Source organism: Vicugna pacos, chromosome 11 (genome assembly GCF_048564905.1).
Source record: "Vicugna pacos chromosome 11, VicPac4, whole genome shotgun sequence".
Lineage (NCBI taxonomy): Eukaryota > Metazoa > Chordata > Mammalia > Artiodactyla > Camelidae > Vicugna > Vicugna pacos.
Genome location: NC_132997.1, coordinates 37,708,525 through 37,780,153, shown reverse-complemented (window position 1 = coordinate 37,780,153; position 71,629 = coordinate 37,708,525). Strand labels below are relative to the sequence as shown.

The 71,629-nt window shown below is 50.1% G+C and overlaps 1 protein-coding gene across 1 annotated transcript; it reads left to right on the top strand.

Moving 5' to 3' along the window:
• Positions 1-48,227: 48,227 nt before the first annotated feature.
• Positions 48,228-52,523, top strand: C11H10orf71 (chromosome 11 C10orf71 homolog). The gene has a single exon (XM_015249393.3). It carries the CDS (start codon positions 48,228-48,230, stop codon positions 52,521-52,523), a length of 4,296 nt encoding a protein of 1,431 aa, XP_015104879.2.
• Positions 52,524-71,629: the final 19,106 nt, after the last annotated feature.

Here is a 71,629-nt window from a genome sequence, read left to right as displayed (position 1 = left end):
CCCCACCCCCTGGATGCTGAAGGAGCTTTTCAGCCTGCCTGGGAAGGTGCACCGGGTCATCCCTAAGGTCCCCAGAGGTCCCAGAACCCCGCCAGCCCGCAGGAGCCCCCAGGAAGGGACTGTACCAGCACTTCTGGAGCACCTGCTGGCCGGGCCCTGATCCCCACCAGCAGTTCCCACAGCGCGGACCACTGTCGCAGTACCAGCATCACCTGGGACCTTGATAGGGAGGCAGGTTCTCAGGCCCCAGCCCAAATAATGTTTAAACAACCTCCCTCCCCATGACTCCAGGTTGAGAGCTTCCGCCCACACCACCCACTGGGCCCTCCCTGTGTCACCCTGGAACTTACCCCTCTTCTGCGGGCACCAGGGCCCCACGGCGCTCCTGCCGGGGAGCAGACATCCCAGGAGCTCGGGATCAAGTCGCCTTCCCTCGGGCCTATCATCTTACTGACTGTGACACAGGCCCTGCCAGGAAGGGCTGGAGGCACGATTTGAACTCAGACCTGCTTACAGGTGTGGGCAGCCGTAAATCAACATGGGCCGAGAATAACCTGGGGGCTTACAAGGGTGAATACGCAGGCCCACAGTAGGAAACAGGCCCAGTCAGCATCACCAGGCCCCCTCGGAGAAGGCTTTCTCGGCACCCCATCCATTCCAGAAAAATCCCAAATGGTTGCCACGTGTTAATCAGATTTGTAAAGCAGTGGCCAGGGCAAGGTCACTTTTGGGTACCTCACTTGAACCTCTCAGCGATTCTGGCCACAAGGGGAGATCAAGGGTGCTGTGGGGGCCGGGGACGGGGGTTGCGTCCCACAGACCTCAGTGAGGGGGCAGAGCAGAGCTGCTGGGGCCAGGGGGGTCTCCTCCAGAAAGGAAAGGAGCTGGGGGAGGTGGTCTGGATCAGCTGGTGCCGCTGGATACCTGAGGCATCTGATGGATCGGACCAGCAGGTTCAGACAGCAGCAATCCTGGGGGCGGGGGCTCACACCCGCTGTCCTGCGAGTGTTGGCTCCCTTCCCTTACACCTGGAGGGCTGGTAGGGGCAGAGCTGTCTGCGGGGCCTGCCTCCAAGGGTGACTGGAGCCAGGAAGGACAGACAGAAGAGAGCCATCGTCAGCAGACAAAGAGGTCATTAAAACAAAAAGTTGAAAAGATAACTCCCATGTATATCACAAGATGTTCAGACAAATTAAACATGTTTAGGCCAAATGCCAGGGATAAAATCCCAGCTCTAGTAGCTGAAGCCTTGTGATCCCGGGCAAAGGACTGGATTTCTTTAGGCCCTAGTTTCCTGGCTGCAGTGGCCTGAACGGTGGCCCCCAAGAGATAGTCAACATCCTAACCCCCAGAACTTGTGAATGTGACCTTATCTGGAGTCTCTGCAAGTGTAATTAAGTTAAGAATCCAGAGATGAAGAGATTATCTTAATCATCCAGGTGGGCTCGAAATCCAGGGACAAAGTCTCCTTTTAGAAGCACTCAGAGGAGAGAGACATACAGAAAAGGAAAGCCCATGGGGAAAAGGATGCAGAGTTTGGAGGGATGCAGCCACAAACCCGGAAACAGCTGGAGGAACCAGAAGCCGGACCAGCCCTTGAAGGCAGCTCAGCCCAGCCGACACCTTGATCACAGACTCCCAGCCTCCAGAATTCTGAGAAAATACAAGTCTGTTGTTTTAAATCCCTCTGTTAGCAGTAATTTGTTACAACCGCCACAGGAAGGGTTCACAGAAGAAAGAATATAAAGAGGCAACAAGAGGGGGTCAGCTTAGGTCACATGCATTTATGCAAAAGAACAGCACGCAACCACGCAAAGACGTTTGTGGACAGTCATTAAGGATGAGGCTGGTGTTCACATTTTAATATCAAATCGGAAAAACAGAGTACCAGAATATTACATTGAAAATGTATATGAATCCAACTTTGTTTTTATTTTTGATCTGATTTGACTTTATACTGTATATAATTTTTGGGGGGTTTTTATTTTTTATTGAAGTATATACAGTGTATGATGTTGTGTTCATTTCTGGTGTACAGCATAATGATTCAGTTATACATATATATGTTCTTTTTCATATTCTTTTTCATTATAGGCCATTATAAGGGATCAAATATTGTTCCCTGTGCTATACAGTAGGACCTTGTTGTTTATCTATTTTACATATAGTAGTTATTATTTGCAAATCCTGAACTCCCAATTTATTGCTGCATCCCTGCCTTTCCCCCTGATAACCACAAGTTTATTTTCTATGTCTGTGAGTCTGTTTCTGTTCTGTAAAAAAGCTCATTTGTCTCATTTTTTAGATTCCACGTATTAGTGAAAGCATGTGGTATTTTTCTTTCTCTTATTGGCTTACTTCACTTAGTATGACAATCTCCAGGTCCATCCATGTTGCTGAAAATAGCATTATTTTATTCTTTTTTAGAAGAAGATGTGATATATATATATATGTGTGTGTGTGTATACACTCACACACACACACACACACACACACACACACAATGGAATACTACTCAGCCATAGATAAAGAATAATTTTATTTTTAAAAGTATGCCCCAAAAAAGGGAAAAATAGCAATGACCATCTCTGGGTCATATGACACCACGTTCTTTATTATCTTTTTTGCTATTTTTGATATTTTCCAAATTCCTCCTCAATGAGTATAACTTTTATTATCAGAAAATAAAAGAACGGTTCTAAGATGCTCTTCCTGCAAATGTCACATATTTGTGCAAGCTCCCCTGGAAGCCCGCTTTCTTTCCACCTCAAATCTCATGAGATCCTTCCAACAGCCCCATGAGAAGCTCAGCTGTGGCTCCATTTTGTAGGTGGGAAAACTGGGCTCCGAGCAGTGCAGGGAGACCACAGAGCCAGCCCGGGGCTGAGGCTGGGAAAGGAACACAGCCTGCCTGCCTCCTGAGCCTTGCGTGGAAAGCCATGCTCCCCTAACCCAGAGAGACAGCGCTCTGTCCTCGCCTCCCTCTCCCGACCACGCCCAGGACGTGGCCTGTCCTTCAAGTCAGAAAGACTGATCAAAGCCTCAAGTGTCCTCCAGGCAGAGATAAATGACAAGATCCTGGGATGCCGGTTTCCTTGTTTTAAATGGAATGACAGATAAATCATTTCTACTAACTGTTTTTACCTGGCTGCAGGAAATGATGCATCGCCATCTTTTAAAAGAAAATTAAGCCTTTAATTCCGTGGCACCTGTAATAAAATGGTACTTCAGCTCTCGGCCCTGAATATATGGCCCGTCTTGTCCTAATTTACTATTGCGATGCTGCCTGGAATGTTCGGAAGTTATTAATGTGGCAATATATTCAAGCACCAAACCTGGCCTTCGAATGCAGTTGAAGTGCTCAATTAACACAACGGATGGCCATGCGGGAACCAAAGGGGTGACATCGAGAGGTCGGCTGCACGGGCGGGGTGCAGAGCTGGCGGTGCGAGTGCTGCAGGGAGCCTCAGTTACTTCCCCCTGGAAGGTGGAGATTGTGATACCTCCTTCACAGGTACAAGGTACCAGGTTCGCATCTGTGCCTGGATCTCCAATGAGCACCACCAGCTCATTCTCTGCCAGGAATGCCCCAAATGCCTTTCTCTTCATTCTGATTCTCTCCTGGTCCAGAGGAGAGCTACGGGTGCTTCCACATGCATACTGATCCTTAGCATGTGTGTGCACGCTCGCACGTGGGGTAATTCATCCCTAGGCTCTGAGCAGGCACATCTCACTGTACTTTGAAGAGCAGATCTTTATGACCAGGGAACTGCTCAGCGATCCATGCAAAGATATGCTGGGACAAAATTTCAATGTAAGATAAAGGACAGGGTCCTGAGGACTTCTAGGCCCCCTGCTCATCATCTTGTGCACCTCTCTTCTCTCCGTGGGCGTGTGATGCTGCCAGGGAGACCATGTGCCAATGTCAGCTGACCTCACGTGCCCTCCCTGCTAGCTAGCCATTGGGACAGCCACTGAAAGTGTGCATCTGCAAATGAACTGATTGACAAACACAGACAGACTCACAGACGTAGAAAACAAACTTACAGTTACCAGCAGGGAAAGTGGGGCAGGTTGGAGGGATAAACTGGGAGTTTGGGATTCGTGGATGCTAACTACTATATATGAAAGAGATAAACCACAAGGTCCTACTGTAGAGCACAGGGAACTATATTCAATACCTTGTCGTAGCCTATAATACAAAGAATATGAAAAGGAATATGTATAACTGAATTGCTATGCTGCACACCAGAAATTAACACAACATTGTAAATCAGCTATACTTCAATAAAAAAGAAAGTGTACATCTGAATAAGGCCACTGGAATGAGAGCCCTCTTGTTCTGAAACTACCAAATGGGCTCAAAGATACTGCTGGGGTCTCTGGGGTCAGGAACTTCAGATCTTTCCGTGGGTCTCTCAGGAGGGGCTCCCATCCCCTGCGAGGTACAAGGCAGCTCTCTGCCCTCCCCAGGGTAAAGCTCGTGTATTTTCAGGGACGGGGATGTGGGATAGTTCATTTAGCTTTCAGCAAACCCACATAAGGGGAGTCATTGCAAACCTGTATTTGGAGCAGAAGACAAACGTGGAAGTCTCAAATGTGAACCTGATCCCTTAGCAATGAGCATGAGCCAAGCCTCCTCCGATTACCAGAGCTGGCGACCCAAGGGACAGACAAAGCTATGGCTGAGGCTACTTTTCTGGAGGAACCAGGATGCTTGAGCCACCAGAGCAGTTACTTGAGCAAATTATTTAGATAACAGTAGTACCTCTCTCATAAGATTGTTGTGATTATTAAAAGGAATCAATACATGGGCTCAGCCACACAGAGGTGGTCACTACCTGTTAGGTGTGGAAACCAGCCCCCTGCACCGTGGCTTCCTAAAACTTAGGCAGCCCATACATGGCAGACAGTGTGAATAAGTACTCATACCACTGGGAGTCCTGCTTGGGTCTCCTCTTCCTCATCCTTCCCATCCAAGCCTCCAGAGCCAAATTCTATCCAAATGACCTCCTCCCTCCCCTCCCTGAGCTTCTGGGCTACCATCTCTCTCACCTGGACCCCTACAATGTCCTTCTGATGGGTTCTGCCCCTGTCTTATCCTCACAGCACTCTGTTTTCCACACAGCAACCAGAGAAATCTTTTTTATTATTAATTTTTTAATTGAAGGATATTTATATAATATTCTATATAAGTTACAGGTGTACAATATAGTGATTTACAATTTTTGCAAGTTATACTCCATTTATAGTTTAAATTTTAAAAATACTAGCTACAGGGTTTTTATAATTTTTATAACTTATAATAATTGTAAAATATTAGCTAGTGTTGCACAATGTATCCTTGTAGCTTATTTTATACCTAACAGTTTGTACCTTATAATTTCCTACCCCTATATTGCCCCTCTTTCCTTCCTTCTCCCCACTGGTAAACACTCGTTTGTTCTCTATATCTGTGAGTCTGCTTCTTATTTTGTTAAACCACCAGTTTGTCGTATTTTTTTAGATTCCACATATAAGTGATATCACACAGTATTTGTCTTTGTCTGACTTAGTTTACTTAGCAAGCCCATCCATGTTGCTGCAAATGACAAAATTTCATTCTTTTTATGGCTGAGTAGTATTCCATTTTGATGGATGTATGTGTATATATATATATATATAATATATATATGTCACATTATTATCCACTCATCTGCTGGTGAACACTGAGGTTGCTTCCATATCTTGGCAATTGTAAACACTGCTGCTATGAAATCTTTTTCAAATGTTCATCAGATCCTATTGGCCCCATGATTAAACCCACCATTGGCTTCCTTAAGGCTGAATAAAATATAAACTCCATGCCCCGGCTTTCAAGGCTCCACATCCTGTCTGCTCTGTTCTCTCAGCTTGAAACCCCAACCCCAAGCCCCAAATGTAAGTGCTGTGAAAGTCTTGGTCACTGCTGTATCCCATTGCCTGGCCCATGGTGGTTACAAAACCAGTGCATATGGAAGAAATGAGGGAGTCAAAGGAAGACACTAACTATACTGCATTTTCCCACTGGACAGGGCAATAGACACTAATAATAGACACCTTTGGCTAAGCTAATTTCAATTCTTCCTCCTAAGCTGGGAGTCTGTGGGGCTCAGATGGCTGAGGAAAGAGTTTGTACGCACCCCACCTGTATCCCCAAGGGGCCTAGGTGGCCTCGAGGGGAAGCGGCCCTAGAGGGACCACCGCACTCAGCTGCACAGGCCATGGGCTGCACAAATCTAGGGATGCCACTGATACAGAATGCTGCTCCTAGAGTTTGCAGGCCGGGCAGAGCAGCAGCTCTAGATCCTCCAACCTGCTCCCTTAGGAGGGAGCCCCCACTGAGTCCCCTCCCTCAGCCCTGCCCAGACCCCGTCTGCCCTCAACTGGTCTCCTCCTTAAGAATTCTCAGGCCAATAAACCAGAGACCAAAACAGATGATCATCACTGGGTGAGAGGGAGGGTGGAGCGTCAGACAGGTCTCACGGTGATTTTGGCGTCGTCAAGTACAGCTTTCAGTCCTGTCTCTGCTGCTTCCTGTCTGCGAGGACTGAACCACAAGCTCCCAGCACACAGAGATGCTCAGAACATTTGGGCTGGGCTGAACGAGATACCTGCGTGGCAGGGCTGATGGAGAGATGGCAGGGCTTGTGCCTCGTGGCAGACTTAGTACCTATCAGTTCCGCCAGCATAAGCAGCTTCACGTGACCCAGAGTCAACACATCCTTGCTTCCTTTATTTGCTATAATGCCGAGCGTAAAGTTACCATTACTCCTTCTTGCACATGAGGCCACTGTAGCTCAGAGGTTCAATGGTTGTCCAAGTCCCCACACTGCTGGTAATGAGACCGTGACCTACCCTGGCCCTTCAGCTCCTGTGAGGCCACAGTGTTCCCAAGGCCACAGGACATAGGAGCCAGAGACTTTGATTTTGTGGACTCAGCCCACTGTCATGTTCAGGTCTGCAGGTCCAGGTTCCCTCTAGCCCCCATCCTACTCCCCACCTGCCTTCCAGTTGGCTCTGGGGTCTATCCTTCTGCCTAAAAGTGGAAGGAAGAGGGTGGGACTCCCTGAAAACAAAATCCCTACCCTATAACTGAGCTTGACTGTCATGTCCCAGTCTGAAAACCTGAGACAGCACTGCTGACAGTCCCGATGACAGCCCAGCTGGGAAGGCAGCTATATTTAGCCATATGCTTGACCTACGATGTTATCAGGAGCAGAACCAAAATGTTGGGGAGGAGGGAGGTGGCAGACAGAACCCCCACCCCGCACTGCCCCAGCCGTGCAGCCGCGATGAGCTGGTCAGGAAAGTTTCCACTTCCTGACCACATCTTTTTTTCCCAACGTTAGGGAGCTTTTGTGATTTGCCCAGGGCTTTTGGCCTGGAGGTAGAGGCTAAAATCAATCAACGGATTTGCAGCCGGAGGCATCTCAGCAAAAAGGAGTTAAGAAGCACCTTGGCCGTGGGTCACAAAGCCAAGTTTCCCTTTGCATCCCTGGGCACCCGCAACAATATGAGGGCATCTCTAGGCAAACAGCACATGGGCACTGGGAGAAGACCTGGGCTATCAACAGGGTGGATCTGAATCCCAGATAACGATGCTCCCCACCTCCTGGAATTTTTGAAATGATCAGATGAAACATAAACATGACAAGTATGCAGCAGTGTAAACGCTGTGCCAGTCTCTCCCCTCCGCTCCATCCTCACAACCCTAAGAGATAGGATTTCGCCAATCTATCCCCACTCTGCAGATGGAGACTGAACGCAACACTCAGAGAAGGCGATTCGCCTGGAGTCTCAATGGCAATCTCAGCAGTGCTCGTGTTCCACAGACACCAACATTTCCCATCTCTGGGTTTGACCTGTGTGCTCAGTGGTCCGAGAAAATCAAGGTTGGGGGCGGGGGTGATGGTGCTAATTTCCCAGAAGCAATCTTACCTCTGCTCTTTGAAGTGTCGCGAAATTGACTGGAGGCTGCTCCTGTCAGCAGCGCTGCTCCAGGCTGCTGAAAGCACTTTTAGCACCTGATTAAAAAGGAGCCTTATTTTCCTGAGCAATTACCAGCCTCTCTCTCATGATCTCATCCCAAAGAAGAGGAAGAAAAATGATGGAAGGCTGGCCTCCAGATGCTCACCCCGGGAAACGCTGAACGGGCCGCCGTGCCCGCGGGTGAGGAGTGCCAGGCACGGCTTGAGCAGAGGCAGCCAGCAAGGCTCGCCATGGGGGTCATCTGTATCCTTTCTGGTTCCAACAGAGGCCCTGCATCAGGCTGTGACCTGGCTCCTGGGGGATCTGAGAATGAAGCAAAAGGAAGTAAGGAACTAGCCTGACTCACAGTCCTCCTGCAGAGAGGTCACCCCTCATCATTTCCCCAAACCGCTCTGCCTCGGGGCATATTAGCCTTGAGGTATATACACTAAAGGAATCACTCCGGGAAGATAACCTCTTGGCCGAAAGCACAAGCCAGTTGTTAAGCAGAAAAAGATTCAAACCCAGAGTTCTAAACAGCACCCTGCATTGTATCACGCTGCCTCCTAGCATCCCTAGGCTGCTTTTTTTTTTTTTTTTCAGTTGAAGTACAGTCGTTATACAATGTTGTGTCAATTAGAGTTCCGGTCTTGTATTCATCCCGCTTCATTCCTTCTGGTCGCAACAACATCTGTCACTGGGAGGGCGCCCCACCCATGGGCGTGGCTAAAGACTGCCGCCAGCTCCGTTTGGCCCGAATTGCGTCACGTCGTGGGCACGCCACACCTGGTCTGAGTCATAACCAGGGCTCCTACAGCTCATAGTAGCAAGGAGCCATAAAAAGGAAATATCCAGGGCTGCCAAAGTTGTGGTCAAACAGGCAGGCTTACTCATTGCTGGTGGCAGTGAAAAGCAATTTGGCAAGATGTACGCATACCAAGCTTGATGGTATGCACCTCTTTGATCCAGTCATCACACATCTGCAAATATAGCTTCAGACAATAAGTCTGAATTTTTTTTGAATCCTATCTAAAACTGTATTCATTGTAGCATTTCCTGAGGAGCCAAATACCTTGAAATTCTATAGTGTGGCATATTAAGCCATTAAATATAATATTTCAGAAGAATTCGGAATAGCATGGAAATGCTTTTGTTATCAAGTTTAATGGCAAAAGAAGGTTATGAAATTGTGCAAATGGTATGATCACAACTATGTTAAAAAAAAGTGAATGAATAAATGGCACATAGGACTTATAGGGGAAGGGTTTTTGGTTGGTTGGTTGGTTGGTTTTTTAAGCAGTTTTTAGGCTTACAGGAAAATTGAGTAGAATGTACAGAGATTTCCTATATACCCGTTGCCCCCACACAAGCATAGCCTCCTTCCTCATCAACTTCCCGGGTGGGATTTTTTTCCCCCTACTTTCTTTTTTTCCCCTCCAGATTGTCAAATTGTCTTTAACGAGGAAAATACATTTTATTGGGAAAGAAGGCAAGAAGAGAGGAAGGGAGGGAGGAAGAGCAGGAGGAAAGGCAAGAAGAGGGACCCCTCACCCCAAAGGGAGAACGCAGACTGCTTCTCAGCCCTTTCGATTTCCGATACACATTTTTATTTCACCAGCTGTTGGAGTTCCTCACCGTTTTAAGTTTGTGATATCATCTCCCTTGTCCACATACTTTTCATGGGGGAAGGGGCGGGGAGGGGAGACCATTTTAATGTTTTCTCAACCCTGAAACTGTCCCCAAAACCCCAAATTCAAGCTGGCCTCCAACGGAAGCCTCCTTAGCTCACTCTCCCTCTTCCCGTACCTGAGACAAGTTTTCCTGCCGACGGGAAACACCCTGTGACCTGCAGCCTTGGAGCCTGGGCAGAGATTCTCTGGCTTTCTCTCTCTCACACACACACACACACACACACACATACACGCTCTCTCTCCCCCTTGATGATGGGGAAAGAATAACCTGCAATGCCAGCCTCCTACCAGCAGGGGGCAGAGTGGAAGCCAGGCCGGTGTGCGCATGTCAGGATCCCCAGTACCCAGAACCAGAGGCGCACAGGCACGTTGCGTGGGTGAGTGGTTGCCTCTGGAAACCCATTTTTGGCACTCTTTGGAGCTTTAATTTGGGAATGGGCATTTCTGGGCAGTGATGGAGTTTACATGCATTAGATCACCCCACAGAAAGAACCTGCTTTGGTCTCTAACAGATCTAAGGGCCATTTTCACCCAAGCGTGCAGCGGAGGAAAGAGGCCAGCACTGAGGACTGCCATCCCCACATCACTGAACCTGGGCCAGACTCCTTCCTCCCTGGGCCCTTCGTTTCCCCAGTTATAGGATGAGGCAGTGGGATGACCTTCCATGATATTATTCCATGACCCCTTTAAGGAATTTTTTGAATATAAAACAAACTCTCAATACTGAATACATTTTAGGGGATACTTTTTATTTTTTATGTCCTACATAATAACATCAACAAAGAATTCAGGGTAAGATTCTTAGAAAGTTAGCCCCCCAAACAGTAGAAATCAGTTTCTCGTTCTCTTTTTGGTAATACGGTAATAGAGTCTAGCCCACAAACCTGCCGGTACCTCACACACACACAAATACACACATATTCGCATAGACTCGTACACATTTCCCATCATCACCACCAGCCCCATGTATATGGTAAGTGCATATGGAAGATGTTTAGGAAAGGGACCACCCAATGGAACTTCAAAAGGGAAAGACGCAACTTGGGTGTGAATTAGGAGGAAATGACACTGGGGAAATGGAGGCAAAAAGCTCTCCATTGGGACTTAAAATAGATGAAAGACTGGGCTATTTTCATCTTTCCGGGGCAGGAAGACCTGAAGGGGACTGTGCTGACTTTTTGCCCTGTAACGGTACTGCTCTCTGTTGCTTAAATGGGTGGCGTTGCCCAAGAGAAGCAGGGTCTACACCGGGGACCTCATTCTAGGACCAGAGATAAAACAAACCCAGTCTAAATTTCACTAGGTGCCAGCCTGGTATTAAGTATGCGACCAAGGATTGATTATGCATTGTTTCCCTTAATCTATACAAAAACTGCCAGGTTGATATCATTATACCCACTTTATAGATAAAAACATTGAGGCAGAGGGTGGATTAATAACGTTCCCACGCCCACAGAGCTCGTCGTAAGAGGCCAAGCTGGACTCTGAAGCCAGATGCCAGCTCTTTTCTTGCGCAGCCCCCTTTCGTCTGGAAGGGTTGGGAGGGGTGTGGAGGGGTGGCCAGCATTCCTTAGAGGAGGTGGAACACATTCCCTGAGGTCACAGCTCTGCCTTGAAGTCTTGCTGTGGAGATTTCCTCTTCCTTCTGGGCTGACCGGGCATTTCGACAGCAATCTTTTTTTAAAATAGTTCCTGAAGGGTGGGGTCCGGAACTGGTGGTTTGATCTTGCTGCAAATTAAAGCTATGGTCAATGGCAGTCCCTTTGCCTGGAATCCACAGTTTTCCCTGATGCCCTGGGTGGTGACATCATTTGTATGTCTGACGTGCTGACGTGTGCAATCCTTTGTTTAAAGAGTTCTTCCTCTTCAGAGTAATTCAGAATCCTGCACCCTAATTGGTGGAGCATTTTGTTTGTGGCGGGAGGGCTGTCTTTAGATGAGGGTGGTTTGTGTATTTATTGCCCAAACATACTCTAATTTGGGTGAAAGTCCTGTCTGTTCATTCTTCCTATTCCTGGCTCTTCACATCCCTTGCAGTGAAGTGAGAATCAAGGATAAGAAGCCTCAGCTCCCTCGCAGCTCCGGGCCCTGCCTTTACACACCCCGAGGCTCTCCAGGGAAGAGTCCTGGGGTCCCTGGATCCACAGTCTGGAACCCTGGGCTTAAGTTCCAGTTCTGCCCCCTCTTTCACTGGCTGATTTTGGACAAGTCGTTCTGTCCCTACTGTGCCTCTAGGACTTGGTTTCCCAGCTGTGAACAAGGTAATGTCTCAAAATGCTTGGTTAAGACCAGCAGGTATAGGAGAATCCCCTGGAGGGCTTGTCAAAACAGCCCTTTCTGGGTCCGGCCCCAGAGTGTCTGATTCAGTGGAGCCTGAGATTCTGCATTTCCTGACACGCTCCCAGAGGCTCACACTGCTGGTCCAGGGTCCCTGCTTAGGGAACGTCTGGCTGATAGTGAAGGGGTGTGCGGTGAGAGCTGTGTTATCGTGATGCAGGGCAGGGGTCTACACCCAAGGGAAAATGCTCCCTTCACCACCACCTGGCACACTGCAGGGTGCTGTTTTTCCTGACTCCAAATAAAGATCATTTAGGGTGCTTGTTTCCAAACAGCACAGATTCTTTGGCCCCAGCCCAGACTTATCAAATTAGATGTTCCAAGGGAGGGGCTTGGTAATTCATAATGGAACAAGCCTGCAGATCCGTCTTACCATCAAAGATGGTTGGGAAACACTGCAGCTTGACCACTAGTTCCAGACTGCAGAAATGTTATGTGAAGGCAAGTGGCCCATGTCCCCTCCAAGTGGAGATGGGGATAGTAAGCCAAAGCTTCTAGGACACAAGGAAGACGTATCTCCCAGCCTAGTAATGAATACCCTGTAAGACCTGGGAGCCAGACTTTGGGGGTTTCTTATGGCATCAGGGTGAGTGACAAAGACCTAAAGTGGACTTCTGTGTGGCCCTTATCATCAGCACCGGAGACATCTGCCCAAAGCAAGGCACTCATCCACTTCTACACAGGCAGCTACGTCCCATCTCTGTCCATAAAGGCTTCTGCACCAAGGAAGCAAAAGCACAACTTGACACAGTGGGATTTACACACATCAGATTTACATGGGAAGCTTCGTAACCATCCCCCATGTGTGGCTGAGCATTGCCCCAGACCCATAAAAACAGAAGTATAAGGGGTGGTGTGCAGCATCACGATGTTTAATGCTCCCTGGGTGATCGCGGTGCACAGCTGGCCCCGTGCTGAAGGGAGGAGGCAGGACAGCTGGCACACCTTCCCAGGGTCTCACCTTTGCAGCAGCATGCCCACCCAGAGACGTGGTTACAACCTCCTCCGCTGGTCCAGCGTGCAGGCGCTCATGGAAAATGAAAAATGAAGTCACATCGGATGCTTCTTCAAAAACTGATATTTTTTGAAAAGATGCTCATCATTAATCATTAAGGAAATGGAAATCAAAACCACAAAGAGAGACCACCTCACACCCATTAGAATGGCTACTAGAAAAACAAAAACAAGAAAAGAAGAGAAAAGAAAAGAAAAAGTGTTGGTGAGGATGTGGGGCAATTGGAACCCAACAAGTGTTGGTGAGATGGTAAAATGGTACCGCCGCCATGGAAAACAGTATGACGGGTCCTCATAAAATTCAAAATGAAATTATAAGGTCCAGCAATTCCACTATCTGCACGTATATCCAAAAGAACTGAAAGCAAGATCTTGAACGGACATTTGGACATTCATGTTCATAGCAGCACTATCCACAGTAGCCAAAAGGTGGGAGCAACCCAAGTGTCCACTGATGGATAGTGGATAAACAAGATACGCCATATACATGCAACAGAATAATATTCAGCCTTACAAAGGGAGGAAATTCTGATACATGGTCCAACGTGAATGAACCTTGAGGACATGATACTAAGCAAAATAAACCAGTCAGTCACAAAAAGACAAATACTGAGTGATTCCACTCAGATGAGTTACCTGGAGTAGTCAACTTCATAGAGGCAGAAAATGAAATGGTGGTTGGCAGGGGCTGGAGAGAAGGGGACGGGAAGTTATTGTTGAATAAGTACAGAGTTTCAGTTTGGGATGATGGAAAAGTTTTGGAGACAGATAGCGGTGATAGTTGCACAATAGCACGAATGTACTTAACACCACAGAATTGTATGCTTAACAATCGCAAAGACCGGACATTTTATGTTGTATGTATTTCACCACAACTTTTAAAAATCACAACATTAAGAAAAAACCAAAACTGCCACTTTGTAGAAACAAGGAAGATCTCCTCCACGATAAAGTGGACGTTTTCCGAACCAAATGTAAGAGTCAGGGCTCCTGCTAAGGGGACCATGACGGGCACGTGTCAGTTTTCAAAACATCTCCTATCAGAGGCACCGGAGAACCCAAGGGACACTCCACTCTCTTTCCAAGCACAGAAATAATCTGCTGGGGAAAAACTGCAAATGAAGAATGTCAGTCACAGAAGTTCACATATCATTGCCAGGCACATGTGCACGATGGCGTTGCGTTCATTGACCCCTTGTCACTTTCGTTCATTCATTTCCTCTTTCCCTCTCAAACGGTGGCCAGGCACCGGGGCTGGGAGAGGCCTGGGAACCAAGAGCTCTTCACCCAGCGGGTCCTTTCCTGGGGAAAGACGGGAAGGGAGAGCCTGACTTTTCAAAGGCTGTTTTGGAGCAGTGGGTTGGGGTGGTGGGGTAGGATGCAGATGGAGGATGCTCCGGGCAGGACCTTATCTGGGGACTGGCTTCCAGGGAGGCTGTGTGTCCTTCGCTCTGCAGCCCCCGCCCCAGCAACACAATCTGAGCCTGAGGGGTGAGTTAAAAACGCAGATGATGCTGCCCACGCCTGTGGGCCCCAGGGCAGAGGGGGCAGGGGAGACCACTGCCCAGCCTACCGCTGGGTTTGAGAAGCCTCATTCCCAGGAAGAGGCGTTTGGGGGGTTCAGCCCCTCTGCCCACCCGTCTCTTTTCTGAGCCAGCGATGGATCGTTTTCATTTCACTCCGATTGAACAGCGAGACTAAACGGGGTCCAATTTCTGATCAGCGTCATTTCTCTCAGACTTGCTCAGGGAAGACAAAATCCATTAAACTCCCCACCGCTTCCCTCTGAGAGGTGCTGAGCGCCCTGTGGCAGCAAGATGGCAGCTCTGGGGAGGGGGCAGAGGCTCATTTTCCGTGGCTCAGTGACTGGCTTATTGTAGGTTCTTAATAAATATTCAATCATAACAATCTTAATTACTGGATTACATCATGTCTGTCTTAGGGTAGGAGATAAATAAATAATGCCATAATAATCACGAGCCTCTAAGGGAGGCCTGCTCGCTTTGAGCTCCCACCTCTACGCAGGCGGTTTTAATAAATTTGGGTGGATTTCATATTTCACGAAGATGTATCTGCTCACAGCAGGTAAATGTTTCTGGAGATAAGCCTTATTTAGTATTCATTCATGCCGGCAGAACACTTCCTGGTTTCTTGGTTTATGTGTTCTTCAAGATTTAGTTCAGCTCAACACGGCTTCTAGTTCTCTGAGTGCTCAGGGGTGTCCGGCGGCGAGGAAGGTGGCAGGGCAGGTGTGGCCCCACCCACTGGCTTTAGGGGACACACTGGTTTGGGTTAGCTATCTGGGGACCAGCTATTTTTCTCCGACACAGCCTGAGCCGTCCCCTGCTCCGAATGAAGTTGCAAATAGTCCTGGCAGGTGATGTAAACGATAAAGTTAGCCAGTTGCCAGCAGGAGGGCACATGCCCTGTCTGAAGGGGCAGCCCCGCTCAGCCCCAGCTCCTGCCCCCGAGCAGGAATGCCACATGAGGGTGTTTGATCTTCCATTAAAAAGAGTCAGAAATGCCACTGTCACTCCCAAATCTCCCAGTTTTTAAAGGCTGCTAACCAATCCAAATTATTTTAGAACAAAACCCTCCTTCAGACTTTTGGATCCCATCTGGCCATGGGCCACACTAGATGAATCTGGAGTCTAAGGCTGAGAGCGAGGGCTATGAAAGGAAAGGGGTGTGCTGGTTCCCCCAGGAAGGCTAAGGAAGAGCCAGAAAGCCCGCGGCCAAATTGTGGGGTGCCCAGGGTCTGCCACCAGCTCTGTTATCTGCTAGACTTGTCATGTGACTTCCAGAAGTCCCTAAGACTCTGCTCCCTCTGCAGGGAAGTGGAGGGTGGCAAGGCTGCTGTGCCCCCCTCTGAGGGCTGCAAGAGAGCCAGCTCCCTCTAAAGGGATGGGGAGCCCTCTGCCCGCCAGACGGCACCGTTCATGCCAACAGAAGAGAGACTAGTGGATGCCTAGGAAGTCGTGTAGAAGCCTCACATCTCTCTGAATCTGGGCCTCTGGAAGCCTCTGGAAGCTTCTGCAGGCAGGGGTGGGGAGTTGGGACCCGAACCTCAGAGCGCAAACCTGGAGGAGAGATGGTTCTCAGAGCTGCTCATCAGAGAGTGTACAGTCTGGCTCTGTCCCAGCCTCGCAAGACACCTGTGCCAGTCCCAGTCCCGTCGTGGGTGTCTGCTTCCTGCTCTGTGTACTTTAGAGGACAGGACAGGACAACGCAAAAGAGCCTCCTTTGGTGGAGTCGAGGGGCGGGGAGAGGTCTTGACACCCTCATTCCCCCAAGAAGTCAGAGCTCTGATGAGATTGATGGCTAGTGAGCCCGGCATCTCTTCTGTGGTTGTGAGCATCCCTGCCTCCCTCCTGGGGCCCAAGGTGACCCTCTGTGGCAAAGGCAATGCCTCTAAAGGACCTTTGCAAGTGCAAGGATTCAAGTAGCAGCTTTTGCCCGAGCCATGGTCACCACATCATAGCACTGGCCACTGGAGAGTGACTTCCCCGGCCCTTGGGAGAAAGTAGACAGCTCTGGACTTTCTAGAGAAACTCCCCCTGCACTGGGGTATTTTTAGCTCCACCACCCCATCCATCCATTCCAGGGCTGTTCACGTCACGGGTGAAATTAGCCACCCACCTTGGCCAGGCGAAGGTGGCTCCTGCAGGGCGTGCAGGGCGGGGTGACGGAAATTGTCTCAGTGGACTCAGATTTCCCTGCGAGTTGGTCCAACTATAATCTCTTGTCAAAAGTAGAAACAGGTTTTCTTCACCCTGCTGCAAATCATCTCAATGAAAGATGCATTATCACTAAAAAATAAATGAATAAATAAAAGGAAAAAATCAACGTATGCACACATTCTGCTTACAAAACAACATTCGTTGGCTTTCAGTGTCTTTTTACCTAATGCTTGGTGATACGTGATTTGAGAACATTCTTCCCGCGACTACATTTTTACAGTTTAAAAAAATTTACGTGGGTACATAGACTCCATTTGTTTAACTCAGCTACTTAACAAGCTTCCATAAATATGTTCTTCTATTTTAGTGTCTCAATTTTTAAGTACAGATTTAATCAACCAAACTCTAAAATTGAACGTTGAATTGTTTCTGGTGTTTTGTGTCCCTGCCAATATTTGTAGAGATGTTGGCCTCCCTGAAGCCACTTTATATCAAATAACCCTAAGTGAGGTTACCAGACAGACTGGAGTCTAAGGGACGGGCCAGGCGGGCCCAGGTGCCACATCCTCTGCCATGTGGCCCTGGGGACAGTCTCAGATCTCGCCCTGGCTCCCAGCGAGCCTGCCAGTGTCCTCTGACTCCCTGCTGAGTCTCTCTCCTTCCCCAGGATCTCCGACCTCCCCCACAACTCCCTCTGACCCTTTCCTTCCTGCCGCAGGGAAGTTTCTACTTTTTTTTTTTAAATTATGAAACATTTCAAATGTACACAAAAATTCAGAAGATGGTATAACAGAGGCCCAATTTCAAAAATCTTGTTTCATATACTCCTACCCATTTCCCATACATGGAATTACTCCGAAGTAAGTCCCAGATTTCAATCATTTCATTCATAAATGTTAGTGTGGGTCTTGCTAAACAATAAAGCTTCTTTTTGCAACATACTATTATCACAGCTAAAATGTTAGCAATAGTTCCTGAATATCATCAAGTATTCAGGCAGCCTGCAGACCTCCAAGTGGTCTTATAAATGTTTGCTGTGGATGGTTTGTTGGAATGAGGATCCAAAGAGGGTCTATCTATGGCATTTAAACACTGTGTCTCTTTAGTGTCTTTTAATCAATAGGTCCCACCTGCTTTGATTTCAAAGGCTTATTTGTTAAAGAAATTGGTCATTTGTCCCATAAAGTTGTCCACGCCCCAGGTTTTACTAATTGCTTCCTCATGGTGTCATGTAACAGTTTCTTCTGTTATAGGAACAGTCATCGCTATAATCTATTAGTTAAATTCAAGTTACAGGCTTGTTCTGAGTTAGGGTGTTTTTGTTTTTGTTTTGTTATTTTTGGCTTCCTGGGTGATGTGTATTTTTAAAAGGAGACCTCTTGAGGTCATTTTTTTGGTCAGGGGTTTGAAAAATGATATTATTCTAGTTTTACTCTTCCTTCTTTATTAGAGAAACTCTCCTTCATCCATCTTCACTTTGGACTATTTGGATAGTTCATACAGCAAAGTCAGGTGAGGTACTTGACCCTGCTCAGCTTTTCAGGGGAATAAAGCTGCTCCCTGGACCCTCCAAGGGGACCACGGAAGGTTGTCTGAGTTGATGTCTTTTCAGTATCATTGTGAACTCATGCGTTTAGACATATTCAGGGTGTTTCAATCCACCAAAGCTGTTACTTGTACTGATGTACAAAGTGGTCCATCGGTAGCGGATGAGAATATCTTCCACGTCGGCTCCTTACTTGTTCTGATGTCATCCCGACAATCTTTCTCAGGCTCCCTGCCTTCCATGCGACAAGGGGTTCCAGACTCCTCTTACACATTTTCAGCTCCAGATCAGGGAATGTTTGTTCTTTTTAACAAGAAATCTTATTCAGAGACAAAAATCTTGGTGCAAAAGAGAGTCATTGTTATTACACTGGTTACTGTCTCTAGGCCTGTTCAGTAGGAAATGCTTTTTTTTTTTAAGAGAAAGTGTTTCTTGATATTACATTTTCGTGTATTTGATTTTATATAATCTCTTTATATTGATATCAAATATATAGGTGCTGAGGTTTACTTACCATTTGATTTTATATTTTCATCCTTTTTCTCTAACACTAAAAAAAACTTGCTTTCTAATGATATTGACACACTTCCTATTTCATTTTATTTGTATCTATGTTTCTGAAAACAGTTTAGGGTTTTACTTTACAGTTCATTTTATTTTACGACGTATCTTCCTTATGGATATGAAGACAAAATAATGTATTTTAAAATCATTTGAAATAATTCCCCTTTATGAAATTATGCCACCTACATATTAAGGTCATTTGTTTCATTTTGCTGTCAATTCTTAGAGGCCACCTCTTTTGTTAAGCTTTGATTTGATTTAGTTGGATAATTCTCTAAGGGACTTACATGGCTCCACATCAAACCTAACAAACAAGGCAGACTTGGAGAAGTCTAGCTCCTACTCCCATTCTTACACCTGTGCGCTCCTGCCCCCAGAGGTAACCATTTCAGTTTGTGGCTTATTCTTTTATTGTTTTCCTTTAATATAAGCAAATATATATAAATGCCCATGCATCTGTGTCCTCTCCTCCATAAGTAAATGATAACATCATATGAGACACCCCTGCTTCTCCCCATTGCCCTGGGAATTGCTCCCTGTAAGGTTGGAGAGAGGCCCCTTGTCCCTTTCTATAGCTGCATAGTAGTCCACCATGAAGTGGATCCCAGATTCTTGTCCTCTTCTCACCACCTCCTCAGCCCCAAGCTCCCAGGTTTTTCAATCCCTGCAGATCGGCTCTTGCCCTCCTACCCTGATACAGCCAAGGCGATCAGAATTACAACAGAACAGCTTCATCAGCCTATGGTACCCATCCGTGTGTAGCTACCTGTGCTAAGCATTTGCATTATCTCATTTAAAGTAAGTAGCAAATAAAAGTTTGACGAAATCAAATAGTATGCCCAAGGTCACACAGCTGGTATGTGGTAGATCTGGGAAGAGAACCTTTATATCTCTGAGGCCAAACCCTTTCATCTTGGCTGCTTCACTAATCAGACTCTCCTGGCTGTGCCTCCAGAAGTTCTGTGTGGCCCTGCCAAGCATCAACAGAGAAGGAGTGGAAAGGGGACAGCTGGATCTACCTGACACCTGTGACCCACACCAAAGGCTACTGGGAGGCAAGATCTCAGAGAGACAGCAGGACAGGATGGGAACTCACTTGGGCTGAACGAATCCCTGAATTCAAGCCCCAGCCTCACCTTCTCCTGGTTCTGTGACTTTGGGCCATTTGCTTGGCTTCTTATGCCTCTGCTCTCTCACCTGTGAATGTATCTCCAAGACGCAGTAAGGACAAGGGCGGTAACAAAGGTGAAGGCCCTCAGTAGTGCCTGGGACACATTGAGTGCTCACTAAATATTTGTTGAACTGACAAGAGCAGCAGCTCGCAGTAAATCATATGAAGCAACAGTGGAAGAGCGGAGCCAGCCCAGCTCAGCCAGCAGCACGTGTGCTTCCTGCTCCAAGTGTGGTTCTTGGACCAGCAGTGTCAGCATCACCCTGAAATTAGTTAGAAATGCACATTCTATTTTATATATAGTAGTTAGTATCTGCAAATCCCAAACTCCTAGTTTATCCCTCCAAGCCCCCTCCCCCTGGGAACCATACATTTGTTTTCTGTATCTGTGGGTCTGTTTCTGTTTTGTAAATAAGTTCATTTGTGTTTTTTTTTTTTTTAGATTCCACATGTAAGTGATAGCATATGGTATTTTTCCCTTCCTCTTTCTGGCTTACTTCACTTAGTATGATGATCTCCAAGTTCATGCACCTTGCTGCAAATGGCATTATTTTATTCTTTTTATGGCTGAGTAGTATTCCATCATCCATCAATTGAAATTTAGGTTGCTTCCAAGCTCTGGCTATTGTAAATAGTGCTGCTGTGAATATTGGCATGCATGTATCTTTTCAAATTAGAGTTTTCTCCTGATATATGTCCAGGAGTGGGAATTGCTAGATCATATGGTAAGGCTATAATATAAACTAGATAAACAACAAAGTCCTACTGTATAGTACAGAGACCAATATTTAATAACTTGTAATAGCCTATAATAAAAAAGAATATGAAAAGGAATATATATTTATGTATAAGTGAATCCCTTTTCTGTACACCAGAAATTAACACAACATTGTAGACTGATTACACCCCAATAAAAAAATTAAATGAAATAAAATAAAATCACATCCCTGCTCTCAAAAAAATGCACATTCTGAGGGAGGGCCCCAGCAATCTGTTTTCACCAGCCCTCCAGGTGATTCGGGAACCACCGCTCGAAGGAAAGTCCAGCACCCTGAGTCCATAATGGCAGGGAGAGGCATGAGGCAGTCCTGAGCCCCCCTCCCTCACCTCCAGAGCTCCCCCTGTATTCACTAGCACATCAGGTGCAGGGGAGAACAAAGCAGAAAAAGTGAAAGTGTCCTTGGAGCTTGCATTCGTGGAAGGATGTAGACAGGGCACAACCCCAGGACCAAAGAAGGGAGAGGTTCCCTAAACAGCATGGAATGATGGAGGCCGAGGGTCTTTAGATGGGATGGTCAGAAAAAAGCTCTCTGAGCAAGTGACCTCTGAGTTGATGTTTGAATGGGGAGAAGGAAGCAGCTGTGTAAACATAGGGGCAGAGTGCTCCCAGCAGAGGGTCAGCAGCTGCAAAGGTCCTGGGGCTGGATAGAGGCAGGTGGCTGGAGCCAGTGTAAGAAGTGATTCTTACCTTGCTCCTTCTCTGAGGTCAAAACGATCATGCTAACCCTGTGCCAGAAATGGATGTAAGACAAACAAAAGCCTTCTTCCCCAGGTGCTGCTGGGGGAAGACAGCAGGCAATGCCTGGGGGTGCAGGACCCCAAGAGAGCTCACTTGGGCTGTGTACTCCAGCCCTGCCTCAGGACCCTCTCCCCCCACAGTCAGGCTGCTCTGTGTGATCCTCTCACCACATCGCTGCAATTCTTCCAGGAAGACCCTGCTCCCAAGGTATTTTAACGATTATGGCACCAGGGGGGAAAAAACGCAGTCCAAGGAGACAGGAACACCTGAATTTGAGACCAGCTCTGTGGCCAATTATATAATTTGGGGCAAGGGATTTCATCTCTTTGACCTTGTTCGGCATCTGGAAATAGAGATAGGCATGGCTTCCTCCCAGGCTGGTTGCGAGGATCAAAATACACACAGTGTACAAGACAACTAACCCGGCGTCCAGTAGGTGTTTGAAAAACGGTAGGTGGCTAACAGCACTTTTTCTTCCTTAGCAGAAAGTTTAATTTCTTAAGTGCCAGCATTTTACAGATAATGATAGAAGCCAGTAGGAACAGCAATATTAGTGATCTAGGAATAACAAGTTCCCATCTGAACTCTGAGCAGTTAATGACAAAGAAGCTGAGACGTGTCCACCATGAGCACATCAGCCCTGCTCCCAGGAACAGACTGGCCTCATGGACGTGGAGGTCTCATAGCAGTGAGGGAGAGGGTCCACGACCAGGAGAAGAGCTAGCCCAGCGCTGTCCATGAGAAATACGCGTGTCATTTTACATTTGCCTGTAACCACATGAAAAAAGCAACAAGAAACGTGAAAACAATCTTTCTTTTTTTATTGAAGTATAGTTGATCTACACTGTTGTGTTAGTTTCTGGTATACAGCAAAGTGATTCAGTTATACAGATACATATATATTCTTTTTCATATTCTTTCCATTATGGTTTGTTACAGGATATTGACTATAGTTTCCTGTGCTATACAGTAGGACCTTGTTGTTTATTCTATACGTAGTAGTTTGTATCTGCTAATCCCAAACTCCTAATTTATTCCCCCCACCAACCTTTCCCCTCTGGTAACTGGGGAAGTCTGTTTCTGTTCTATAAATAAGTTCATTTATATCGTATTTTAGAGTCCACATATAAGTGGTATCATATATTTGTCTTTCCCTGTCTGATTTACTTCACTTAGTATGATCATCTCTAGGTCCATCCGTGTTGCTGCAGATGGCATTATTTCATTCTTTTTTATGGCTGAGTAGTATTCCATTGTGTATACATACCATATCCTCTTTATCCAGTCATCTGTCAATGAAAATTTGGGTTGCTTCCATGTCTTGGCTATTGTAGTATATTTTATTAGAGCCAAAATAGTTTAAGTATTACCATTTCAACTTGGATTCAACACAATATTCAATACAGAATATTACTAAGAAGTTACTTTATGGTTTTGTTTTGTTTTTTTGGTACCAAGTCTTTGAAACCTAGGTTTGGAGTGTCCATTAGCCACATGTTGTTTATTGGGACTGAAGTGGATGGAGTGGCTTGGGGGTCAGCACACTATGGCTTGTGAACCAAATCTGTCCCACCCCTGTTTCTGTACAGCCTCATGAGCTAAGAATGGTTTTTACATATTTAAATAGTTGAGGGGGGAAATCAAAACCAGAATATTCTGTGATATGTGAAAATTATATGAAATTCACATCTCTGTGTCCATAAATAACATACAATTGGAACACAGCCCCATTTATCCATCTACAGAGATCTCTGCTTTCCCTGGCTGAGCGGAGCAGTTGTGACAAAGACCACTTGGCCCTCAAAGCTGAGAACATTTACTCTCCAGCCTTCTACAGAAAACATTAGTTGGCCTGTGCTCCAGAGACTAGAGCACAACTCCACCAGCTCCTCCTGACTCCAGGACTTCTGCAAGCCTCAGTTTCCTCATCTGGAAAGTGGGGGCATGAATGGTCATTCCATCCAGGAAAGATTTAGTGAGAGAGAGTAGACAGTGCCTGGCACATCATGGGTCCTGGGGAAATATCGGTTCCCCCATCTCATCTTTCTCTAGCTCCCTGGCAGGTCATAACAAAATAACGCTGGGCCCTTAGGTAGAATGTACTGTGTGTAGGTTAATTTACCTAACAACTCAGAACAGTGCAGAACACAGAGTAAAACATTTGTATGTGTTCACCAGTATTACTCTTTTGTTGTTATTATTATTATGAAGCCCAGGAAATGCACCAACCTCCTGAAAACATTTGTGGAAAGGATTCCCCAAGGAAACCAAGCACTAGTGAAGAGCTCTCTGAGAGGCAGTTCAAGATCACGAGGCAGAAGTGGAAGAAACAGGGCAGTTGCCTCATGTCATCTGCGAGGATGTGAACTTGAAACACCCAGAACCAGAAACTGGCCTGAAAGACCCCTTCCGCGTTGCCCTCCTGACCAGTTTTGGAATAAATACAGAGGCAGAACTGAGTTGATCAGCAGCAAAATGAGGTTAGCCAGTGTCACGCAAGTCCCGGCAAGGGCGAGGCCATTTTCACCCACGCCGTCAGGCAGCTGGGCAGCTCCCACTACGTTCCAGAGGTTCTGTGAAGAGTCGGGGCCAATGAAGTCACCGCAAGGAGGGGACGCGATAGCCCGCCGCCTGAGGACAGCGTTATTTATGCTCTTGCAGAATGTACAAGCGGATCTTGTTTTTCTGGACGATGAGGGAGCCGGCTCACATAGCGTCCGTGATTCTACATTTAGAATTGTGTCTTCATTCACATTCTTTCCACGCAGCTCACAGCTCCTGGACTGGAAGAGAGTGGTCACTTACTTTGCCTGGGCCCGTCCCCCCAGGAAGATGCCAGCTCCTGCTCACGCAGACCCTGAGCTCCTGGTGAAGCTCAGGCTGAGTTCTCAGGGTGTGTTTTGTGCCTGGTGGTGGTGGGGGGGGTTCACGCTGGTGCCCCACCATGAGCATGAACCATACGTGGGGTCCCTGGCACCGGGCAGGTGGAGGCACATTCTGGGAGAAATCGGATTCTGCAGTGGTCAGCTGTGGTCAGGCTGGCTGGCCAGGGTCCCGAGCCAAGCTCTGAGGGCTCCTGCTCCCAGGACGGGCTCTTGCTGGGTCAAGTGTGTTTTATTGTTGTCTCCCGATCCCTCCTGCTGATGTCATTGACAAAGCTGCCCGGCCACTGCCCTGCCCCCCTGAACGTTCCCTCGCTCATTCTTACAGTTTTCTTTCCTCAATCAGCCACTTCAAGCAAACACTGTCAGCTCCAGCCGCACAGCAAAGCTCACCGCTTCTAGGATCCTAAACCAGACATGAGGTCATGTTTTCCACCTGTGAAGAATTAAAAGTAAGCTGGGGAAGAAACGTCCTGAGGGGTGGGAGGAAAATCAGGGGCCCTGCTGAAATCGTTTCAGCTCAGGTTACTCGCGCCCCAAAGCCAACTCCTCCATAAAATGGGCTTCAGTAATGCCACCTTTCCTAAAGCCTGGAACAAAATGATTTGGGTCAAAGGCAGATAGGGTATGAACTGACTATAAATTTGTTTCAGCGTGTAATAGGGTTAAAAAATGAACTAGAGCATTAAATCCATGATTTCCTCAGTATTGCTATTGACCAAAATGCTGGGGTTTTTTAAAATTTTCCGTTGAATTTTCAATTTAAATTCTCTTTACAGAAAAATACATAAACAGTGGACAGATGGTTGAAGATGTGGCAAAAACTCGTGAAAAAAAAATGACTGGCATTTGAGAAGCTTTGCAATGTACAAGTCTACCCGTGTACATGAACGCTTTTGATCAACCCCACAAGGCACAGGCAACCTGTCCATCTCAGAGACAAGGAAACTGAGGCACAGAGAGGCTGAGTGATGGGGCTAGTCTCAAACAGCTAGGAATACGAGGGGCCAGGGCTCCAAATCCTATGTTTTGTTTTGTTTTGTTTTAATGCTGGCTTGCATCTCAAGTTGATCCTTTTTATCTGCCAGGTTGGCTACTGTTGGTTTTGACAAGCAGTGAAGGTGGGTGGGGTGGGTACCATCAAGGGGTTCACTTTGGTCTCCCTTGAACCACGTCTGAGTGCTGATCAGTGAGCAGGTGTCCCCACAGGCAGATCTTAAGCTCTTTGGGCAAAAGGTATGTTCTGAGGCTCCCAGAGAGCAGGAGCTGGATCCTCCTGCTGGTTGGGAGTCTGACCCCTCCATTCACAGAGCAATGAGGAGCTGTTCTTTCTGATTTGTTTGAACTGAAGTACCAAGACCCAGCTCCCTGTGACCATGCCACCACTGGGTTCAAGGCTGGAGGTGGTGCCAGGCCTTGAGTTGGGGCTGGGACAGAGGTTGCTGGCTTTGGGGAGCCCACAGGGGCAGGCAGGACAGTCCACAAATAGATACAGAGGTACAGTGTGCTACAGGCTTCCAAGGGCTTTGGGCATCTCGTGGAGCGGGGCACCTGTCTGGGACCAAGTACCTCTGCTTTCCCAGGGCCATGGGGCGGGGGAGCATGAGAAAGGATCTTGAAAAGAAGGAAAACAAACAAAAAGGTCTGCATTAAAATTCTTGTGCTCCTGGTAGCGAGCAGACTCTCCCAGGGCACACTTGGGAAGGGTTAAGAGGGCACCTGGGAGCTGTCACAGAGGGAGCAAAAGCAGAAGGGCTGGAAGACGTTTGGGTGTCTGCAGGCAGTTTGGGGAGCAGGTGACCCCAGGCCAAGAAAGAAAGTGGCCACGGGAAAGGTGGAGCCCCTCCCAGAGGCGGAGAGGGCAGCTCCTCCCTGGCAGAATGAGACCGGTCCACCGGCACTTGGACCTTGCAAAAACCAGATCCGCCATGGCCGGGCTCACCAAATGGGCGCTTACCTCGTCCCTTCCCTGATTATTTCATATCCTCCTGCAGCTCTCACCCTGAAACCCCAGCCTGGCCTGCCCCCAGCCTGCTGCAGCTGGGCATGTTATTTTGCTCCAAAAGCACAGCCGAGGACGGCTCCTTACTCGAGGAATGCAGGCTGCGGTCCTCCGAGCCGATGATGAAACAGGCTATTTCTGCCCCGGGACATCAGCAGGCCTCCGGGCGCTGGCTCCAAGGCACACACACGCTATCGTGTTTTCAATGTTTGTCTAAACAAAGGTTTTCCTTTGCACCTTGGGCTATTTTTCTTTGCGTCTCGGTGCTGGAATAGTTCTCAAACTCATTCTGGATTGAAGTTGGACTCTTGGTCAGGGTCCGGCTAAGAGGCGAGCCATTTCTCTCTCCCCAAGTTATCTATTACCCGTGGCCGATCTCAAGATAAAAATAGCCGCAGAAGCTGTTTGTTTAATCTGACTGTTACTTGACACCACGCGGGTGTTGCAGTGGGGACTGTTGCCTCTTCTCCACCAAGAACACCATTTGGTCTCCCCCGGCGGGCTCTCTATTTAGGTACGCTTCCCGAACTTCCCGTGTCTGGGCAGCTTCTGGGCACTGATTGTCCTCAGGTGGGCAGGTTTGTGGACAGTAAGAGGTCCAGGTCTTGAATCCACTCCCCCCCGTCTTTGGGCAGTCCGGCTAACAAGGGAAGAAATCTGGGCTGCTGGGCAGAGCCGGGCTGCTGGAAGAGGCAGGGTTTTCTGTCCCCATTCCTGGGAGGCCTGGAGAGCAAGCCGCCGGGACTCGCGGAGAGCGGAAGGTAGGGACAGACGCTGGTCTGGTTCCTTCGCGTAGGCAGAGAGGCTCAAGCTCCGGCCGCAGGGATGTGCGCTCTGACCAGCGGTGTTGGCTGTCTCTCTGAGCCAGGGTGCCGTGCAGGGCGGCGTGAGCGGCCAGGGGCATGTCGAGGGCTGAGTTGCTCGGTGTGCTGGGTGTGCTGTGGTGCTGGATTGCTGTGTGGACCATGAGGGTACAGAGTACACGGTATAGACCTGTGTGACTTTGTCCTTCCGTGCATCTGTCCGGGCACTCTGCTCGCATACGGCTGAGCGGGCACAAGCCTTGGATGTGCCCGGGGCACTGCACCGCCACATGGGGGCCACCCCACAGTCACACGTTCTGTGCAGGCAGACTGGCTTTCTTGTGTCCCCCAGTGCTGGGTCAGGCAGGAGCCTATCAGCCGTAACAAAGAGGACAATTGGTCAGCGGGACATTCTGGCCCATGGACTCCAAGAGCATATGTGTCAGCAGGGAACTCCTGCACAGTCTGTATTTTCTCCCACACCCTGGGGGTTCTTAGTCAGCTCCCGCGGGGTGGGCTTGGCCGAATCTAAAATCATACTCTTTTTTACCTGGTGCAGAAGAATTGATCGTTGAGAAGAGCGATACTAAACATGTATGGAAAGCTAGATAGCCTTTATTTTAAATTTTTTTGGTGGGGGGAACATTCATTCATTTTATTTATTTTTAGAGGAGGTACCGGGGATTGAACCCAGGACCTTGTGCATGCTAAGTATGTGCTCTACGTCTTGAGCTACACCCCCCCCTTCTAGATAACCTTTAAAAAGTTATTATTTAGGACTTTATAACACTCCCAAGGATATTGATAATCAGGGAGGCTATGCATGGGGGGTGGGGCAGGGACTATATGAGAAATCTGCACATTTCACTTGATTACTCAATTTTGCTGAGAACCTGAAACTGCTCTAGAAAATAAAGGCTATTAAAAAAAATCAGCATAAACTATGGATCATGTATTTTAACATAATCTAACTCGGTTGTTACAAACAATGTTTGAAGTAGTATTTTTTAATACCCACAAGTCTAGGAGCCCTGGAAAGTAGATAGAACACGTGGTTGTGTTAAATGAGGTCTAATGTTCCAGCATTTGTGTTCTCTTTACTCCAGTAGTTGGTAAACCACTGAGCTGGGCACCTGGTTTTGTAAATAAAGTTTTATTGGCACACAGCCACACTCGTTCAATTTCCACGTCGTCTCAGGCTGCTTTCACGCAACTGCCGAGGCCACGTGGCCAGCAAAAACAAAACATTTATCATGCAGCCCTTTACAGAAAGTATTTGCTGACCCCTGTTGTACAAGAACACTGCTTGAGACGGGTCGATCTGGTACATACACAAAAAGCAATGAACATTCTAGCTTTTACAACAGTCTGCGAGCCGGATGCTTCAGGACCACCAGCCAATTCTGGAGACCCCTGCCCCTCTGCTGGGCCGTTTTTTCCAGTCTAGCTGATACAGGAGATGTTCAGTCCGCCACTGGGAAGGTTAGCTTTGCTGTGGAGGGTGGCCTGGGCTGAGCAGGGCCGATTGTGCTTATCAGGGTGGTTTATAAATAGACGTCTCCGGGTGACCCAGGTCCAGTGTGTGTCTGCCCCTTGGTCTTTGGAAGGGGAACAATTGTGCCTGCTCACTGGTGACCGGAAGCTCATTGGGATGGGAGCAACTGTGCCTGCTGGGAGGAAAGGGGCTGATAGAATGCTGGGTCCCTGGAAACAGGGTCCTGGGTCCTGGATCCCCTGGGAGCCTGGGAGATGGAGGCGTGTGGAGGAGATGGGACAGAGACAACCCCCAGTCCTCCAAGGATGAGTGCATCCACCCCGATGTCCTCCCACTAGGACTCCAGCAAGTGACTTGGTGTTTTCTGCTCTTTGCTCCTGACCCTAAGGAAGCCCTGGAGACCCTGTACAGAAAGGCGAAGCTCCACGTCTGGAAATAGCCTTATTCCTCCAGCCTATGCCAGAAATCTCAGTAACTGAAACCCGCCAGGGCTGGGCTGTCTTCCTCACTGGCTCTTGGTGCCTTCAGTCCCTCTGCCCAGGGAGAGATGAAAAGGGCTTTCAGAGATGGTGGCCCATGTATAGACACATGGCACTGACATTTCCCAAAAGGCTGCAGTGGGTCTTGGTTTTATTTCCATCTGAGGGTTTAAACCACATTTTGCCAGATCCAGCCAATCCATAGCCTTATAACTCAATCTTATGTTTCATTTCTATAGTTGGGAAAACCCCAAACACCTCTCAGTTTCTACTTGATCCCAGGGGTGGCAGGACAGGGACTGGGAGGTGTGGGGGGACGAGGGGGATGAGGGATCATTCAAGGTGCATGGATCTAGGCCCCAAAATGGAATGTGTGGAGCACCGCTGAGATGTGTCCCCCCTCTCCCCCACATAAGTCAGTATCATTCTGGAACATTCTCTGGAAGGGGCTGCGTGTGTGAGTAGTATGTGGCCGCCGATGTCAAGGCTGAGACAGAGTGGGTTGTCAGCAGGCCTCAGTTCCCAGGCCGAGGGCTGAAGAAGGCTCGGTGCGAAGTGCAGTTCCTTCCGAGCTGCGTCGTTCAGAGCGTTTGGGAATCTGATCGCAGGAGGCGCCGAAGAGCTAATGAACTTCAGTGGCTTTCAGCGGACTTGACAGACCTCTCTTTCTCGTGGGAAGGGGCAAGGGAGCCTTCCGCACCACAGCAGTGAAAGCGGGGTGATGGCCTTCCCCGTATCCTCTGTTCTCTGCTTGGCTGGCCCTGGAGGCTCCAGCCCAGAAAGGACATTGTGCAACGAAGGGCTTCCAAACCCACGGAGATGCCGGCTCCGAGCATCAGCAGGCGCCTTTTGTTCCTTGGGGCCTCTGCACCCTGGACGCTGTTCCCTGGCCGCAGTGGGTCCCTTCTGTCCCTGAGTGGCCCCTTCCGTCCCTGAGTGGCCCCTTCCCAGGTGAGCTTGAGCTGCTGAGGGACTTCAAGGCTGAGCTAAGGGACGGATTTCATCTCGGCCATCTCCCATCTCAAAGCCTTCACCTGAAGCTTAAAGGAAGGCCAGGAGAGAAAGGAAACTCAGATTTGCTTGAGCAGCCCAGGGCTTTCCTGCTCCCCACCCAGCCTGGAGGCCTCGTGCCTCTGAGCCCTGCCTGCAATGGCCAGGTCATGTCAGAGCTGTCCCTTGGCTTGCCCTGTCCTGGGGCAGCCTGGTCACCTGAGCACCACCAGCCACTCCCCTCACCTGGCCCTGCCCGTCCTTCTGAAGCAGGTGAGACCCGAAAGCCACAGAGGTCAAGGGGTCAGAACTCAGACCCACAAGCTCAGAGCCATTTCTCACCCACAGTATCCCTGTAAGTTCATTACTGCAATCCAGCTGCATCATTCCCGGGCATAAAACGCTTACAAAGATGGTCTGGTTTTATCGTCACTCATCCAGCATGCAAGTTTTCCCATGGTGGTTCTGGTGATGGTCTAGGAGACGCGGGCACGGTTTTCAAGGCAAATGCTGTACCAGCACCAAAGCTGCTTGAGGTCGGCTGATATCTGTTCAGAATGAGGCAGCTGCGCGATTTGCTCGGGCAGAGAAACCAGACAGAGAGGGCAAAGGCTGGAGGTGGTTCCAAGGACAAGGAAGCCTCTGGGGCCCTGGGCCGCCACCGCCTCACTTCTCTCTCCCTTTTCTGTTGGGAAAAGGTTGTCATCCTTGTGAGCCTGTGCCCCTGGCCCTGGGTTAAGCAGGTGGCATGGTGGGGATGGTCATGAGATGCTGACAGTTACTAGATGTCAGCCACCTCACAGACACGAGTTCACCGGGTCCTCATAAGGACCCCGTGAGGATGGTACTACCTTCATCTCATTTTACAGATGAGGAAACCAAGGAGGGAGGGTAAAGCTCAGTGGTAGAGTGTCTGCTTAGCATGCACAAGGTCCTGGGTTCAATCCCCAGTGCTGCCATTAAAAGAAAAAAATGACAGATCAGGAAACCAAAGCACAGAATGGTTTCATAATTTATAATTGCTGAGGGCCACTCACAGCCAGGACAGCCAGGAACCACGCCCAAGAGGGTCTGGCCTCAGTCCATGCCCCTCCCACTAGGCTAGAGCGCCCCCACTTGGGGATTAGAAATGAGGCAAGTGTCATTCAGTAAGCACCTACTATGCGCTTTCCACGCATGAGCTCTTTGAAAGCGCACCGAAATCTTGGCAGGTGTTAGTATAGCCACGGTAGATGTGGGATTGCTTCAGAGCAGCGGAAGCTTCCACTTGCCGGGTCCTTTCTCTGTGTAAGTCTCTCCTGGGCTCTGATATTTTTTCCCTCTACTCTTCACAACCACCCAGGGAGGCAGGTGCAGTTGCAGATGAAAGAAGGGAGGCTCAGAGAGGTGGGGGAACTGGCTGAGGTCACACGGGGCTAAGAAATGGGAGCGTGATCTGACTCTAACGTGATGCTCTTTCTACCGCCATCTGCTCGGTACCCAGCTTGGACCCAGCTGGATGCCTGTGCACAGACTGGCAGTAAAACTCCCTCCCAGCTGCCTTCAAGCAAGCCCTGCCCATGAGACCACTCTCTTTCCACCTCCTAAACCCTGCAGCTCAGACTGACCACTGGCTCTTCTCCCCTCCCAGGTGACAGTCCCTTGGAGAGATGGCATTTCTGATTCATCTCTGCACCCCACACATGCACAGCCTGCCCAGAGCCCAGCCTAGAGCCAAGCAAACACAGCCCAAACCACAGTCGTTGACAACCCTGAGGCCCAAGTGGCCCAAGAGCCCATGACTGATCAGTACAACCTCCCAGAAAGGGGTACAACCTCCAATCGCTCAAGGCCCAGGGCAGCGGTGCTCCACGAGCGGTCTGCAGACCTGCAGCACCAGCATCCCTGAATGCTCTGGCCCCACCCCAACGTCCGAGTGAGCATCTCTGGGATGGGGCCCAGCACTCTGTTTCACAAGCCCCCCAGGGCATTCTGAGAAGGGAGGACCATTGCTTTAAGAAAGGAAAGAGAGACGAGCTTCCTTGTTGTTCTCAAACACAGTAGGAGATGCTCAAATAGCTGATTTTTTTTTCCCATTTCAACTTGAGCCATTGTTTTAAATAATCTTGCCTATTGGAAGAGTGTTCTTCAGTTTTCATTTTTAGACAGATAGCCTGGGTGGCCACATCTGAACTTCTTCTCACCGCTGTAAGCATTCCATGAGGAACTCTATAAAGAGAAGGGCTAGTTGTCAGTCCCATGACTGTATCCCCCACAGCAGGGAAGTTCTCTCTCTTTCCTTCCTTGCAGAGCCAGGCTCACTATTGTCACTCAGATTGGAGAAGGGACAGCTGTCATCTGTCAACTAGACATCTCTCTTCTATTTCCCAGCCTCCAGCAGGAAGTGAGGAGAAGGTCAGGGACAGCGGGGCTCTGACATGTGTGCACGTTGGAAGTGAAGGGGGGAGTGTTAGGAATTCCTGGTGACTCTTCATGGGAGGCATCTCCCCCCAGCCCAGATACCCATGGCTTCCTGAAGTTCAGGGCCATGGAAGGTGGTACCCTCCTGGATGCTGCCACAGGACGACCATGTCCAGCAGAAGCTTTTTCTAGCTTTACTAAAGCAAATGCTCCCTGTGGGAAGAAGAAGGCATGGAAGATGGAAGAGAAAGTTCCAAGAGAGATGCCGCCATCTGCCTTCCCCTGCGGGGACACCATGGCAGAGGGAGGTGCCCACCCCATAACTCTCTCTGCCTTGGCTGCACAAAGAGGGCAAGATCGTTTGGCACAGAGATTTGGGTCTGAATCCTGGCTCTGCTACTCCCTGGCTGTGTGACCTTGAGCAAGTTCCTCAACCTCTCTGACCCTCAATTTCTCCACCTGATTCCTTTGGCACAGGCCCTGTCTAACATGCCTCGTGGCTGTGACTCCTGAGTGAGATCGCAGATGTAAAGTTCACAGAGTGTAATAGGAGCTGGATAAACAGCGGTGGCTCTTCCAGCTCTGCTCCTCTGCCTTTGTCACCCAGCCCTGCGGCATCAGTTTACAGATGGGGAAGTAGGGTCCACAGATGGTGAGGGGAGCTCTGCAGCCCCTCTGCTCTCCCGTGGTTCCAGGAGCTCTGTCTGGACCCTCCTCTCTCTGCCCAAGCCTGGGATACCCCCAGGCTGCTTTCCAGGGGTGCCCCTCCCCATCTTGCCTGGTTCTCCTCCCAGGGGCTGGAGAGAGGATGGTTGCTAAGTTACACCCCACGCCGGCCAACCCAAGTGCCTCTTCCTCTGGGAGCCTCTGAGGTGGCCTCCTGTCAGGACAAGGCTCTCCAAAGTGGTGTCCGGAGCCATCGGTTACAACTGTCTGTGCAACACCCACTTCCTAGTCCTCAGGGTCTTCCCCAGGGACCAGGCTGTGGGCTTGTCTTCCCATCAGCCCCAGGATACAAAAACAGGACTGAGGCTGAGACAGATTGAGCGATTTGTCCAAAGTCTAACTGATTCCACAGCTCTGAACTGGAAAGCCAGGTGCCCATCAGGAAGGGGCAAGGCAGGCTCTCAAGGGCCTTGCCTGCCAAAGGTGGCCTTCCAGCTGGAATGGGGTGCAGGGAACAGAAGACACCCTGTGGCTGAGGGTCTTAAGATGAGCGCCAGGGAGCCCCGAGGGTGATACCTGGGTGTGTGGGGGCTGCGGGGTGGCCAGGGATGGGGCAGGGCTGAGCAGAGGCTCTCAGCCTGCAGCAGGCAAGTCAGAAGCTCCTGGAGATGCTCTGTAAATACAGATCGCAGGAACCCTCTCCCTCTCCAACAGCCCAGGTTCAAGTCCTTCATCACCAGCTTAAACATCTTGGGGTTCCAAGTCTTCCTTTATAAAGAACAAGAGTAATTTCTATCTTACAAGGTTGTTGTGAGTATTCACTACATAATAATGCATATGTATCAATAATATAGGAGTATCTAAAGTGCCTCTCTTACGCCAGGTGCTCCGTAAATGGAGATTTCTCTTGGTCATTCATGCACTTATTTAACAAATGAATTGAGCCTCTGTTAGGGCCAGGCACGGTGTGGGGACTGGGGACAGGTCAAGGAAGCAGAAAGGCAAGGCCTGGCCCGTGGACTCACCACCTAGGTGGTCTCCTCCACCTCCTGCCACGTGAGTCTGGTCAGACCCTGCCAATCACCATGTTTGGACCTTAGGTCTCCACTTCTCCATCCAGATGAGAACCTAGCCTCACTATAAACCGGGCAGCAGCACACGGAACCTGATGGGGACCATCTGGGGACTCTGGTCTAGGACAGTTAAAAAAAAAGAAAGAAAAAAAACAATGCTGCAGATCATAACTCATTATTGAGTCCTGAGATCACTTACTACTTTGCAAATCATTTTTTTTCTATATATATATTTTTTTTATTGAGGTATAGTTAGTTTACAATGTTGTGTCAGTTTCTGGTGTACAGCGCAATGCTTCAGTCATACGTGAACATACGTATATTCGTTTTCATATTCTTTTTCACCATAAGTTACTACAAGGTATTGAATATAGTTCCCTGTGCTCTACAGTACGAACTTGTTTATCTCTTTTGTATATTGTAGTTAGTATCTGCAAATCATTTTTTTAAATGAAATAATACAGTAGAATAGGGTGGAATATCAGAGTGGCACACATAAACTTACTTTGCTTTGGGAATTTGCCTTGTGTTGTATAAATATATGTCTCTGAGATTGGTATATACTGTGATCTAAACCCGGCTGCCTCCTTCTGGTGCTGGTGTCCCCCCGGCTTGGGGAGGACCCAGGGCCTGGTGAGGTGGGTGGCTCCGAGAGCTGGTGTCTCTCAGGCAGTGGCTACATGACCGTTCCTTTCCTCAGCCCTCTCCCTTGCGGGCAGCAGATGCCACAGGAAGTGGGAGTGATGTGGCAGAGCTGGCGTTGTTTTTTATTGTCCCAATTTCACAGATGTGGGAAGAGGTTAAGTGACTTGCCCAAAATGACACTGCCTTGGAACCAGGACTTCACCCAGGTCTCTAGCTCTTTCTACTGCCCAGAACTGCCCGGTTGATATCTATCTCATGGCGGTTTCTACCGTTTCCAGAATCCAGGCCAGGATGTTCCTGGGAAAGGTGGAAGGGATGAATGAATGAATGAATGAGGCTCCTCACTACAACAGTAGTTCTCAGGCAGGGGTGATTTTGCCCAGGGCACCTTGGCAACGTCTATGGGACCAAGGTTGAGAAGCCCTGTTGTTAATACACAGGTGCAGGTCATCAGCTCCATTTTACAGATGAGAAAACTGAGGCTTACAGACTTTCTGTAATTTAGCCAATGTTATACGCAGCAAATGGAGAGTGGTGCAGGGACCTTGCCCACACCCCAGGAGGACTCACCATTTCGGTGGCCCCTGCATGTCTTTCGTCTGGCTGGTGGCCCGCCCTGGTCTGGCAGTGGTGTGGCTCCTGGACATTGAGTTCAGTCTAGCAAGGAGGCTGAAGGGCCACAGGGCTGAGCAACGAAACCGCTTCTGCCAGTTTGTCCCTTTCTCATTGTTTCCCAGCCTTTCACTTCCCCGTCAACGCCACCACAACCCGCCCCGGGCAGCAGAGCGTGAATAGCACTCACCCCAGCTCTGGGGAGGCACGAGGGAGGCCAGGGCAGGGCTGTTTGGGGTCAGAGCTGTCTGCTTTTACCTTTGATGTTAGCGTAGTTGCTACTACAGAGGTAAATGGGGGCACCTCTAAGTTCACAAGGAGGACCCAAGGCCCCTTGTTCGGGGGTATCTTGTACTGAGACCAGTCCCTCGGCATCTGCGGAGAGCTCCCGGGGGAGAGGTGCTGAGAAGCTGGGCAGCACCAGGCCTGAGCACCTTCCAGTGGAGGGCAGTGTGCAGAGACAGTGCTGGCCGAGTCCAGCCCATCAGCCGCCAGGAGCTCCAAGGAGTGATCCCCGACAAAGCCCAGACATCGGGAAGGGTCCGAAATGGTGCTGCTACTAGCCTCTGCGGAGGGAGAGCCCTGCCCAAGTATCCTTATCAAAGCAACTGCAAACGTGATGGGAGCCTGCAGGACCCAGAGGCTCCAGGAGTCCCTGTGCATGTCCCAATTCAGCCTCGGATGCCAGGTCAGAGCAGAAGTCAGCCACGGAAATCAGTCAGTGCTACAAAGCAGGGCTTTTGCCCCAGAGAGCTAAAATCATTGCTCTGTCCTGCTGGTCACACAATCAGGGAACAGGAACAGGAGCCAAAAGGGGCAGGTTGCAGGGTCCCGGGACCATCTCTTCATCTCCCTCTTCCTTTTCTTGCCTCCACACCTTGCTTCTCTCCTTTTGTCCTACAACTGGGTCCCCCTTGGGTGCGTGATGCCAGGTGCCGGCACCCTCCTGTCCTGGGGAGCACTGACTGGATCAGGCCCGAACTTCCTTGTACCAGGCTCCCTAGCCTCTAACTTCAGACACAGCCCCAGATCCGGGTGATGCTCAGAGACTCCTGAGAAAACATCCCATCCAGACACAGTGGACCAGGGACCCAGGTCAGAAGTAAGAGTCAGGCTAGGTTAGGGTCCAGGGAGAAAGCATCTCGGCTCCCAAGCTCTCTCCCAAGGGCAGCAGAACACACACAGCAATTATCACCACACGTCACGGATGGCTCTGTGAGCCTGGCAAGCCTGGGCAAGCTGCTTTCTTCAGCCACATCCCTGGGATGTCCTGAACTCCTACATGTGGCAGGGCTTTGAGGCCACCTGCACACAGGGTGTGATTCAGGGAGGATTCAGGCACATGCCAGGTCAGCGCTGCTCCCAGAGTCTCCAGTGCCAATTAGCCATGCTCCTGGGAATGGATGAAGCCGGCCTCATCCTCTCCCAGAGCACGGAAGCCTTGGGACCAACCTGACAGCCCTTAGCTTCCCCAGTCTAGCCCTTAGGTTGGAGCCATTTAAACCAGGCCAGGCCAGGATGCAGGTAGAACCCCATCTCCATCCTGGGATGCCAAGTACCAGACCAGTGGAGCCAGAATGGCCAAACCAGGTGTGTGATAACCTGTGTGCAAATCAAAGGTGCGTTTTACATGCATAAGAGACACCACCGAAGGGAAACCAATCACTGAGTGTGACCCAATGCCATTCCTCAGTTCATCCAGGTCCACGAGGAGGGAGCCCAAGTGGACGCTGTCTCCGCTGTATCTCCAGCACTAGAACGGGGATACGCATAGTGGTGAACAGTCGATGAGCAGATGGATGTGTGAAAGAGCTTCAAGTCTGGCTTATGAGAGCCTGTGTATTCCTCTGGTAGAATATAAATGGACTTGAAATTTCTGATTGTCCAAGAATTTCTGATTCTTGAAAGGCCAAAGGAGTTACAAGGACAGAGCAATCACCACACTGAGAGAGAGCTGGGGAGGGTATCTTCACAGGCGGGACAGCAGGGCCCCGGAGCACAAGGCCAGTGTCATCCCAGCTCCAGCTTCTGTAAGGGACAAGCGATTCACCCAGGGAGCCTCAGTTTCCCGGCTATAAGGTGGGGAGAGGGGCCCACCCTGAGTGTTCACGAGGAATGAGTGAGGCCAGGCACGTGACGTAGGGGCTTGGGACCTGCCACCCCATAGACACTTGACACACGTCTGTGCCTCTCTTCAACTGAGGAAGTCGATTTTGCCATTTCATTGTTTATCTTGTAAAATGTGGGACACAGACAAGGACAATTCCCTCTGAAACAGTGAGCAGGAAGGCTGTTGGAATTTGCACAGACAGGTCAAGGGCTTGGCCCGAGACGGACCAGCAGGAAACAGGTCCAGAGCCAGGGGTCTGCTCAGTGTGGGGTGGGGTGCAGGAGGCTGCGCGGTCATCACCTGTGCGTTCGCGGGCTGATACGGGCTGGCTGTCAGGGTTCACTCTATGGAGCAGCACCTCAAGACATCCCAGAGCCGATGTCTCAAAAAACCACCCAGAAAGAGGAGCAAGAAGAATCCATTTCAATCTGTGAGGGCCTTCTGGGTGTGATAAAGCCAACCCCTGTTATCTCCGCCGGCTTCCTGCCTCCCCTTTACTGAAAAGTGGAAACACCATTCAATTACGGTAATTAAATCCGTCCAGAGAGCTGGAGCTCAGAAACCACACTGCAGGCAAGTGGTCAGACCCAGCAGCAAAGCCAAGCCCGATGGCTTCCTGTGCGAAGACGGGCAGGGACGAGAGGAGAAAGGAAGGGCCTGCTGTGCAGCTGGAGAGCATCCCTCCCAGCTCTGCAAGGACCGGCCACCTGAGCCTCCCCAGCAGGACGGACCCTGTGCCGGACCAGCTGCATCATCGGGTTTCTTCCTGTGGCTGTTGTGAAAAACTGAGCTGAGAAGATTCTCGGGAGGTGAACAGAAATAAACACCCTCCTTTTCCCCACCCGCCCTCAAGTCTCTCTTGAACTCCAGCCCAGGAGCCCAGGACACACGCTCCTGTGCCTGAGCCCAGGGATCAGAGGGGTCAGGATTTCATCCTGGAGAAGGCATGGGGTGGTCAAGAAGTGAGCCCGAGCTGAATCGCAGCCCACGCTGTGTGCCACTGAGCAATACTCTGCACCTCTCTGTGCTTTTTTTCTCCACCTAGAAAATGGTGACAGTGAGGCCTGTTGAACCCGCCCCACAGAGGTCATGAGAATCAAACAAGATAATGGATCCCAGAGTGTGTCCCGGGATAACACGCAGATAAGGGTCATCTCAGTATTGACTCACTGGATTGGCTTCCGCCGACTGTGATCCACTTTGGGTCCTAAAAGTCAGTGAGGACCTCAGATCATCAGATAAAAAACAAGATGTCCAGTGCAGCTTGAATCTCAGATAAACAATGAGTACCTATTTTTAGTATAATATGGGATGATTAATTTTATAGACATTTGACAAATACAAGGTATATTCCAACTATTGCATGGGACATACTTATACTACAAACTGTTCGCTGTTGATGGGAAATTCAGATTTCCCTGAGTGTCCTGTATTTTGACTTTGTTTAATCTGGAGATCCCACCATTGCCAGCCCACCAGCCACCCCCTCTCTTGCTGTGTCCTGACTCCAGGACCACGCAAGCCTGGGTCCCAAGCCCAGCTCTGTCACACAGCAGCTGTGTGACATGGGACATTTGAGCCTCCGTTATCCTCTCTCATCAATGAAGCTGATTGTGCACAGCCACATGGAGGAGCGTGGTCCTGGAGCTGGGGCCTCCTGGGGGCACCCAACAGGGCTCTGGTTCTGGGGGTCCATCACACTTGCTCAGTCGTGGGGCTCAGAGGAGTAGCTGTGTGTGGCCATCTGGATCAGAGTCGGTAGGGGGTGCCAGTGGGAATCCCCTCTGCCACTTCCTGTCCTCCCAGAGTGGGGCAGGCCAGCAGAAGGGGGACTGCGTGACCTCCGAGCCCCGGGCTGGCCGCCGGCCAGGAGTCCCGTGGGAGACAAGGAGAACGTGAGACAGCAGAGCATGTAGCCCTCCGTCCCCACCCCGCATATTCGCAACAAACCTCTGTCATCACATCCTTGTGGTCCAAGGAGCGTGCTCAGCCACGGCAGCTGGAAACATTGACGAGTGGCTGCCGTGCTCCAGGCAGGCTGTCAGTCAGAGACGGACCAGGCCGGGGCCGAGCGCAAAGCCTTGTTGGAAAGATGGATTCACAGCAGATCAAGTGGAATAAAGCAGTGCAAGAGATCGTTGTCCTTTTCCTTTAAAGAAGAGGAAATGACTGTGCAAAGGATATTTCACAGCTCACGGTGAGAAAAAGCTGACTGATGGGGATGCACACTCGGCTTTGGTTTGTTTGACATGTTCTGATTCAAAAAGATGACCCTGGCAATGAGGAGAAGACAAAACACATCCTCAAGGGAAAATTCTCCCAGCTTCTGGCTACAGGGGCATAGACATGCCCCGCGTTTGCCCCAAGCATGTTTTTACAACAGGTGCATCACCAGATCCTTTGGCTGAACTGGAGAGTCCTATCCATCCACTCCTGCCCAGGGACCCTGTCTCCCCTTGTGTGCTCTGGTGCTTTGCAGAACCCGCTAGACCTGATCCAAGCTCGAGCAGTGTCCAGCATCCGTGGATGAAGTGTTGAACGACCCGTTCTCAGAGTGCTTGCGAGTCGTCAGGGTTGCCTGGACAACGCAGGGCAGATGCCAGCGTTTCACCCGCTGACACCCACAATTTAGGTGTCATCTCAGTTAATGACCATTTGCAACATGGCTGTAATTAACACCCCAGTTAATGTACGCAACAAATATTTGTTGGACACTGGGCTTCCGGAGGGATTCAAAACCATCCCCGACTTGGACCACTGAGTGCTATTAGAGAGATAAACAGGAAAATGGCCAAGTTATGACGTCACTTAATCCCCCTGATATAAATGCTAGCCAGTATTCACCTTGAACCTTGAACCCTAACTTGAACAGTACCTGCCGTGGAATAAGCCAGTGCCTTCCACCGAGCCAGCCTGTGAGCCCCAGGCAGATTTTATATATTTTAAGACTTGGAATCAAAAAGGAAGCTACATCCACTTGGATTCAAATTCACTAATTTGAAATCTGTGATAATTCTGGGACTATCGGATTACAACTAACTGTCAAGAAAATAAATCTCGCAAAGCCTGTCTGTCAATAGGGTGAGTATTATCATGACGGAGATGGAGGGATTTGCTCATTTATTTAACAGATAGTTCTCGTGCTGTGCACTGTGCTACAAGAGGAGGAGACCCTGGAGAGCCAGACAGACGTGGGCCCCGCCACAGTGAAGCAGCCAGGCTAGCAAGAGAGACAGGCATTTAACAATAATGACCCATTTAAAATCTTAATTACAATTATCATAAGTACTTACAAGGAGATGAATATAGCATTCTAGAAAAGCAGATAGCAGAGAGACATAAAAGAGCCCAAGGAAGCCACCTTTTTGAAGGGACTTACAAACTGGGTTCTGAAGTATACGTAGGAGTTAAACAGGTAACAAGAGAAAGGAAGAGGTAAAGAACTCCAGGCAGAGGGTGCAAAGGCCCCGAGGCAAGGGGTAGTAAGGCATATTGAAGAAACACCAGAAATTAACACAACATTGTAAATGGACTATATTTCAATAAAAAAAATAAAAATAATCAACCAATCAATCAATCAACCAGCTTAGAAAAAATGATGAGACTCATGGGATGCAGAAATGGATCAGATAAAAGAGGCATGGAGGAGGGAGAAGGTGCAATCACAAGTGGCTCAGATTTGTGGGATCCTCAGAGGAAGAACTGGCTTGTGGAAAGGGCACAGGTTCCGTTTTAATTGTGAGTTTGTGATGCTGCCCAGGGGGCAGACGGAGACAGAGGCTGAAGTGCAGACACATGGCTGGCGTGGATGTGTCATCAGTGAGTGGCTGCTCACTGTGGCTGTGGGTGTGGGTAGAGTCGCCTGTCGAGCTGGTAGAGGGGAAAGAGACAAGGCCACAGGGCTGGACGCAGAGGACATCCAACCATCCAGAAGAGAAAGATAAGATATGAACAGTTAGGCCGGGCAGGGAGATATGTGAGCAGCCCACAGATCGAAGTGGGAGCTACCCCGGAAGCTAGTGGTCAACAGTCTTGATTGCAGCTTGAAAGTTAAGTCGGATGAGGAGCAAAGGTACCCACTGGAAGAGCCCCTGGGAGAGGGGAGACTAAAGGCAAAGTAAATAAATGAGTTAAGGAAATAATGAGGGGTGAGGCATCAGGAAGCACTGAAGAAAACAAAACTGTTTTTGCTTAGACATAAATTTATTCACTGTGCCGTGAATAAATACTCACTTTCGTTTCTGTGTATTCATCTGAGCAGATTCCACGTACTTTGTTTATAGCACAATCCAGCAACGTGAGCTTCTTCTTATTCGTGTTACCTGAGGGGAACGGCATCCTTTTATCTGAAATGTGCTCTAGGTTTTCAGCAGTTCAGGTTGGCTTCCTTCAGATGGTCCACAGCCGTGAGCAGGACAGTTCTGTGCTGGCCCCTGGAAAACACGTTTCAGCAGCCTGACAGTGAGCCCATGAACCCCAGCACAAAGTGATGTGTCCCTGGAACATTCACAGAATAAGTGTCGTGGTGTCCTTCTGCACCTCTGTCTCGTCCATGTCCGACATGGATTGATTTCACCCTCATCCTGAAATGAGCTCTCTAGTTAGGGATAGAAATCTAAATTTTCCAGATCACCTTAAGACCCAAGGCCGGAGGTCTTTCTCAATAAAAACTCCTCCATCTTTCTTGCTCCTTCTTTTTCGATGCCTCTGTTTGCCTTCCACTAAAATTCAGGCTGAGGACACCAAATTCAGAACATTGCCACAAACATTCATTCGGTTTCTGTGTTGATGTGTTCAGGACATAAAGGCAAATGAGACTCCCTCCTTGGGTTCAAGGAATTTTTCTTTCTAGTTGAGGAGAGAAGGAAGCAGCCATCAATTCCTAAGACATATGGGTTACCATACACGATGTGTGAGCATACGGCATGAGTTACGGAAGAGGCAAATCCAGGGTGCCATGGGGACACAAAGGACCCCCTGGGGTGGCGGTCAGGATGTGGCCACCCGGATGGTGGGTGGCTCAAAGTGCCTCTGTGCATCTCCAAAGAAACATACTCCTCAAATTTGAGCTATTATGATTATTAATACTATTAATAATCTACCATGGACTGGATTAATATCCAGGAGCTGCAAGATGAGAAAGGTCTTGTGGAAGCCCCAGTGGTCTGCATTGACGATTTGCATGGAGCATTTATTTTAATTAGTTCACACTTGCTTCTGAGCACTCTTAAAATTCTCCTGGGCAGCTTTTTGGTTCTTTTAGCTGTCAAAATAGATACTCAAGCTTCCTGCCAACAATAAATCGAACACTGCTCCCTGCTGAGTGGATTCAAGTTCAGCCACTCCAGCCCTCTTCACTGAAAAACTTGAGTTATTAATTCACATGGGAAAAGGGTCTTTGGTCTGATGGCTTCATCCTCCCACTGCCATTTTTGTGAAGCCAAAAATGATTCACAACTGGGCCAATCTAGAAATCCCAAAGGCTTCAAACAGGTTTTGAAGATTTCTTGGACCAGAGAAAGTTAATGAATGTCGGAAGGGGGATATAAACTTATCTTGGTTTTTCCCCCTCAAAATGCCTACGTTTGGAATTTTGTTGAGTTTAAGTGTGAAATCAACAAAAATTGAATGCTAATTGTATTACTGACGTATAAGGATAGCTTTTGTCCTGAACACGTGCTTGGCTTTTTGGTTCGCTGGGTTCCAATGACATTATTTTTCTTCTTCTTTCTAGATGGGCCGTGATGACAGCAAATGTAAGCATGAAAAGAAGTTTTAAAACTACAGATCGTAAAGCCCAGCAAGGCAGGCACCCGCAGCCCCCGCTCCTGTAACAGGTATAGAACCAAGAGCCGGCACCTGAAAACACCTTCAGTCTGAGCTGCTGTGCTGAAGGTTCCACTGGGTATCAGGAGACGAGGGGGTGGGGGTTGGGGGATGAAGCCAATTTTATGACCATCCCGTCAGAACCCAGGTAAATCAAATCAGAATTAAAGAAATTATTCAAATGAAGCTAGCGAGAGGGAGGCATAAAGAATGTGGTTACTTTCTGAATACTCCAAGTGTCAGTGAACAGCCTTCATTACTGCTTGGAATATGATGCAAACCCAAGATCAGTTTTGGTTTTTTGGCCACACATAACAGAAATTAAGCAGAATTGGTGGGGTTTTGGAGGGGGCATATAGCTCAGAGGTAGAGCATGTGGTTAGCACACGCGACGTCCTGGGTTCAATCCCCGGTACCTCCATTAAAAAAAAAAAAAAGCAGAAATGGATATGTGTAAATAGGAAATGGGAGCCCTTGTGGATTCAAAGTGGAGGCTGAAGTTTCAGGCTGGGAATGAACGAACAGAGGGTACTGCCGCTAGAGAAAAAAATTTGTGAGCAGGCTCCATCCTTGCTCCAGGAAATACAGTACAATGGGCCGGCCTGGGTCTCACATCTGCACTTGGCCCTGGGAGATCTCCGCAGGCCCCTTGACTTTCATCCCTGCCAAGACTGAGCGCCAAGGGGAGAGGAAACCCCCTCAAAGGTGTCAAGTGTTCTTACTCAGAGGAGGGGATGGAAGCTGAGTGTTTGGAAATAACAAGTATCTGCTAATAGTAAGGGATCTTTCATTGGCTGGGGGGTGTTGATTTAACTCTAAGATTCTAATTTAGATCTCCGACTATCCTATCCATCTTCGTGTGGAAGTAGAGAAACCCCAGTATTACTGAGTTCAGCCATTGCCAAGGTCAAAACCCCAGCATTCAGGACACCAGAAGACTCCCTGACTGTATGGGTAAGACCTCAAGACACGGAAAACTTGATTTACAGGAGTCGAAGCCGCTGAAGTCCCCCATTTCACCACAAGAACACAGATTCCAGAGGGGCTGATTCTGGAATCGCAGGCTCACAGCCCCGCAGGACCGTGGAGGACCCAGGGCTGTTCTGTCCACCCAGACATCCTCTGCAAATCGGCCTCGAGTCATCATTGCTTGTCCCTCAGGGTTGCAGGGTGAATGCCTCAGTGTTATGAGTTGACTGCTATCCTCCAGATTCACACGTTGAAGTCCTAACCCAGAACCTGAGAATGTGATTTATTTGGAAATGGAGTCACTGCTGGCGTAATTAGTTAAGATGAAGTTATTAGGGCGAGTTCTAATCCAGTAGGACTGGCATCCTTAGACACAGAGGCAAGCCAGCGTGAAGAGACACAGCTAGAAGGCAGCCTTCTGCACACCGAGGGGAGAGGCCCGGGCTTCCCTCGCAGCGCTCAGAAGGAACCAACCCTGCCCGTACCTCGAGCCCTGCCCGTACCTCGGTCGGGGAACTCCCAGCCCTCAGAACCGTGAGAGACTGAATTTCTGTAGTTGAAGCCATCGGCTTGCGGTGCAAACAGATAGAGTTTGCACCGCAAGCCGATGGCTACCAAACGGGCAGAGTCAGTTTCAGGCTTGGCGTCTGCATTACAGCAGGAAGAAAGCCACCAACGGAGGGGAAACTGGGACTGCTCCTTTGATCGGAAAGGCAAGAGTTTTCCCAGACATCGGCATGCTTCCACGCCTGTGGTCACAAAACTATGTTGCCACAGGGCCAGGCTAGCCACGTGGGAGTCTGAGACCAGGAGCGTTCAGCCTCCGCAGCTTTTAAAGAGGAAATGGGGGAGGGGAAAGGGGGTAGGAATGGGAGTGAGGTTGGCCAGGCACAGGGGCTGAGGCCTTTCGGGGGCCTTCTGAAAGACACCTACTGTGCTTTCTGGGGAGCAAGCCACCCGATTTTTAAGGCAGAGCTGAGGAGCATGTAAGTACAGGCTTTCCCAGGGCCGATTCATAGTTTCTTGTCACCTCATCCGGTTTAGCAGAACTCAGGGTCCTCCGCTTTCTCCAGCAGCCCCACCTCAGCTCATTCATTCATTAAAACAAGCCTGCCAACAAATCAGCATCAAAAAGTCATGGCGGGGGTGTGGGTGGTATAGCTCAGGGGTAGAGTGTGTGCTTAGCATGCACAAGGCCCTGGGTTCAATCCTCAGTACCTCCATTAAAAATAAATAGATAAAACTAATTACTTCTCCCCCCCAAAAAATTTAAAAATTAAAAATAAATAAAAGAATAATTTTTTAATTTAAAAAAAGAAAAGTCATCAGAGCGCTGTGGTCAAGAGAGGAAGCAGGAAACTTCGAGGAAGGCGGACGGACCTCCAGGACCAAACCATAGCGCTGCAGGCACACCAGCCTCGGACCTGAGCAGGATGCCTTGTGGGCAACCCTGTTTGTGGAGCCAGGCTAGGCTCCGGGACTCCTGACGTGTGGGCTCTACGGCACCTTCATCCTCCATCCCCCACAGTCCTGTTCAGGTCCCTGCGGCTACTGCCCAGGCCAGCCAGGCAGGGAGGGCTACGTGCAGAGACAGCTTGTGACAGCGGAGGACTCACAGCTCCCTGCTAGATGTTCACTGTCCCAAATGCCCTCAACCTGAGCCCACTCTGGGGTCTGTACTTGCTGTTTTATCTAACTTTTCATGTCCTCATCTCCTCACCCCTGCCCCGGCCAGGCCTCTTCTAGGCACTGGAGGTGCGTACCCAGTGGTGGAGGTCAGGGTCCCAGCATCCTCAGACAGAATCCAGCAGGGAATGCAGTGAACCACCTCACACCTACTGGGATGGCAACCATCCAAAATGAAAACACGTGCTGGCAAGGATGTGGGGAAACTGGAACTCCTGTGCACTGTTAGTGGATGTGGAAAATGGTGCGGCCGCTCTGGAAGAAAACAGTACGGTGACCCCTCAAACAATTAAAAACAGAACTACCATATGATCCAGCAATTCCACGTCTGGGTATGTCCCCAGAAGAATAGAAAGCAAGCTCTTGACCAGGTATTTGGACACCCGTGCTCATAGCAGCATCATTCACAATGGCCAAAAGGTGAACACAACCCAAGTGTCCACTGATGGATGAATGGATAAACAAAATGTGGTCTATACATACAAAGCAATACTATTCAGCCTTCAAAAGGAAGGAAATTCTGACACATGTTGCAACATGAATGATCCCTGAGGACACTGCTAAGTGAATTAACCAGTCACAAAAAGACAAATACTGGATGGTACCCCTCCTATGAGGTACCTGGAGTAGTGAGATTCATAGAGACAGGAAGCAGAATGGTGGTTTCTGGGGACTGTGGGGAGGAGAGAATAGGGGTGGTGTAATGGGCACACAGTTCAGTTTTGCAAGATGAAAAAGTTCTGCAGGTGGAGGGTGGTGATGGTTGCAGAACAGTATGAATGCACTTAACACAACTGACCTATACACTTACAGTGGTTAAGGTGGTGAATTCTATGTCTTGTATATTTCACCATCTTTTTTTAAAAGAATAAGAGAATATAATGAAGGGGCTGTAACCGAGGTGTAGGCAGAATTAGGGAGACCCCAGGATGTGGGGTCACTCAGAAAGAGCGGCAGTCATCCTCCCTGCAGCCCTCGGGGGCAAGGGCAGCAGTGTTGCAGGGCCCAGGGAGAGTCAGAGCCCAGGGGAGGGGTCGAAGTTAGAGAGGACTGCAGTGTTGCCAGGACCTCACACCACAGCCAGGAGCAGGGATGGGATGGGGCAGGGAGAGGGAAAAATGCCAGGGATACTGGCTCCCCTCCCTCCAAGCTCCTACCAGCATCTCCCACTGGCCACAGCCAAGGGCAAGCCAGAGAGTGAAGAGCCCAGAGGATGCAGGCTCTGGGGGGCTGTGCCCTCTTGGGGTGGCTATGAACCAAGGGCAATATGTGAGCAGACATCCTAGTGGCTCCTGAGCTCCTGGTTCTTAGAGTCTAAGGAGGGGAGAGGCATCAAAGAAGTACATTTTATTTTAGAACCTACTCAGTACCACAAAGAAGATAAACCAGGCGCTGTGACAGATAGTGAGAAGGGAACACACACCGTGGGACACCAGGGAGGGTCTCTCTGCAAAAATGACACATCTGAACTTTAGGCAGTGTAGTAGTCAGGCTTCTCCAGAGGAATAGAACCAATAGAATGTATAGGGAGAGAGAGATGGAGATTTACTGTAAAGGAACTGGCTCATGTAATGGCAGGACTGGCAGGCAGGCTGGACACCCAAGGCGGAATCGATTCTCCAGCTCCAGGCCAAAGACTGGAGGTAGAATTGCCTCTGGCTTGGGGTATCTCAGCCTTGTGGATTCTGGAGAGTCATCTGCTTTACTCAAAGTCTAGTGGTTTCGATGTTAATTACATCTTTAAAGATATATCTATCTTCACAGCAACATCTAGACTGGCATTTGACCAAAAACTGGGCACCATGGCCCAGCCAGCTTGACACATAAAATCAACCATCACAGGCACGGTTGCCCATCTGGACCAGCGTGTCTTTATTACATGGAGCCACTAAGTTGGATATGGTATTCATACCCTGCACTTCTTTCTTTTGCAGAAAAATAAAACTCCCACTTCGCCATTGCATCTGATCATCAGGAAACTCTGATTTTGTGACAAGAGGGCTGCATCCAACCCTTCCAGAAGCATCACCCAGGGGTGCCCACTGGCTGACGGGGACGGTCTTCCTGGCTGACAGACGATGCAGGGGAGTAAGAAGTGCACAGACGGCTTTAGCGACTCCTCGAGCATCGGCAGTGTGCTGGACGATGCGGACCGGGAGGTGAGCAGCCTCACAGACCGGGCATTCCGGAGCTTGTGCATCTCAGAGGACGCCTCCTTCCATGACTCCGACCTGGCCCTGTCCCCGGATATCACCCGCCAGGTGTTCGGGAATCTGCATCAGGGAACGGTGAGCCACACCCACCGGAAAAGTGGCCTTTGGAGCCAGTTACCATCACAAGGCACCGAGCACGCGGGCTGGGCGGCCACGTTCCAACAGCTGCCCAAGTACGTTCAAGGGGAGGAGAAATACCCCAAAAGCAGCCCCCCGCTGACACCAGCCCAGAGGAGACTGGAGGTGCCCGTTTCCGGCCTGAGGAGCAGCAACAAGCCTATTTCCAAAGTATCATCACTAATTAAATCTTTCGACAGGACTGAGAGCCAACGCTGTGACAGCAGACCACCTCCGAGCAAGCCTCCGGCTCTCAAAAATCCCCCCAAATTTGCTCCTCTTCCGGAAAGTGGCGTCAACTTCTGCTTCGATTCTGCCTTTTTGACCGTCAGGAGGGTGCCTGCCGAAGTCTCCAGCACCCATCAGACTAGCCACCAGCCTGGCAGGAAGCACGGAGAGGAGTCCCCCAAGAACCCTGAAATGGCCTGTCACGGAGCCAGCAGCTTTCTCCCAGCACCCGAAAACGCGGGTAACTCGTTTGAGTCAAAGTTTCCTTCTCCAGCCCACAAGGCAGCCACGGGTGAGCCTGGAAGGGGCAAGGAGTGGGCTCCCAAGGGGACTTTTCTTCATAGTGAAAACAGTGCTTTTGAGTCCTGGAACGCCCACCAGCCGAGGCTGCCTGAGAGGAAGGATGCTGCTGATGCTGCCCCAGAAGGCAAGGCTCCCGTGCATTATGAAGACACGCCCTTGTTAAGAGAGCCCCCGGTCCCCGAGCACAAAGTCTCCCCCTGCCACGTCCGGGCCAGCTGTGGTCAGGAAGAGAATAGGCTGGCCGCAGGGACTCTCCCCACCTCTGGACCCTGGGCATCTAGGGATCCCGGAGCCCAGATATTTGCTACGGAGGGAAAAGCTTCCAGCTCACAGCCTGACCCTCAGGTGAAGCCAAACCACGCCCCCTGGAGGAAACCAAAGCCTGGCAAAGGAACGAAAGAAAGTCTACAGGAGGCTTCGGGAGAGAGGAAGCAGGCCAACAGGAGAGGCCCAGCCTTGTATACAAAGCACAATCCCCAGGAGCAATTTCCAGAAAATGATGCTCTTGACATGCCTGTGGACCCCAGCGAGCATTACGATCCTCCTTTCAACATCAGTAAGCTGTTGACCCCCATCATACCCACCAAGCATGTCCCGGAGTCATCCGACAGCCAGCCGGTGGAGACAACCCCGTCGCCCCCAGGACAGCTAAACGGATACCAAGAGAAGGAGCCCAGCGAATGTCAGTCCCGGGACAGCTACAAGTCCAAAGCCCCTAGCTTGCTGTTCAACCTCAAGGACGTGCGCAAGCGCGTGAAGAGCACATACAGTCCCTCGCCTCTCTTGAAAGGTCTCGATGAGAAAGCCAGAGGCCAGCAAGACTCCCTGAGCAACGGCGTCCTCCTTCCCAACGGGCTCGAGGAAAGCCCGCCAGACGAGCTGTGTAAGGAGAGACCCGCTGAAGCCCCTTCTGTGTCGCTAGTCAGTACCCAGAAGGACCCCAAAGCCAACCCCAGTGCAGCCACTGCAGACAACAACCTAATTCTAACCTCACCATCAGCTACCACCAAAGCTCCCTTCTGTGTCAACGGTGAGGCTGCCGACAGGAACGGCTATGAGAAGGATGACGCCAATGGAGAATCAGAGATGGGTACCTCCAGGCCCGGCTGGTGTCCAGACTCCCGGGAACGCTACCCCAGGAAACACCTGTCCCTGAAGCTTTGCAGGGGAGACTCCGAGGTGGGGAAGTCTGTGGAGAACCCGAAGACCCTCAGCCTAGAGAATGGGTTCTTGAGATCCATCTCTCAAGAGACAGAACCCGAGAGAGAGGTAGGACTTCAGAATCCAAACTTCAACCAGAAATTCTCCCCAGGGCCCCTCTCTCCTGAGGAGGAAGATGTGTTTTATAGCGATACCCAGTCTGATTTTATGCCAGGCCTCAAAGGTAGGGCCAAATTCAGCACCAGCTCTTCGGATCAGTCTTTTGCCTCGTTCGAGGATCAGCAGAAGATGTGGTTCACCGAGAGCCAGCGGGAAGACAGGAGGAATGACGTGAGTGCAGGTGACAGTCAGAAGGATGAGCAGGAGAAAGTGATGGAGGAAGCTGAGCTACATTACTGCCCCTTAAACAGTGGGCACGCACGCGTGGAGGAGCTCAGCAAGAGGGAATCGTTGCAAGGTGAAGAGGAAAGTTTGCCTGGAGGTAGCCCCGGGAAGGCATCGAGGAAGGAAGCTAATTTCAGAGGCACTTGGGTTGGGGGAAGTAAGGATACCTCTCTTTCCCATGCCAAAGACCTAACCCCGTCACCATCGTCCACTTCAAACAAGCACATACTGTTTGCAATTAAAGACAACACCCTCAGGGCCACCCCTGTGATAAAACCCATCATGCTGCCCCTCTTGAGGGTCACGTCCTCAGAGTCCCCTCTGGGCAGTAGCCACAATGAGGAGGAATTGCCAAGGCCGGGCTGGAGCGGGGACGCTGGCCTTTGTGTTCCCGAGAGCCAGGAAATGCCCAGCACTCCAACATCTACCAGCGTGCGGGGTGCACACTTTAAGGGCGTGACCTGTGAGGGTATGGAGGACCACGTGCGGGTGCCCAGTGAGGCCAGGACAGAAACCTCCCATCCAGCTCCAAAGAGGTATGTCCCAACTCCTCCAGTCACTAGAGAGGGCCAAGGGCTGAAGCCAACCCCAGACATCGCAAGGCAAGTTGTGGCAAATGACCGTAAGAGCAATTCTGCAGACCAGGGGAAGCTGGATGCTCCAAAGTGCATCCCCATGATCGCTTTGCCCGAAGGTGACCTGGAAGACCAGCCACCTCCACAGCAGCTCGGAACTTGTTGGGAAGAGCAGACACAAGGCTTCCAAAGTCACCTTTTGTCGACACCCAGGGCAGGGCCCCCGGGGAGAAGATTGGTCCCCGGGGGGATGGCGGTGTCCCCCAACGCCAACTCCCTGGAGGAGAACAGCGTGTGCTCCCCTGCCACCAGTAGCATTTGGGACGATGCTTCCCAGGCCCCCAGTGAGCTAAGCCTGCTGCCAGGGGAGCCTCCCCACAGCAGCCACTGGTCCAGCCCCGGCCCTGGCAGGGCGGCCCGCAGGGAGGACCTGACACATGCCTTCACGTGGGAGGCTGGATCCGACCCCCAACTTGAGCCATCAGCAGAAGACCTCAGGACGCTTTCTCCAAGAGGCTCCTTGCTGGATGTGGCCACCAGCTCAGCAGGCCTCCGGGAGAAGCCAGGGCCCCCTACTCAGCTGGACAGGGCAGCCGGCAAGCCACCCGCAGTCCCGCCCAAAACAGAGAAGGCCCTGCGGCGGGCGAAGAAGTTGGCAAGCAAGAGGAGAAAGATCGACCAGCCGCAAGAAAAGCATGGCGAACGCCGAGAGGAAAGGCTCCATCCTGAGGACTCAGAGCAGAGGCCACCATCCCCCGGAGAGAAGCCCCAGCCCAGGTTCCCCGTGGTCCGCTCCCTGCCCCCTCCCACGCACCGCCACTCAGTGTCAGCCTTCTCAGAGCCGGTCCGACGGCGGCCTGGGGGGTCCCAGTCCCTTACACCCCTGCCCGCTTTCCCTGCCACCCAGAAGGTCCTCCAAGACCCCCAGTCTGGAGAGTACTTTGTCTTCGATCTGCCACTCCAGGTGAAAATCAAGACCTTCTATGACCCAGAGACAGGCAAATATGTCAAGGTCTCCATCCCAGCCTCTGAGAGAGGTTCCCCGGAGCCAACCCCCCCAGACGCACTTGCTGCTCCCTACGTGCTGTACCCCGGCTTCCGGCCCCTGCCCATGACGGCCCTGATGCCCCTGCGCTGCTCCTCTCAGCTCTCCGCCCCCACCTTCCTAAGGCAGCCCCCTCACATCACCGAGGCAGTGGGCCCCAGGCCCCAGAGCGCCCATGATGCTGCCCTGCAGCTGGCCTCTGAGCCGGGCGACCCCACCCAGCACTCGGCAGGCCGGCGCCCTGAGGGGCCACCCCAGAGCCCGGGGGAGGGTGGGGAAGATGCTCCAAGCCTGGGCATCATCTCTACCAATGACCTGGAGGACTTTGCCACAGAAGGCATTTCTTGAGAATTACAGCAGACGAACTCCCCTCCTAGTAAACCCCGGAGAGCTTACTTGCCCCTCCCCCAGAACAATCAGTCCCCACCCCCAAACACACGCACACACACACGCACACACATACTCAGCCATTTGAGATCCCTGAAGTCTTCAAGGAAGAGGGGACCCTGAGAAAACCCCACCTGAAGGCTCCCTGGGGCTCCCCCCTCGGGAAGCATGCTGCTCCACTCACATGATCCCGTCCTTTCCGAGCCCCTTCCCACATGCCGGATCTGCTCACTTCTTTTCTTCTCCCCTCCCCACCTCCCTGTCCTTCTCCCCTGGCCCTGCCACCAGGGTGGGTCTAGCCTGATTTCTAACGGACTCCCCACCCCCACCCCACTAACAGACAGCATCCCACCCACTCCTCCTCAAGGGCCGGCACACAGCGGGCAAACCCGCAGCCCGCCAGGAATGCTGCACCGCGCTGAGCCTGGCTGAGCAAGCGGAGCGCCCGGCACACCCTCTTCTAGGTCAGAGCGGCCACCCGTCGCTCGCTCGGACGCAGCAGTCCATCAGGCTCACCTCAGGGGAAAATGGCTGAGGACCTACCCAAGGCAACTTTGCAGAAATGTTTATTTGAATAGAATGGGTTTTCTTTCCGGAGGAAACTTTCCTCTGAAGGCTATTTTCTGATCACCTTGTAAAAAGTGAAACAAGTTTGCAGATGTGATTCCGTCACTGAACTCCTGTCTTTCTTCTGTGCGCAGTGGTGGGTCTGCGCTGGTGAGTGAAGGGTCCTGCCTTCCAGGTCCTCCATCGCAGCTGGGCAGCCACCCAGGATCTCCACTCTGAACAGGGCGCGGCCGCAGCATCCACTGCGGTCCCAGTGTCCCTGCTCAGTCCTTTTGCAGCTGTCCCAGCCTTTTTGGGCCAAGTTCTCCACTAGTGCTTGCCGGGGCAGAGATAAGAAGGACCCAAGCTTGCCATCAAGGATCACCCTGGACCTGAATCAGGCCCTGACTGTCCCAATTTAGTGACCAGTATCTGTGCCCTGTGCTCAAAAGGAAATTGTGTTTCCCCCCAGGTCCCTCTGGTCAGGTGGGGGGAAGTATCTGAATCCACACAGGGGAACAGGATCCCACCTCTGAGCCTCTGAGAGCAGGGAGGGTCTGTGCGCAGATGCCCACTCTGGGCTACGTCCTGGGAAGGAAGCCAGGCTGGCCCTCGTGGGCTTTAGCTCAGGGCTTCTGCTGACGCCTCTTCATTCTTGTGCTGTGGGAAAGGCGGGGGCTAGAGCGCCTCCCTCCTTGTGTAGAAAGGGCAGCTGTCCAGGCAGCTGTTGGGACTGCGCTGCCCACGCCCCAGGGGACCACCCAAAACGCATCGCCCTGGTTCTTTTGGCAAAGATGCCGTTTCTAGGGTGAAAAGATGGGGAGGCATCCGCCACCCTGTTGCAGCAAAGTGTGTTACAGCTCAGTGTTACAGCTTAGTTGTGACAGCAACGTGGATCCGGTGAGAGAGCAAGCAGCACTCGGAGAGTTGGAGAACTCAGGTTTATTACACCAGCAGGCCCAGAGGAGTTAACATTCCAAGCTCTGCACCCCATCTGTAGGTTTACACAGGCTTTTATAGGCTGCCAGTCTACACTTTGCAACATCATATGCAAATAAGGTATAACAAATTGTCTATTTAGGAACAATTCATTTGTAGAAATCCATTTGTAGAAATGGATCAGTCAGGAGTGATAGAAATGGACCAACCAGGAGTGAGTCCCATGCAAATGAGGTGCTACAAATGGACCAATCAGGAGTTAGCTCAGGGAACCAATAGAATCTTAGGGGTAAGTTCCACTTTCCTAGAAGCAAGCCATTTCAGAGGCAAAGAGCAAGATAATGCCGCTGGGCCAGGGAAACAACCGGATGGTGCTGGCAGGAGAGTAGTGGCCCTGCCTGGGAATCCTGCCGTCTTTTTCATGGGGCTTCCCACCTCAGCCCTCCCAGTCCCAGACTCACAGAAATACTGAACATATTCTCGGTCATGATCTGAATTCAGGATTTTCTACCTGTTTATTTCCCAGTGAGTGCAGCTGCGCCTTAATTTCACATGAAAATGCCACACAAGTCCCCTAGCCTGATGCTGGTAGATTTGTCAATGCCTGGTCAGTCAGCTAGATGGCCAGCCAGGCATTCAGGCAGGTCATTGTCTGAGAAACCTTGTTCCCACAAGTCACTCCCTTGGGTGTGAGTGAAGAGAGCACTGCTGTGATTTTTGGTGATTGTCACCAAAGCACCAAGCATCTTGTCACCTATGTTCATCTTACAAAAAAGGAAAAGTAATAGCACTTTTTAAAATTCTCGGGGCCCAGGAAAAGAATTGCCTAACAAAAGCAGAGTCCCTGAGTTTAAAAAAATTAACCATAGTTACAGTAGCTATGTCCCCACAAGGAAAAATATATTTTACATAAAGGGATCCTATGTTTGGGGACCAGTTATCTTCTGTCTTAGAAGCAATATGAGCAGGGCTATTGATGGAGCTAAAAATGTAAAGGAAGATATTTGGAGACCAAAGTCAACTCCCCAGTCCTCTTTGCCCCTATGGATATAAAAGAGGAATGAGATGCCTGGCAGGAGGCAGCATCCACTCACAAATCTAGAAAGATCCCTTGGACACCTGGCTCCCCAGCAAGTCAGCTGGCAAGAAGGTCTCCATCACTTACAGCAAAGTGCCTAAGTTCCAAAGAAGCAGTGATGCCTCCACAGGACCAAAGTCACTGAAGACCAACTCATTTGCAAATGACGTTCTCTTTCTGTTTTTTTTTTTTGGTTTGGGGTTGGAGAGGATCATTTATGCCCCCTTCCCTCCTCCCCTCTTCCTCCTTTCCTCCTTCCTTTTTTTTTTTTTAACCCTTTCTTCCCTCCCTCCCTTTACAAACATTTTCAGAGTTCCTGCTCCGTGCTGGGCACTTGGCTGGGCACCAAAGAACCATGATAAAAAGATCTGGTCTCTATGCTCAGGAAATTAAAATCTAACAGAGAAGAAAGATGATTACAGTCCCACACGGTAAGTGATCTAATAGGATGATCAGGGGAGCCTCTGACTCAGCCTGGAAGGCAAAACGGCTTCCTATGGAAATGGCACCTGAGCTGAACCAGGAAACACACAGAGTAGTACATCAGCTTATGAAGAAACAAGAATTTCCCCACCTTTAATCTGTCTGTCAAACAAAGATGACATGTGTTAAATACTAGTAGATTTGTCTTGCCTTCTCAAAGTGTATGGGTTTAGCAATTCTAATCAGTGCAGGAGTGGAACCAGGGTAACCTGGCAGGATAGACCTTTGTTAATATGGCCTTCAGCTTCTGAATTGAAATTTCACTCATGTGAGTTGACCATTAAAACCGCTAGTCCTACCATTGTGTTTAATAGGATAGTGGTGAGAGTTGTGAACATATTGTTTGGGAAGATTGTAGGTAAAGGTCACACCTGCATCTTCTGTTTAGTGCACTGGCCCTTTCTGTGAGTTACGGCCCTTCCAAGTGTCTCTTGGGGAGGGGACATAAATGCAGAGCAACTCGAGGGAACAGTCAAAGGTCCTGGGGCTGCTAAGCGGAAAATGACTAAGAGCTCACGTGGTCCATCGGACGCCCTGTGCCAGCCCCTGAATGAGGAGATTCGAGTCTGACCTCGGTCCTCACCGCAAACCCACGAGAGGTGCCCTCATTAGCTTCATGTTACCATCAAGGAAGCAAAGGCACTGGGACGTGGAGTAACTCCCCTCAGTCAACAGTCACCAAGTGAGGGGCCCACTCAGGAACTCATCCCCCCAATCATGCTTCTCTAAGTGGGGTCCATGGAACCGCCACATCACCAGGGAGCTTGTTAGAAATCCATACTCTCCATCTGCATTTTCAGAAGATTCCCCAGTGATTTGTTTGCACATTAAACTTTAAGAGGTGCTAGCGGCCTCTGTTTGGCCTGGAAAGGAAAGGATTTAGGGGAAATGAATCGATGTCTTCTTGTCTCTCAACATCACCGTGGGACAGGGAAGAGAAACTCACACATCTGGATGGAAGAGTCGCAGGGTCACCGATTCACACTGCGGGTGAGAAAGGCATGTCTAACGGCTCCAGCTGTCTCCATGGGGCCTGGGGAGGACTAAGCTCCCCGTCACTGGATTTGTTCAATAGAAGCTGATGACCTCTCACCTAAGACAGGGATGGATCTGATGTCAAGAGGGCCTAACGCCACCTCTAAGAGCCCAGGCTACATGTGGGGCTACAGCATGCCACTGTCATAAATCCAAAGTCCGCACAGGGGTTGGCCACGTGAGTGAAACATCTGAGTGAAACAATTGCATATAAAAGAGGCGTTCTGGGTGAAACCTGAAATCTATGCACGTGGAAAGCATTTCGGCCCCGATAACAACCCCCCCCCCCCCCGACCCTAGACACAATTGTCTTGTGCGGCCCCTCCCTCCACATCATTCAGATGTTAAGCCCAAGGTGAGTGTAGGCGCTCTGAGCCAGAGCCGGTCACCACCCGAGTCCTGCTTCCCCACCCTCAGCATCACCCCGGCAGAGCCATGAGCACAGGGCTCCCCGCTGGCACCCGGACTCTGGGTGGATCCAGGCCCGGGGCTGATGCGATGGTGCTTCTCCTTCACATGCCGGGTCCCAGATAGGATGCCCCAAGCCTGATTGTAATCACCTGAGCACTTGTTAGCCAGACAGCCCAGAGCCAATCTCCAGGTCTTCTCATCAGACTCTCCCGGTGTAAGAAAAGGGCAGGGAAAAGCCCCCGGGAGCCTGGAATACTCCCAGATTCATAAATGCCACTCTGGAGCTGAGTTCCCACATCTGGGCCCAACACACACAGCCAGACGCTGCCAGGCCCGGAATTCCACCCAGTGGATGCCCTTCAGTGGCAGGGATATGTGGGTTTGCTTGTGCGCTGGGAGAACTCACAGGCTCTGCCTTCTCCAGGTGGAAAACTGGAGATGGGCAAAGGCAAGGTTCTAGGGCCACCCAGCGTTGCCACCACCTGCCCAGAGCCAGGCCCAGGACACGGACGTGGCTCTGGCTGCCTGGCCGACCTGCTCCCTCCTGCTGCCACCTCCCCCTCTGGGTGCCTGGAGCTCCGAAGGGAGGCCGTGGACTGGTCCTCCTCACAGAGGAGGAAGAGGGCATCGTGAGGAACAAAGGCCCCCTTTCTTCCCACACGGTGAAACCCATGTTCCCAGTGTACATGCAGATACAGTGGAAGATTGAGGAGTTTGGGCCATCACTGTCCCCTAGCAGAGCCAACCTTTATGCGTTCATCGTTTGTCCAAGTGTATGTTGCCTTTTGAGTCTTGTTACTTGTTACTTTTGAGTCAATGTTAGCATTGTTCTCGAGCCCAGCTTATTCTCGGCACTGCTCTCCTCCCGCAACACCATGTTTCCAAGTCCTCCTAGTCGCCAGTCCTCCTCCAGGATCCCAGCCAAGACTCCCATCTCTCCTTCCCTTCCCTCCCCAGATCATAGGCTCTCCTGCCTCTTTAGACTCCTCCCTTGTCCCCCTGTGTAAGAATGGCTCTGGAGTGACATTGTTGGTGCCTGCCTTCCTGTCTTTGATGGTCAGTCCTGTATATTTCCCTCTGGATTTGGACAATCTTAGGCTAACGTGCTCTGCTTTCACATTTACGAGCTCTAGATCACGCGGTCAATCTCAGTCTGTTCCTGTACTTTCACAAGTCCGTCCCTCCCTGCTGACCAAAGCGGAAAGTGCCAGCAAGCTGCGAACTAATCAAAAGGTTTGCTTCCAGAGGAGACTCCCAGCCAATGTTGCCATATGTGGGGCTCTTCCTTGCCCTGGTAGCCTGTGGTGTACCTGTGTTAGGCATATATTTAAGGGCCCTCCATGCAGCCAGGTGACCCACTGCATGGGGCAGGGTGATTTCAAGGGGCCTCCCCGTCCATCCTGACCCACACACGTTGACCACACCTCCACTGCCAAGTTTGCCGATTTCCCAGAAGATGGCTACCTCCTGCTGGAAAACTTTTGACCAATGTGCAGCATCACTAATCACTAGGGACATGCAAAGCAGAACCATAATGAGGTGTCACATCCATTAGGATGACTACTGCAGAACAAAAGGAAAAAAATGAGGGGCAAAAGTGATAAAATTCTCAGTGGTAGAGTGCCTGCTTAGCACTCCCGAGGTCCCGGGTTCAATCCCCAGTACCTCCATTAAAAAAATAAATAACCTAATTACCTCCCCCCCCCAAAAAAAAAGATGAAAAGTATATAAGTAAAAAAATAAATAAGTTTTTTAAGTAAAATCGTTGGACAAAACAGTTTTTTAATTATATTTGAAAAAGAAAGTTAAAAAACAATAACAAATAAAAAGTGAAAACCAAGTGCTGGTGAGGCTGTGGAGAAACTGGGAATTTTAGGCATTATTAGTGGGAATGTAAAATGGTGCAGCCGCTGTGAAAAACAGTATGACGGGTCCTCAAAACATAGGATTCATTCAAACATTCATTCAAACATAGGATTACCTTGTGATCTGAAAATTCCACCCCTAGATATACAGAACAGAACTGAAAGTCAGAACTCAAACAGACATTCACACACTCATATTCATGGCAGCACTAGTCACAACATCCAAAAAGTGGAAGCAACCCAAACGTCACTCAACAGATGAACAGAAAAACAAAAGGTGATATATATATATGTACCGTTGAATATTATTCAATTATTATATTATTATTGTATATTCAATTATTCAGCCTTAAAAAGGAAGGAGATTCTGACACAGGCTACAACACGGGTAAACCTTGAGAATATCATGTTAAGTGCAAGAAACCAGTCACAAAAAGACAAACGCTGGATGATTCCACTTTAATGATGCACCTGCGTAGTCAAATTCACAGAGACAGAAAGTAGAATTCTGGTTGCTAGGGCCTGAGCCAGTGGGGGACAGGGTGGGTGTGTAGTTGATGTTTAATGGGTGGAGAGATCTTGTTGGGGAAAATCAAAACTGTCTGCAGGTAGATGGTGGTGATGTACTTAACATACACTTAAAAATGGTTAAAATGGTCGATCTTATGATGCATAAATTTTGCCACAATTTAAAAAACAGCACCAAAAGTGGGGGATGGTACGGCTCAGTGGTAGAGTGCCTGCTTAGCACTCCCGAGGTCCCGGGTTCAATCCTCAGTACCTCCTCCAAAGAAAATAAACCTAACTACCGCCCCCTCATAAGACAGACAGAAAAAAAAAAAAGCCCTGGGTTCAATCCCTGGTACCTCCATTTAAAAAATAATGAATTAATTAAAAACAAAATTTTTTTTAATTTTTTTAATTTCAGAAATAAAAAAAAAAAAGAACAGAACAAAAAGTCCTTTTGAGTGGCACTAACATCTCATTCACCCTGAAGCCCCAGCTCAGGGTTGGAGCTTCAAGGAAACACTGCTCCTCGTGGGGCCAAGCACAGACTGGGCTCCACCTTTGCCTGGAGACAAAGGTGCAGGGGCCAGAGTAGGCAGGATTCAGGATGATTGGCCACGTGTCAGCTCAGAGCCACACTCTTGTGACAGCAGAGCAATGACACCTGACTCCACAGAGCAAGACAGAAGCAGAAGATGCTCCAGGGTTCTGCCTCCCAAACCAGGTCCTCCCCTTCCCGGCTCCCAGGCTCAGCACCCAAACTGCCCATCCCCTGGTGGCCCAAGCCACGGCCCTGGCTGCCGTCCCCACTGCTCCCAATCTCTTATCCCCCATTCAGTCATACCCCAAATCTGCCGATGCTACCTCAGACATCTATCAAAACATCGGCCGCCTGCAGCCCACCACCCTTCATCCCCAAGGCGGTCAGAGCCCCCTCACTGCTCCCACTACCAAGATGATTCCCTTTCAGGTTGCCACTCCCCACAGGGTAGCTCAGGACCCCAGCTAACACCGCAGGGCTCCCTGCTCACCCAGCAGAGTCAGGCTCTAGAGGAGGGCGTGCAAGGCATGCTGGGGACCTCTGTCCTCTCTGGTCTCCTCTTCTGCCTGTTTCTTCAGTTCCCTTGGACCCCAACCACCTCGAGCTTCTTTGAGTTGACCAAATGGGCCACTTCCAGCCCCTCTGCACCCTCTTTGTCCCCTCCACAAGAGGCAGGGCCCAAGTCCTCTCACTCACCAGCCTGAGTGCGAAGCAGAGTGGAGTTGGGGTGTGAATCCAAGGCCAGATCAGAAAGCACCTGTCCCCAGAACCAGCACCCCTCTAGTCCCAGCCACCACGGAGCAGTCTATGTACCCTGGGTCACTCTGCTGTCAAGAAACCCACACTGGCCCATGTGGAGATGGCGTGGAGAGGCTCTGAGACGACCCAGAAAGAGAGAGAGAGAGACCCCGACCCTCCAGCTCTAGTCCCTGGCTGCCTGAGCCAGGACCACCTCACCAAGCCATTCTTAGATCCACAAAACCATGAGAGATAATAAAATGATTGCTGCTGTGTTAAGCCACTAAGTTTGTTTTTTTCATTATTTTTTAAATTGAAATATAGTTGATTTACAATGTGTTAGTTTCAGGAGTACAGAAGTGTAATTCAAAGTGTATAGATACATACATTCATTTTCAGATTCTTTTCCATTATAGGTTATTACAAGATGCTGAATGTAGGTCCCTGTGCTATACAGTAGGTCCTTGTTGTTTATCTACTATATATACAGTAATGAGTATCTGTTAATCCCAAAGTCCGATTTTACCCCTCCCCCACCTTCCCCCTCGGTCACCATAGTTTACGTCCCATGTCTGATAAGCTGCGAAGTTTCAAGGTGGTTAATACGCAGCAGCAGGTGACCAGAGCTCGCTCTTTCTCCCAGCCTCCCTTCCCTCTCCACTCTCACCCTCCTCCTGGTCCCCCCGGACCCTCAGGCCCTCCCCACCAGCCTGCACTTGTCTAACTCCTATGAACACTAAGATACTCCACCTTAGGCACCTCGTTCTCTAGAAGGACACCCCTGATGCCCTAACTCTTGATTGTGCACCCCACTTTCCAAGTCTGCTTCCCCAATCACAGCCCATGTGTAATTGTCTTTTTAACGGTTTGTCTTTCTCGCCCACTCAATGGCCAGTTTTGGAGGGAGGAAAATTACCTGTCCACATGATCACCGCCTGCTGGACACAGAGCCAGGTCCAAGGTAGGCAAAGGGTAAACATCACTGAATTCAATGGGATTCTTATTCTAAATTGAAGCGTTCACACCAGCAAAAAGGATCTTTTAGGGAGAGGCACTCAATGCCATTTTGAACTTATTCCCTCACTTTCCAAGCTAGTTGTTAACACCAACTAGATGCGTTAACCCAGTTCCACACCAGACTGGGCACTCTGCTCCCTGACCCTGTGTAATGGGCAGTCAAGCCGGCTGTGGCCCCACAAATGGGGTCTCAGGCACCCAAGGCCCGGGAACAGATGTCCCACAATGTAACCCATAAGTCAGCACTCACATTTCACTGACGCTCTTTGATGAGAAATTCCACACCTGCCAACAGAAAGAGGCCAAAAGGCTTGCGGGGCACTCGCAACAACATCCAAAACCCAAATTACGCTTTGGTCTTGTGGTGATGAAATGATGAGGACATTAGACAAATTGTATTAAGTGAGAGTGGTGAGTGGACCTGAATTCTATTTATTGACCCAGGAAGGGCTCAGCATCAGACCACAGATTTCCGAAGACTTTCATCATGTTTGGCTGCCAGGTGGGCAGGGCAGGTTAACACAGAGAGGGTTTTAAGTCTCCAGTCACCTAAGGAAAATCAAGGGTGCTCTCCCTTAAAACAAGGAAGATCAGTTAAGCTGGGTATCTCTCTTCTCATTTTCCCTCCATCCAATGAAACTAATTGCACTTCATAGATGGAGAAATAAATGTTATTACAGAAAATCAATGGCTCTAAATGGTAAATAGCCTCCCTGACTAAGTTGCCCACCCACCCAGGTTTAACTCGCTCAGTAAGTAGGATTTGAACATTATCAGGCACGGAAGAGCTTTAGAAACTTCTGGAGTTGACATCTTCACATCTCAATTAATTTCGCTATGAATTTTTGAAACAGGGTGACCCTGAAGTTGGTTGGGAAGTCAAATCAGCCACGAAGAGATGTTTTGTGTCCCCAGATATCCCAACCACTTCCTTGGAACATACTTTTGAGGACTCAGAAACTTAAAACTAGTTGACCACAGCTAAGGACATTTGTTAAAGGAACTCTGACCACAGTGCCTTCCCGGAGCATGTGATCTGACAGGACGCCCAGCCCTGGGGGAGACTTTTCCTTCTGATTCTCTGCAAGGCCAGGAGAGAAGAGGGGATGGCAGAAGCCACCAGAAGCCGGGAGGGAGGAAGCAAGAAGCCAGATGCTGTCCCCTCCAAAAATGTCAACAAAAGACTTGAAATCTAATTTGAATCCTCTGGGCTGTTGGCAGAAGATGCTAAGATAAAGGGGTTTTTCTAAGTAAATCTGAGCTCCATGTTGATGGCCCTGATTTCAAATAACTCTCAGGGTGACTCCCTTCTCTCTGCTGCTTGAGCAGGGACTCCACCAAACCAGAAGAGATGTTGTCCCACCAAGAACAATGGAAATACTGCATGCATTCCTCCAAGGACGTTGGAAAACATTGTATTCTTTTAGTACAGAAAAAGGTTTTCAAAAGTTGATCATAATTGCAAAAATTAAGGTCAAACAAAATAAATTACAAATCAATAGTGTAATCAAAATATAAAACAGGGAATATTCCTGCAATGGAGTATCATATGCTTCTCATGAATAAACTTAAACTACACAGAGAAACACCGATGACTCCTGCTGGCTTAATGTTCCCAGGAATAAAATCAAGTTACAGAGGATAAAAAAAAAAAATAGTTAAAGAAAACCAAAATGGATCTCAGTCAAATTAGAACAAAGAATAAATAGAGACATTTCGTACTGATGAAGGGGCCGATCAATCAAGAGGACATAACGATCTAAAATGTGTATGGATCTAATAACAGAGCTCTAAAGTACGGGGAGCAAATTAAAGTCACAGTGAAGCGGGTGATGGGTAGCGTTCTCTCTCAATGGAATGGCAAAATTATAAATTCTGACAATCCCAAGTGTTAACAAGGATTCAGAGCAATGGGAATTGTCATACACTGCTTGTGAGAATATAACTTGGTACAAATACTGTACTAGTTATCCATTACTGTGTAACAAAAATACTACTATACATAAAGTAGATAAAAAACAAATTCCCTCTGTATAGCACAGGGAAATAGATTCAATATCTTGTTGTAACCTATAACGAAAAAGAATATGTGTATGTATATGTATGACTGAAACATTATGCTGTACCCCAGAAATTGACACATTGTAACTGACTATAATTTCAAGTAAAAAAAAAAAAAACCTTTATTGTCTCACGATATTCTGGGTCAGGAATGTGGGAGCGACTTATTGTCTCTCGTGATTGAGTCAAGGTGTCATCCGGGGCTCTGTTTATCTGAACTTCCTCAGTCAAGGAGTCTGAGAGATGGTAGAGGCCACCGGCTCCCACCCCCTCCCCAGGAAAGGGAGCTCCAAAGACCTGCCACCCAGGCACGCCTGAGGGGCTACCTGCCCCCAGCCCCACAGAGGCATCTCACAGGTGTGGCTGAGAAGAGGCCCCTACCTGGAGGGAGTTAAGGCTCAGGCCTGGAACCAGGCTGCCTGGGTTCACTTCCCTACTGGTCCACTTGCAGCCGAGCGAGTGGGCTCGTTGCCCACTGTACAACAGAAATGCCAAACACTGAGGCTTAATGGCAGGGAGGCCAAGCAAGGAGACGGGGGGTGAAGCTCAGATATGACTCTCCAATCAGCTTTTTGAGTGGGCCATTTACCATGGGGGTCGGGGAAGGGAGGGTATCGTAGCTAAAACATGCTTGGTGGAAGGGTGAAGCGAATTCAAGAGTCCTCAGCACAGGCGTGACTGCCCTTCATGTCAGTTCACAGGTCACCTGTGCACGTTTGGGAGAGTTCTGTGTGTTCCATGCAGCGGAGTTTTGGCCTGTGACGTCTAAAGTTCACTGATGGGTTATTCTAGTCCCTCAGTGCCTCTGCACAGGTGGGCTGGAAGAAGGTTGTTCACGGGCCGTTTTTTTACTTGTGGTTTCTTAGGTATGCTGCAAATAAGCTAAAGCTTGGTTAATCATCTCGTATTTTCATTTTGTGGCCATGGCGTGCTATTTTGGTTCCCATTTAAATAATTGAGCAGGCCACTCTGACCCTCAGTATCTTCATCGGTAAAATGGAGATTATCATACTCCCAGCCTCCTATGATGGTAATGAGGATTAGGTGAGTTAGTATGCGTAAAGCCCTACTCACCCATGGTGTGGCATCCACTAAGTGTTCATCTGTCTGGTTGCCCTGATGGCATCCCCTCACTGCTTGGCAGAGGTCTGAGGGTGGCCTTGCCACAGACTCAGAGCTCAGCTCAGCAGCAGATGGCTCCGGGCAAAGCCAAGGGTCCTGCTGACTACAACCACAGCTCCCATTCCTGAACGCTGAGGATGTCCTTGCTCCAGGACTTCCTCCCACCAAGCAGGCCTGAAAAAGCTGCAAGAAGAAAACCTCCAGGAACGCAGAGCCTCGCAGCACCTGGGGGACAGCTTCCGATTCTGCTGCAGCTGCAGTTCAAGCTTCGCTCGCGCAGGGAAGGCCCAAGTTTAATAAAGGCTAATTCCTAGAATGAGGGACTGAAGGAGAATTAGATTCAGATGACGAAGCAAATGCAGCTTAATTGGAAAAAAAAAAAAAAGGTGCTCCCCTTCCTTGTGCCCAGTCCAAGAGCAGAATCCAAGAAGCAAACCTGGCAGGTGTGGCCATGGTGTCCCAGAGTGGCCTTACTCCTGAGGCCGAACTGGAGATGCTGCCCCATCGTTGGCCCAGCCAGAGCCACATTTCAGGGACCGTGTCCAAAGCTGAAGCATGAGCCCTGGACAGAGAACCTGCCTGAACTCTCTGGGAGAAGTGCTCACTGAGGGACAGAGGCTGATGCCCAAGCTCCTGGGACAGGCCCTGGACTTCACAGCACCTGGCATGAGAAACGCTGGGTACCAGAGGGATTCAGGCTCCCATCCAGCCCTCTCTCCCATCCACGAGGGTTTCCAGCCCTCACTGTCTCTCCCTGACTTTCCTACATCCTACCCAGCCACACTGGCCTCCTGCTGTTCCTCTAATGCTGTGGCCTCAGGGCATTTGCACTGGCCACACTGGCTGTTTCTTTTGCTAAGAATGTTCTTCACCAAACATCCACTTGGCTCCTTCATTTCCCCTCCTTCAAGGCTCCTCTCCTATCGCACCTTCCACAGCAGGCCGATTCTGACTACCCCACTTAATGCCAAAAAGTGCCCACCATCCACCGCATGCCAGAGCCCCTCCTCCATTCCTCTTTGTTACCTTCCCTGCAATGTCTGTCACCTGCTTACATACCATGTAATTTTGGAATAAGTCATGTCTATTATTTATTTTTTCCCCTGTGATAATATCAGCCACAGAGCAGGGATCTCTGTCTATTTTAATCTCTGCAGTACTCAAAGCACCTAGAACATAGTAGCTGCTCAGTGAATATTGTTGAAGAGAAAGAGGTGGGAAGGAAGAAAGAAAGGGAGGAAGGGGGTGGATGCTTGGAGTCCTGGCCTGGTCCCATGGGTACAGTCAGGATGACCTCCTCCCCAAGAAGAGAGAGCTGCCAGAACCTGTCCCAAGCCTTCACAACAGGAGGGACAGGGCTGAGGGAAGTGACAAGGCTCCCAAAGGCACACAGGAAGTCACACACAGGAGTGTGGCTTAGCATCAGGAGGTAGACCTCCAACCACAAAGCAAGGTCCAAGGCCCCATGCAGCTCAGGAAGAGACCAGGGGGATTGCAGGACCTGCACCCACCCAGGCCTGGGCAAGGTGGGAAGGTCACGGTCAGAGCCAGGTGGAAGGAGGAAGGCTGGGACCTCAGCGGGGGAACTGTCAGAGGACAAAGGAATAAGAGCTTCTTGTCACTGCTTGCGCCCAGGACCAATCAGACAGGAGATTCAGCATACTCTGTAAGGCCCCGGGATGAAGCTGAGTGCCTGCTGGACCACCACCCCCTGGGCGGTGGAGGCCACAGTCAGTCCAAACACCCATGGTGAGAGCAGGTCTTCCTAAGCAGAGAGGCTCTCCTGGTGTCAATCACTGGGAAAGAGGCGGGTCCTGACGGCTTCAGCCCCTGTCCCAGGGCAACCACATGAAAACTCCAGAGCTGGAGCCCCCAGCCAAGCTGTTCCTGCCTGACTTCCTGACCCACTGAAGCCAAGAGATGTAACAAAGCACCAGTTTTAAGCTACTCGTTTTAAGGTAATTTGTCACTCAGCAGGAGATAACTGAAACAATGGGAACTTCCAGCTGGTCTCCCCTGTGCTCCGTTGTGCATTGTACGAGAAAGAACAGAGGGAAATGGAGTGTCTGTGCTTAGAGTAAAGGAGAAGCAACCCTCGGGCCCAGCATGGAGGAGGCGGCTGCTCAATAGAAGAGTGGCAGGGGAAAACTTGGGGGCATGAGATAAGGTGACAAGTTCTGGCCAGCCAGCCCTTCTTACTTCAAAGGGCTGGGGTCCCTTTTTAGGAGGCTGGTGAACCCCTTTCAGGTTCATAATTCTTATCTCATTGTGCTGATGAAAATCTTGGGGCTGAACAGCTCAGGGCCACACAGAGTGGAGATGGGTCCAAACCCCAGGTCTGTCCAACCAAAGTCCGAGCTGCTTTGCCAACGCCGTGGATCCTCAAGGAAGAGCCCAACCCTGCTGTGCACCTGCATGAGTGTGGGAGGGCCAGAATGGGTGGGGTGGGGTCCTGAAAGGGTCATTTGAGGCAGACTCTGGAGCCAGCCTGGAGCATCCCCTGCCTGGCTCCTCTGTTCCCCACACAGGCAGACACAATGCCTTCCATCCACAGCAACGTGTGCCTCCCCTCAAACCCCTCGCTGCCAATTTGCCTCACCCCTGCAGCTCTCCACACACCTTCTCCATAGGAACAGGGGGGCTCAGTGGATGAATAATTTAGCTCTCAGCAGTCAGACAGGGAACAGGTACATCCAGAGAGATGCACTGTGCATAGGCCGGTTACACTGTGGATGAGAACATCACACCTCCGGGTCCCAGCCTTTGGTTCTGTAGGCTTCCAGCAATGCCCAGGGGCAGACCTTGGGACATCATCAAGGGATGCTGCAACAGAAGATCAGATTCTTCCAACGTTAGAAAGTGCCCTCCCTTGGGGTGGGTGGGCAGCAATAGGGGGGGTCAGGCAATGAGGCATCTTTGACTGCGTGGTTGCAGCCACAAGTGACCCACACCCTCAGGTCTGCTATGGGGCATCCCTCAGCTTCAAAAATCTAAGGATGTGAAGATAGGAGATGGTGCTGGGGGAGGGGCAGGGGGATGCTCAGAGGGTGAGAGGATTCTAAGTTCTCCTAACTGGCAAAAGGGGGAAAGTAAAGCAGGAAATAGTTCACACACTCCCTTCCCTGGGACCCTCTGGATGACGAGGAGGCAGAGCCAAGCCTGCAGGGGTCTCCGAGGCCCAGCCAGGAGGGAAGGCAGCCAGGAGACTGGGGCTGCTGGGGGTCAGCAGGGGTACACGCTCCTTCACCCTCAAACCTCCTCATTCCAAATTCCTCCCACTGGTAAACAGAGATGAATCTTCCCCATAAACAGGGACTCCAACTGATGTCATTACTAATCACTGGTAATAAAACTACTAAATAAAGAAGAGAGACAGAATGAGAAGTCTACAGGAGGGCTCCCCGACAGAACAATTAGGCTTGGGAGACAAACGTTTATTCACAGACATCACCAGCAGGCATGTATTATTAATAAAATAGACATTGAGCTCAGTCGATAATGAAAGGGAAGGGGACCCTGGCCTCCCCGACTCCTGTAAAGCCCCCCACCAGCCCTCAGCCTTGGCATTCAGCGCTAACCAGTACCAGCTCTGAGACCGGGGAGCCTGTCAGACGACACCCCGGCCAGGGGAAGGCGGGCCCTCTCTTCCTCCCACTCGGGGAGACAGGCACGGCTCCCTACTGACTTCTCCTGTCAGCTCATACCTGGGTCCATCTCCTCCGCTCCATGTTTAATGAGTCTCCCCTTCTTATTGTTACATAATAAATTATCCCAAAATGTAGCAGCTTAAAACCACAATCATTAACTTTCCCAAAGTCCCGTGAGTCAGGAAGTGGCATGGTTTGGCTGGTGTGTGGCTCGAGGTGTCTCATGAGTCAAGCTTTGGCCTGGGCTGCGGTCTCACCTGAAGACTGCTGGGGGAGGGTTTTTTCCAAGCTCATGCATGGGGGCCTCTGGTCCTCCCGGCTCTTCATCTGAGGCCTCCTTTGTTTCCTCACCCCATGGCCACTGTCTCTGCAGAACAGCATCATGATTCTTCTGCAGCTGGCATCCCCTACCCAGCCCCACCGTGAGCAGTCCCCAGGAGGGAAGCCACCATCTTCTCATCGCCTGATCTGGAAAGCCACATCGCGTAACTTCTTCTATTCATTAGAAATGAGTTAGTAAATCCAGTCCTCGCTCCAGGGAAGGGGATGGCAGGGGAGGCAAGGGTCACTGGGGGTCAGTCAGAAGCTGCCTTCCTCGCCTGCTACATGGAGGTGAGTGGGTGTGGTGGGTGGTGACAAGAGGGGACTGAGCGGCAGAGGGGCCAGCTCAGAGGAAGTAGCAGAACCAAAGAAGATGAAAAGGAGGGAAAGAGGAGGGAGGGAGGAAGGAGGGGAAGGAGGGAGGGGCTCATTTACAAGATGAAGTATTTTCTCTCAAATTGTGTCTGCATTTCCGCAGTAGGACAAAACGCTGAGAAAGTGACAAGGAATTTGGGGGTTTGTGTCAACTTCACATCTGCTCCTTAATTTCCTCTATAAACATGGTGATGCAGATACAAAACAATAGGGAGAGGGAAGCAGCTCCTTGGAAAAGTGGGGCAGGGACAGTGTGGTCAGCAGCCCTGGCCCCGCTGTCACATGCTCACCCTCTTCTCCCCCCAGATTCCTCTGCGCATGCCCACCACCCCCACATCCACGGGAAGGGGTGGCCCATGTTGAAACAGGGACCCAGAAACAGATCTTCTTTTCAGGGCAAGAACAAGCTAACCCAACATGGATGGCAATGGGTCCCCCCGTCCTCAGGGTCCCCCCGCCGTCTCACTGGCCCTCTGTCTGGTCCTGGGAGGAAGGAGCTCAGAAGGACCAGCATTGGGAAACCAGCTCAGAAGAGCCCTCCAGGGAAGGAGCTATGAACACTAATAAAAGTGGGAGAGTAGACACGCCATCGTCCATTTCCATGAGTCATTGATGGTCACTTAAACTCTGAGGGAGGGGCGGAGCCAGGGCTACAGAAGCCGCCTCAGTGGACCCCAAAGATGAGACAGAGGTGTCCCAAAGGCCCTTGTAACTGCTCAGGACTTCCCCAAACCCTCAGGCTTTCTTCCACATCTTGTCCCCATTTCTCCACCTCCCCACACACCTCCAAGGAGGCTGTGGGAGGGCTGACAAGGGTCAAATTCCCCTCATTGTGCTGGAACATCAGGAGGACCAGCCTAGACAGGCTGGGAGACTGAATCAGATCCAGTTCCAAAGGCCAGAAGGATGGCGTGCTGCCTGGATTCTCGCTGGTCTCCAGCATCCCTCTTCACGTCCTCCATCCTCCTCGGCTGCATCAGCAGGCTCCCTTGCTGGAGAACTGGCAGGGAAGCAGCGAGCAAGAGGAAGTGGGGCAGGCATATCATTCCCCTGGCTGTCTCACTGGGAGACAGTGGGCTGGCAGTGGCTGGATTCTTCTTCTGAGGACCAACACTCCTGTCCAGCACACCTCTCCAAATGACAGGGCCCACTGGTTCCAGTGCCCTCCCATCAGGTCCAGGGGTGGAAATGGCTCTCCACTGTTGCCACCCGCCCCCCAGGTGTTTCACCACCTCTTGTTGGCTTCCCTTTACCACACTTACATGCTTGAAAACAGTCCCTCTCGTAAGCTCTTCTCCATCCCTGATGGGAGGATGCCAGCTGGACCCTGGCTGATAGAGGTGGGTTAGAATCAGCCAAGATCTGGGTGCTGGTGGAGATGGGGCAAGGGTGATAACTGGACAGGAAAGGAGGAAGACCCCGGTGACCGTGGTCTGAGCCACCCAGGAATATCTGATGTGTCCAGCTGTGAAGAGGTGTCCAGCTGCCTCAGCAGGCCAAGGTGAGCGTGCAATGAGCCTTCCAGGAAGCTCTCTGTAGCTCGATGCTTGGGACACTCAGTCTGCTCACAAAGAGGGGCGTGATCCCTGCAGCAGCTTTGGAGAGTTGGGAAGTGGGATGCCTGGCTCCCCGGGTCAGCAGACAGGGAATCAAGCCGTCTGCCTTGGAGTGGGCAGGGCTGAGCCTGCCTGTGCTTCCTGGAGACAGTAATAGCAGAGAAAGAGATGTAGCGAAAGACGAAGAGCCAGGGCTTTGCCATCAGATGACCCCAAGTGAAAATTCTGGCCCTACCAATGACTTGCTGTCTGACTCTAAGTCACTTAAACCCTCTGAGCCTCACTTTTTTCAGATGTAAAGTGAGAAAAACAATAGTAAATTTATGTGAGCATCAGAAATAATATGTGAGACAGTACCTGGGAGAATGCCTGGTGCTTAGATGTTGTCCATTAATGATCATTATTTTTATAACAAAAGACAAAGTCAACCCAACAGCCCTACATATTCCAATACTGCCCTGCATCACCTGCGGGATAGAGCTCACCTCAGCTCACGAGGCCCCTTCTGCCTGTGCTCGGCCTATGTTCCCCACTCCTCTGCCTCCTCTCAACTTTGCTCTTCTCACTTGGGATGACATTGACTCTTAACATGAACACATCAACATTCCCACAGGCAGAATTTCCATCCATTCTGCTGCCACCTTGAAATCAACTTTCTGGTACCCAAGTTAAGACTTTGGAGCATCAGCTGAAGAATGGACATTGTAAGCTAACAAGTCAACAGTTTAGTGCCAACATATTTATCAGTACAGCAGTGTTTGTTTAATAAGGGCTATTGGCTTTGGGGATCTTTAAACAACAACAAAACAAATGTGTAGTGGAGGA

What these genes read in the sequence shown, in the direction of transcription:
- C11H10orf71 (XM_015249393.3), top strand. Translation starts at nt 48,228, where the DNA reads ATGCAGGGGAGTAAGAAGTGCACAGACGGCTTTAGCGACTCCTCGAGC.